Source organism: Limanda limanda, chromosome 17 (genome assembly GCF_963576545.1).
Source record: "Limanda limanda chromosome 17, fLimLim1.1, whole genome shotgun sequence".
Classification (NCBI taxonomy): Eukaryota; Metazoa; Chordata; class Actinopteri; order Pleuronectiformes; family Pleuronectidae; genus Limanda; species Limanda limanda.
Genome location: NC_083652.1, coordinates 10,977,625 through 11,048,076, shown reverse-complemented (window position 1 = coordinate 11,048,076; position 70,452 = coordinate 10,977,625). Strand labels below are relative to the sequence as shown.

The window sequence follows — 70,452 nt, the reverse complement described above, 5'->3', positions numbered from 1 at the left end:
ACAGGGTTTGTAGTGTGAAGCTAATGAGGTGTTTTATAAAGATGTGATCGAAAACGTTAGACCAAGTGAATCCACTTTATTTCAGCATGAACAGAAAAAAAAGAAGTTTCATTTCACCATTAGCAGCAGGACATACTACTGGATTATCCCTCTCATACCATGAAGGTTATTCTATCTCTTCAGTTACTAATAAAGCTCTGTTCAGTTAGACACACAAAGGTATATAAGAACTGGGGTTCGCAACACAAATTAGTCCTCCCCATGTAACATTAAGTTTTACTCAACCTGCATCCCTGAAATTCAAGTATGTGTCCCTTCTGTAATTCCAAAAGGACTTTTAGCATTTAAAAAAAAAACACTGGCATGAAAATGAATCAAACATGGCCACTACGGGGGTATATCAGGCATACTATATTGCTATCTTTATGCAGCAGGAACCTGAGAAACGAAAATGCATAACACATCAGTATCATTACTTAGGTTTCCATGGCTGTGACCAAACAGCTGCACTCCAGCTGTTGTCCTGAATGAGCTTTGCTAATGAAAGAATACTGCATAGTCACATGCAGTATGCGTTGAGAGCACAGCATCCTGGTTTAAACGTTACTATCAACACATCTCCTTTGGTACTCTGTGTGCAACAAGCATACTGTGTCAGGGTGAAAATGAAAATTAATTACACATGCAGTGTAATTAATTTTGTACTATTATAATTTTGTACTAACAGGAGAAAACTTACGTCAAAGTCATATGGATGATGGGTACCCAGTTGTAGCAATGTTGGATACGGTACTTGTGTATTCAAAACAAATGAGATGTTAAAAGACCTACCTCGAACATAAGTAACCGTCAAGTAGATAAACTACAGGTCTATTAGAAGAATTTAGATAAACCATTAATATTAGAAGAAGAAAATTTCATTTTAACATGCATCAGTAGACATTAAATTATCTGAAATAGTTTTAATAAAACATGCACTTGTCAAAGTGTAGGTGTGCTATGTCTTGAAAAACAGCTTCGGATTCCTATCACTTGTGCACATGTACCAACTTTCTGGAGGCCAAGTATGAATTACGAAATGTGAGAATGGATTTTTTAAAAAGAACTGTACTTGTGTAACAGTGTATTATATATAGGTGTATCATTGTCAGCTGTATAGCCAGTTACAGTTTTTAAGTGCAATATTGAATTAGCTTGGACCCCTAAAGAATGTTTGTATTAAACTATGAAATGGTCTCAATCTCCTTTTCGCCTTCCTTCAATGTTTCTCCTTCCTCTCCCTCTCTCCCTCTCCCTCTCTCAGCAGCAAAATGACAGGCTGGAGGCGGGATCACATCAGATACCATGCAGCGAATACAGCCAGAGCAGCAATGTGTGTGCATCTGTATACAGTCCAAAAGTTATTGTGGATGCATGACAGTTTGCGTGTGTATGTTGGGGGGCGCCAATTTGAAATCTCGCCTAGGGGGCCAACATTGCCAGGGCCGGCCCTGACTTAAATAAAAAACAAACAAACAATTAAATAAATAAATTGCCACTTCCTCCTTTCTTTCTCCAGGAAGTGTTACAAACGTTACAAATTTACAAGCGCTGAAAGGAAGTACTGAGGATTCTGCCTCAAAATAAAAGCACAACAGCCACCTCCCAAATAAATTGAGAAAACATCACTTAGACTCTGAGCAGCAGTAAAAATATGTTGATGTCTTTTATCATTCAATTGTATACGATAATTGTGTAATTAAGGGATCAATATTTTTATTTTGAAATTCAACCGGAAGCCCTTCTCGTAGCCAGCTTGACCTGATTAATCGCCATCGGCCGACGCCTTCCCTCCGAACTGGAAGCTCGGTGAGTACAAAACAAGCATAAAACATCAGATGAAGTCGTTGAACCGAGCGATCTGACTCCAGACTCCCTGATTCTATCTCGACACATATATTTCTTCTTTTTAATCTTTGACTTGTGAACGAGGAAGTAGAGACGACGGGCGACGCTTTGCGTGGAATGGCGGAGAAAGTGTCGAGGGAGGAACTTCAGACTTCACTTCTCTGACAGTACAGTCGAGAAGAAGTAAACACGCGACTGGAGAAAGCAGCTTTATCTGTGAGGTTGTTGCAAATAAAATCGTCAGTGGTGAGGTTCTGAGAGTCAGGCTGCTGTTACTGTAAATCTGGATAAGTCTGGATGTACAGGTCACCATTACAGAACTGCACGTACGCCTCTAGAATCCAGATGTCTCTCATTAAAACAACTGTTGTGCTCCTGCTTGTAGTTTCCTCCGTGGTGATGTTTCATGCTTTTGTTCTTACAAAGAATCCTTATGATAGGATCTAGTTACATTAACCTTGAGGACAACGTATCAGACGTAGCATAATCTAAAATAAACACAAGTGTGCAAACAACCAGGATGCACATTTAATACATAAGAAAAACGAGTGGAAAAGTCTTGATTCATTACAAATTCAAGTTTAAGTTACTAACTGACCCAGGCGTTCCCACAAGAGCAGTTATTATGTTCACGTCTGCTTAATGTCACGTTATTAGCAGGTATTAACTTCTTAATTAAGCCGTTATAAGCTCACGTCAGATGTAATTGTTTACAACAGGTTTATTATTGAAAGCGAGTTCTGCTGCTTCTTTGCATTGCACATACAGCACATACCAGACCTGTGTTGGCCCAGAGTCAAACTCCTGGTCTGCATTTACAGCTAAGCAGCTCTGGCCTGGGTCCATTCTTCATAGAGAAACATGTGGTGTCCTGTTTGTGCAGATGTCTTATTCTCTTTTCAGCTTCAAAAAGTATACGTATGCTCTTATGTGTGTGTGTGTGTGTGTGTGTGTATTGAAAATGAATGTGGAAATGCATGTTTTTAAGAATTTTTCAAATTATGTATGGTTCATTTGTAACCTTATTTTCATTATCCCATTATCATATTATTTTCTGGATTCATTACGTCACCCTTTTGTCTATTAACTGTCAAAAAGCAAAACAAGACAAAAGGAATCCCAGAGTTTCGGGTTGTCACACCTTCCAGACTGATGCATAGAGTGTAAATAACGATGGACTGCGTATCTCTACTTCCTCCCGCTACTGGGATATGAAAGCTGCCATCTTGCACATTCACAGCCAGAGTCTGCGCAGGAGTGATTGAAGGAATGTGCCGCTGTAATGAGGTCCCGCCGATACAGGGCTCGACCAATCACGAGTCAGGCTCAGCTATCAATCATGATGTTTCACCCTTCTTTCTAAGCATCAAGTAACAGATTAAAACCAATCTTGTCAGAAGCATGCGCTCCTGAATATGTATCAGTGTGATAAGAACCAACTAAACTGACAGCAATCATGCTCATGCCCCACTCACTAACATGGAGGAGGCGAGATTTAAGTCCTTTATTGCAGCCTTTAGACTTTATTTCTAAAGCACTTTAATACAAACACATGTAATAGTTTACAGAATAAAAGCAGTAAAAACAGTTTCCCCACCCATCCACCCACCCCAATACATGCAGAGAGCAAAACAGTATTAACCGGAAATGAGGAAACACCAGCGTAAATATTATATTTGAAATGAGGAAACACCAAAAGCAGGCATGCAAATGAAGATAAAATAACGAAATGCTTAAAGAGAAGTGAAAAGGAGAAAAGACCATTGTAGTAAACATTGACAAGGAAAAGGGAAGTTAATGCAAACAGACAGTTATGACTGAATAGCACAAAGGGCACTTGAAGCTAGACGTGTCTCGTGTGGTCCATATTAGAACATTTTCTTGAGAAGCAGCCGGTGTTTTTGCTCAAGGAATGCTCTGCTTTTGTGTGTCAACTTCAGGTTCTGTGCCTTTTCACTTCTCTTACTAAAGGCTTTGGAATTTTATTAATCTGTGTGGGTGTACAGCAGGAGTCGGCTCATTATGGCCACCGACTGCATGTGGCGGTAAACTCAGGACTTCTCAGGAAAACTAGATCATTATTCATTAATCCTGATTGTATTCGAGGCTCAATGTTATTGGGTGTTTACTCTCAGTTGCCAGGTAATTATTGGCTGTGCTGATGTAAACCAATGCAACGGCCCTGTCGTAACTTTCATCCCTTATCTCTGTGAAGCTCGTGGAGTTTGGTTTTTGTTATCACTGTCAGAGCGGTGTTGGTTCCTCTTGGTTTCACATCTGAAGGCGGTAGTTGGTGGTCATGTTCTATTGGTTTGTACTCGACTGACAGAAAACAAATTACTAGTTTGATTATTTTATTATCTGTCTGTCAAACTTTCACTGGTAACAGTTTCTCAAGGGATAAACTGTAAACGTAGCATTTGTTGGTTTGGGCTGTTGGTCGGTAAAAATGTGCAATTTGTAGACATTATCCTGGCCTTAATGAATGTATTTGTTGATATTTTATAGACCAACCTGGACTACAACTAACTTTTTAAGTTATTGAATCTAACCTTAATTTTCCAACTTAATCAATTGATGAGCAAAAAAACTATACATCACTATTGTCCAGGATCTTTGGTAATTGACCAGCATTCCAAAACACAAAAATATGTAATTTACAATCATAGCAGAAAACAAGAAAATACAAATTTCAGAGGCTTAAACCTAAAAAAAACCCACTTCAATGTGCCATGAAAATCATCCTAGATGAATCAATCAATTTATGAAAAGCCGTTTCAGGTGTTTATCTCTATTTTAAAATGCTGCTGCATTGTGATCAGCCATGGTGACTGCTAATATCTACTTCTCATGTTGATTCAAAATCGCTGCTGCTGGAAATATGAAACACGACATGATCAAGACTTTTTTTTCCCTTCAAAGTTATGTCAACTTTTAAAATCAGTCTGTGCCTATTAAGAGAAGCATTATCAAATCCTAACCAGCTGTGACATTGTCTGCAGTGTAACATTGACATTGTTGCTATGACAATAAACATTTTGCTTATCACAAAGGAAGCAGTGAGCAACTTGTTTTTATCTTTCTCGGTCATGGCTTATAGCAGAGCCTGTCGTGAGGCATTCAGAGGTTCCTGTTCTGTAGCAGTTTCAGGTTTTGCTGCAGAAAATCAAAGCAAGTGCGACTGTTTCAGAAAGCTTCAAACACTTTCACCAAAGTCTCTTGGTGGCAAATCTTCCATGAGAAGAACGTCATAACATCAGATATCACATTTTTTTGGACATATAAGTGGGTAGTTAGCGGTTTCATGGAAACTCTGTATTGTTGTTGTTAGTTTTATTAACATGACATAGTGGTTGCTGTGCATTTGTCTGACATTTGATTAGCCACACGCTCTTTAGGATGTCAGAGCCATAGACTGTACGAAAAACAAGGACAACTTGGTGGCTGGCTGCAGTAGAGGTCCTTAATGAGACACTGACCAAGTTAAAAAATTGAAGTTCACATCAAATATATTTGCTCAAAAATGGTTCACTACTGGTTAAGCGTATGTTCCAACTCTGGCTCCAAATGGCAGCGTTTCTATCTTGGATATTTGAGCTTTTCTAGAGAGTATGAGGAAGTGGATTGACATAGTCTGTGGTCAGAACCTATAGAAGGTCACCAAAATCCTAATGTTTCATTTAGTGTTGTGGGGGTGTGTACAGGAAATCCCTACTTGCTGTCTGTAGTAAGAATATACACAGAATAATGTGAAAATCATGTAGGAGTTTTGATTTAATAAGAGCTTTTTAATCAATAATCCACTTTAAATTTGACTTTGAGGCGATGCTGTAATGATCATAGCTATCGGTTCTTCTAAACGTAAAAACATTAACATTATCTTAATGGGCGTGGGACGCCGATAGCTGACATTCAGGTTTTTTCACATTGCTCAGTTCACAGTAATCATCAAAAACAACCACCACATGCTATCCTTTGAATCTATTCTGAGGGAAGAGCTAGTGAGCCTGGGGAGGGACCAGAGGGAGGGGGGGAATATGGGGAAGTGGAGATGCATTTCCCATAAGTCATTGTCAGCCGGCTCCTCCCCCTTGTGTTGGCTGTCAGCCAGCATCAGACGGCACAGAGAGCTGAGTTACAGGGACAGAGCCAAACTGTTGCTGGGAATCAAACCGTGAACGACGACGAAGACAAACAGAGCACCTAGTTTTGCTCATGTAGATGACAGGTTACTCAGAGAGAGAGGAGAGAGGATCGCGGCTCCGACTGGCATCGGGCGGTATGTCCACACGCAGCTTGGCCTCACAGACACATCCACAGAGCTGTTTTTGTTTTTATTGCACAGGATCTTCTCTATTTCGTTTCCACGTAATTTCACTGGGGTGTGGTGTCAACCGGTGCTTTCACAGCACCAATGCAGCGTCTTCAGATGAAGTTGAAAATGCTGGGCTCTAGATAATCTTGCAGTGCATTATGAGGTCGGCACACAAGTTAATGATGTTACGAAACTTAGACAGATTTAGATGAAATTTGACAACAGCGTGATGTTAGAACCAGGGTCATTTGCTTAAGGAGCCAAGCGATTGCTTTATGGAAGATGTCAGGATTCATCCTCGTATGACCTCTGTAAAGAACATTTTTATTTAAATGTGCAGAAAGAGTCAAATGCTCTCAGTTTGTGCCTTTCACACAACATTCAATGCTTTACAGCAGTGTTAAGATGAAATCAGTGTGTCTGAGTGTGTTGATTTAACACTGATTCTTTGTTGATTATAACCTCAAAGCCAAAGGCAGGTAATAATGCAGATTTCTGTTGGAAATTCAGTGCGGCCGTGGCTAACATGCAGCCTTTTACTTCTTCCTTCTGAAAGAGAGTAGGTGCCTTCGACATTTGGGTTGCAACTGTCAAAACAAGGCTTGGGTTTGAGTTTCCTGTCTCATATGCTCACTGCAACACTTTCAAAGTTTCAGTTCATTTCAGTTTGAAGATCAAGTGATCATCATGCTCCTGCACTGACAGGGTCCAGTTGAATGTATTCGTTTAAAAAAACAAAACTGTAAACCAGCAGATTTATATGTACTCAGCAGCCACAGTACAGGTCATTGTTGCATATTTCTGTTCTTCCCAGAAGAGTAAAGATCTTGTGTGTTGAGCCTTGTGGTGCCTCTTTGAAATCAAAAAAGACACACTAAGAACTAGATTAAGAATCCAATAAAAGCAAGAAGAAAAATTTAGTGGAGCTTTTAACTTGAAAATACCCTAAATATTTATATTGGTTGTCACTCAGTGTCTCTCTTCTAGGCTCTACTTTACTACTAACAGGAAGAAGTCATTTATGTTTCATTATGTGGAAACATTTATAAAGGTCACTCACTATTGAGAACAGGCAGAGAAAATTTGATACAGACACGTAAATGCAATAATCAATTGGAAGTGCGCTTTCTGGAGCAGAAAAATGCCCTTTCTTTTCATTACAAATGGAAAAATATCACAAACTCGAGTCTGAAGTCATTAGTTGATCAATAGATTTAATAAAGATGCTGGTTTCAGCTTTTCTGGTAATTTTCTTGTCGTTATATAATAACAAACTCAGGCATTTGTCTCGTCAAACACAATATATCTTCAATTAAAGACCCCACATTGTGTAACATACATTTTCTGGGCTTTTACTATCTGTAATTAATTGAAGGGGGTCAGTAGAGACCCTCAAAGTATGAAAACAGTCACTCAGTCAATTTTAAGAAATATGTTTCGTAACGTCTTGTTTCGTACTTCCTCCCCCGTATGATGTCATTCGGGGTCGCACTCGTCTCTCAGCCCCACCCAGCCGGTACAAGTCCAGCCTCCGAACCCACCACCTCCCCTCCACACCAAACCCGACACTAAGCAGACATGTTGCTGAGCTAGCACCGTGTTAGCTACCACAGGCCAATCCCAACAAACAACACCGAAGAAACACTGCAGCGTGGAGGGATGCAAGGAAGAGAATGTGTCCGTGCACATTCCTGCTAAGAACGTTACTGTTTGAGACCGGCGGTTATGCTTTATTTCTTATGACGTGCCGTGTCGGTAACGTCTAAGATACTTCGCAATTGAAACTCCGTACTGTAACCCGGGACGTTACTCCTACATTGGCAGTCTGTCCTCCTTAAACTTGAACAAACATGCAACAACGTGACTTTCAGCTGGGTTTACCAGAGAGATCGTCAATGCACCAGAATGAGACCGGTGATAGGCCTGGTCACGTGTCACTCAAAGTGCAGTCAGCCAATCAGAGGTATGGGCTGAAGAGGCAGGTGAAAACAGCCTGTTCTGTCTGCAGCTCCAGAGACAGGCAGCAGAGAGGACATGGAAATACACATTGCAGCAGTTTTTTTAAATTGAATCCACTGATATATCATTTTAGGGTACCAATACCTCAAATTAAATCCCAGAAAGGTGTCGAATATGGGCCCTTTAAGCCCATTTATGTACAAATATATTCTATCAGTTCATTCTCATAGAGACAGTATATTTGTGTTAATGGAAAAAATGACACCAAAGTTTCAGAAAAGTACCACTCAAAGGTTCTAAGGATATACTATCAGTTATTATAGTAATTATTTATTGTTTGACATCAATATGTCCGTTAATAATATAAAACAATTGTGGAGAAAGCCCAAACTCATAAGTTGCGTTTGATCTCTTCACTTTCCAGATCCAGCAGATGAAATGGCGGTGAGGCAGAGGATTTTCAACTCAACGGCGCCGTTCTCCGGGTCACCCCAAGCCGAGCTGAAGGGGTCTTACCCATCATGCTCAGCTGCTGACCAGGAGACCGAGGAGGAGGAAGAGGAGGGGAAGGACAGCAAAATGGACTTCCCACATCTAAGCCCTTTACTTAATAAACTCCTAATGCATGGAACTGCAGAGCAAGTGGGCGAAATGCCATTGAAGACCTCAACCTTCATTGCACAGGCTGAATGTAAATATATATGTTTATTTAATTAATATAACACATCAAATAACTGTGCCTGGACAGGATTTAACATCAGCTCTCTGCTCTCCTCAGGTGAAACCCAGGACTCACAGGAGTTTATCCCATCTTGCACACGCTTTGTTCCCTCCCCGAACTGCTACTTCAGGTATGACGTTACCTTGACAACACTGCCACTTATTCATTAAGTCATTAATCAATGCCGCGTGTAGGATTCATATTTTTCCTTTTTTTGTTTGCATCAGTCTTTCCTCAGACCACAACAATGTGGCATGCCCAACAACAGCCTCCGTGCAGGAGCCGGGCAGCCCCTCAGAACAATTCAAATCCAGGAAAAAGACCAGGAAGAGACAGAAGCGTAAGGTGAAGAAAAGAGAGTCGGAGAAGAACAAGAAGCAGCAACGCAGACAGCGAACGCATTCTGGAGTCCCCGAACAGGAGAGTGGAAGTTCTCTGTTCCAGATTCGGGTGAGAACTTTGGTTGCTCTTCACATCTTGTTGAGAAAACGTAGAGTACTTTTGTTGTTTCCTTGTGAATCCTCTTCAAGGATTATTGGAAACATTATTTGGCATTCTGAGGCTTCGACCTGCAGACATGCCCATACAAACATCAGCTTTCCTGTGAGGTTGATCACTGAACAATTTCACATGTGAACGTAAAGAGCATGTAGTATCATGGTTTCTGTTTATCTCCTGTAGGAAGAGTCGTCTCTTGGAGGCAGAAGCAGCCTCAGTGGGTCCTGCTGCAGCAGCGTTGAAAGCTCAGAGGAGCAGGACAGAGGGCCTCCTCTCTACAGCCGAAAGATTTACAACACAGGCAACTCCGGCTGCTCTCCTCTGAACTGGAGGCACCAGGTGTGCGGCTCCCTCTCCAGTCTCCGTTCCTTCGGGCAGGACAGTGACTCTGACTCCCTCAGCAGCTGCGGAGACTGCTCGCTGGCCCTGGCTGGCCTCAGGGGGAGCGTCAGTCAGGGAGACCCATGCTACGCTGGGCCCTTCTTCAAAGCTGTGGAGAGGGATGCGAGAGAAGAAGAAGACGAGTTCTCTGCAGCCGATTCCATCGGCAACGAGGGAATAATCTTTTATAATGATGTACGTTGTGCTTTACTTCAGTTAACATCCGGTTTTCTGTCTGTTAAAAATGTAGCTCAACAAAACTGATTTGTTTTTCCTCTTCCCCTGATAGAAAATTCAGCCTGTTGACTCCGAGTACAAGGAGGGGAGGGAGTTTGTCCTCACACATTTTATCAAGGAAGGCTCCTATGGTGAAGTTCACGGTGCTCGAGACGTCAACACAGGCTTCAGATTTGCTGTGAAAAAGGTAAAACAGAGCATATTCTTCTTTTTATTTTTTCCCTATTTTCTGTGAGTGATTAATCGTTTGTTCCATCGGTTTCTCGCAGATAACCTTGGAGAGGTTCAGCAGTGAGGAGGTCGGTGCGTGGAGTGCCCTCAGATCTCCTCGTGTGGTGGAGCTCTTCGGAGTGATCAGGGAGGGGACGAATGTTGTCCTCTTCATGGACCACAAATCTGGTAAATATCTCTTCCCTTTTACTGACATGACACATTCTGACTTACCGCTGCTCCTCAGATAGAAATGAAAATTTAAAATCAGAATTATAATGGTGATAATAATAATAAACTTTATCTATATAGTTATTTTTAAAAATCAGGTTAACATAGTCTTCACAGGCATAAAAAAACAAAACACATAGCAAAATTACAAGTTGAAACATGTTAATGTGGAGACAATGGACAAAACATGTAATTGAAAGTAAGTTTTTTTTCTGATTGACAAACAAAGGTTATTCCTCAGTTGTGGAGTCCTCACTGTAAAAGCCTGACCACCCAATGTCACAATTCTTGCTCTGGGTAGTGAGAGTAACAGCTGCTCAGCAGATAGAAGTGTATGAGCAGGGGTATAAGGGATGAGTAGGTCAGCTAAGAAAAGTGGTGGAAGGCCATTCAATGACTTAAAAACTAGGTATAGGATTTTAAAATCAATTTTTAAAACCACAGGCTGTTCTTGTAAGAACCCTAGGTGCTGTGTTTTGAGTAGAGAAAAAGTTAAGTGTAAAAGCATGTGCACCAGGTGCAGCGTGAGGAGTTCAAGTGTAGTGAAATACGGATGAGATTGATGTCAAGGAAGTGGGCGGTTCTGGGAGGCTTGAGATGTTGAGCCTCCTTGAAGCCAAATCACACCAAACGTCTGTAACAGGAGATTCCTGCTTGATAAACAACCTCATACTTTTTTTCCCCTTTGTCATCAAACTCAGTCTCTGGCTGAAACTCTTCTCCATGGGTCATGATAGCAGGAGGAAGAGTTGAATCGGATGCTGTGTATTGGGAAATATTAACAACACCTTGCCTTTGTCTTGCTCTGACCTTGTCTGTGGCTCCAGGCTCTCTGGGCCAGCTGATCGCAGAGCGTGGCCGGCTGCCAGAGGATTTAAGTCTCCACTACCACTCACAAGTCTTAACAGCGCTGGAGTACTTGGTGAAGAAAAAAGTGGTGCACCTCGACATTAAAGGTATGCTGTGTGTACAAATGCATACAATTGTTCAAGTATCATCTGACAAACATAAACAGTGACGCCACTCAGTAGAGCGCTTACCTCCGCCAAGGCCCAACAGTCCCCTTAAATTGAATTAAGCTGCATCAAACTTAACACATTCATCAGTTCCCTAAATGTGCAAGATTTTTTTTCTTCCATCAAGATCCATTAAGTATTCCCCTGGAAATCAGTGAAACTCTTTAACTCACAATGTTAAAGAAAAAAAATCCTGGACGTCATCTGTATCCCCAGCCAAATTTCAATGGGTCTCCTCCCTTTCCACATCCACGTGTGGAAATCTGTTCACTTGTTTGTGTGTTATCCTGCTTACAAACAAACAAACAGACAGAGGAGAAAACATAACCCCCTTGCCTGGGAAATTATGATTAGACCTCTTGAAGGTTTATTTTATACATCTACATTTTCCCTTAAAACGTGGGGAAACTAAATCTGTATCTCTTTATTGTCTCCATAATAACATCCCCATGTCCTTTAAGACATTACCACTAAAGTAACAACAGTGATTAAACAAAAAACTGATATCCTCACATAAACATTTTCCATCTTAGTTGTGAGACAAACACAAACTGGCAAAACAAAGTTCTTGCGGTTCCCAGTAAAAGATGAAAACACGCAGAGAGAGTAAGTCAGATGCCTTATTAGTTCTCATCAAGAGGTTTTGTGTCTTTATGCAGCTGTTGTGTGGAACACAAGTGTCCCACAGTCTAGATTTGATCTTCGGCACCTGTGTTGTGAAACCAGACAACCACACAGAGAGAGAGAAAAACGTCGAGCTGGGAATTTCCCACAGTGTGACTCACCGCTGCTCTTTAGAACAGCGCATGTGCACAGAATCAGGAGAGCAAGAAAAAAAAGAAGGAGAAACGAAACAGGGGAGGTGGGGGCGTGAGACAAGGCGCCGGAAGAAGTTAGAAAGAGAGAACGACGGGAGAAAAAGGACAGGGGATGAAAATGAATAATCGAAATTAAAAAAAAAGAAGGAAAGAGAAACTAAAAAAGGGAACTCTGTAAGAGGATAAACAGAGAAAAGCTGGAGGGGAAGGTTTAAAAACATGATGGTGCTGTTGCAGCTCAGGCGCCCCCTGGTGTCTTTAAGGCCACAGGAAAATCAGGGCCGTGACGCCAAATGGCTTTTATCTGCTGCCTGTTTATTAGTCTCCACATTCATTCCACATTAGCGTTTTCTCCAGCAGCTGTACTCCAGTGACTTCATATTTCCCTTCCACTTCGCTCCTTTGTCTCTGGGCTGTTTTATGTTTGCGCAGCTGCACTGTTTCTAATTATGTCGTCCGTGCTGTCAACTGCACAAGTTATGGAAAAAAGTGCCACTGCAAGCGCCGAGCGGTTTCGAGATTAGTCCAGTCGTTTCAAGTCGGTTTATTCAAAGAAAGCATTTGAAAACAACCTGCGTGCTCAAACCAGATTAATGCAGTGGATCATTCTCTCGCCACAGCCGACAACGTGCTGCTGTCGGACGATGGGACCGAGACCTTCCTGTGCGACTTCGGACACGCGGAGAGACTCGATAGTCAGGGACAGAGCCTCTGTGGGTCGAATGGTAAATATACCGTGGAACTTCAGCCATTCAGTCAAGCAGATGTGTAATGTATCCACTTCCACGTCTTAATCCACTGTTTTTTCCCCACTGTACCATAATTCGATGCAGTTCTGAAGGGCACCGAGACCCACATGGCCCCTGAGATTGTTAAAGTGGAACCCCGCGGAGCCAAAGCAGATGTGTGGAGCAGCTGCTGTGTGTTACTGCACATGCTCAACGGGTGTCAACCCTGGACAAGATACTACACCTGTAGACTGTTTCTGAAGGTATCTTTCACAGCGACACGCAGCTGCTTCCTCCCAGATGTTTGGTGTTCTCGTCACTTCTATTCCAATCCAACCCTTGACCCAGGCCACCTTTTACAGATTGCTGATGAGCCACCGCCTCTGAGAGAGATCCCACCCGACTGTAGCCCTCTCACGGCAGACGTTCTGAAGGCGGGACTCCAGAAGGATCCGGTAAAGAGGGCGTCAGCCTTTGACCTGAGAGAAAAAACTGACAGAGCTCTGAGAGAAGGTAATGACACTTGTACTCCAACGAAGCATAATCTTAGAGTAAATGTTTAGTTGCAGAAGGAGAACAAAGAGAAAACAATCACGCATGAACGCATCAGTTAGTTAAGGAGTTAATGTGATTTGTTTTTGTGACTGCAGTTGGAGGACTCACCAGCCCAGTGAATGGACCCTACACCGAGCCCCTGTACGTCGACAACAAACCCCCTGTCTCCCTGCCACTCGTTAGTAGAAATGTTGACCATGACGAGGTTGAGGAAAATCGAGAGACTGTCCAGAACCTAATCCCAACAGGGAGGAAGATGAAGGAACTTAATGATGAGGAAGAGGAGGCTGATGAAGATGAGTTAAAGCCAGGCTTGCAGTGCTCGCCACGAACACTGATCTACGAGCCGAACCACAAGAGGTGCAACAAGTTAACCACAGTGTCTGAACTCGAGCTTCGTAAACTGGAGCGAGGTGAGGTCCCTTTCAGTTTTCTGCTCCTCTTGCCCACTAGTGTGGTGTTTATTTGAACTCTGCTCATAGTTTTTCTGGGGGTTTTCTACAGATTTCTACCTGAGCAGTCTGTCCCAGCCTCAGTCTGCTGAGATGCAGGTGCAGCTCTTGTCTTGTCTAAGCAGTGACGCTTATTCAAACTGGGAACCATGGGACAAAAAGGTAACCCAACCAACATATAGTGAATAGTTTGCAGAAGAGAAATGGTTGGAGTGAGACTGATTATCTGAGTTGTCATTGTCTTACTCTAAAGTTTGAGGCCATCTTAACAAAGACCTTCTTATGTGTTCATCCATTTGGTAACAGTTTTAACACAGACTAAACTTTTGGCTTGTGCTCCTTTTTTTTTTAAGGACTCTGGCCGCTGGTCCCTGAGCCCGGGAGACGACTTCAGTTCCGGTGTCTTCTCCTACAACAGTCAGCCAGATGTGCCGGTCTTCAGTTTGGATTTGCTGGCTAACACCCACCTGCCACCACCCTGTTGCTTTGAAGGTGAGATGATAAAACATGAGCAACTCTCTTGTTTTATTTGTAAAATGTGATATAATTTCCCCCCTACATCATGTGTCTCTGTGCTTTGTGAATGGCTCAGGGGTGGACATCTGCATTAGAGACTTCAACGGGAGAAGCATCCGGATCAGAGAGACACGCCGGGTGAAGGTGGGCCACATCGCTACAGGAATTAGTGATCAGGTGAGGACTAAGAACATAACCCTCTGTAGGCCCGTTTCAGTGTTTGTCACGTACAAAGTTACACGTGTTTGAATCCTTGTTTCTCTGTTTTAGATCTCTGCGAGAGTTTTCACTCTGGAGACGCAGGAGGGACATCAGGTCGCTCACGACGAGGAGGTGCAGGAGTCCGGTCTGGAGCTCTGCTGCGTTCCCGCTCCAGACTTCAGCACCACCTGGACGTGGAGGATCAGAGACGGAGTGATGGAGTCTAGATAACTCCCTCCTCCTATTGGCCACAGTGTCATCTTATCTTTCAGTCATATCGCCTTGTGTTGAGTTACTTTTAACATGTGCCTTTTGTTTGTCTTATGGTACAAGGACCGAATGTCCGCGTGAAAAAAAATCCAACTGAACTGCCTCATGTTTTGAAGCCATAATGTGCGTCGTAGCTTTTTGTCTTTTCCGTATCGAAGCGCTGAGAATACTGTGATGTTTACATGTTGCTTGTTTCTATAACAAATTTACATGGTACAATAAACAGTACATTGACCTATGATACATTATTGATCTCACTCATTCATGTGACATTTCCTGTTGTATTCTAATGACTATATCTTGGATTACTTTGGTAAAACCAGCAATAACATTGTGAACTCTGCAATTTGCTCCCTGCTTTAAGAGGCTTAAAATGTTGCTTGAAAACTATTGTAATACCTGGATTTCCATGACATTTACAGTGAGTATTCACTACCTCATGGGTTGAATCTGGTCGGCCACATTGGCTATTTCTTCTACCACAATTATCGAGCCAAACCTTCTACAAGTGCAGAACTAAATCTAATGAGCTGTTTCTGTGTAATTTCTCAGAAAATATTCCACCTCACCCGATCTCCGTGCACACAAATACTTTCCTCCCATGCTACCTATAGGCCAGAACATCTCACAAAATATCACAGAAGATGCAGTAATTAATATTCGCACTTCCCAGGAGTAAACTTTTCATATCAATAATGACCGATCTTCTAAAATCCTCCCTCATGATGTTTATGCCCAGACATCGTCAAAGTGTATATATGTGCTTGATTGTTTTTTGTGGTGCTGCTGTGCGCCTCTTGATCATCCTCCACAGTAAGAGTTAAAAAGATTTATTTTCAGTATTGTAACATACGTCACTGCAAAAAGATTATCAGGGAGACTTTAAACTAATTTCAGCTTTTACAAACGTGATAGAAAAACGTGAAAATTTGAGATTATCAAAAATTGATTCCAGAGTTTAAAAAAAAAGAAAACACCAAGGCACTGACAAACAAGAAAAATGTATAAAAAGCCTGTTGCTATGTCGAGAAGATTGAGGATCGAAGAACTCAGATAACAATACAGTACTCTGAATATGTATAAAGTGAGGTAAGTATCTGTGAGCGATCCAGTGCTTTCTGTGGCTGCAGTGCAACGTCTTCCATTGAGTTCAGGAAACATCAGTTCATGAGGCATGGAAATAGAATTTCATCTTACTGGGAGCCACATTGTCATCACAATGCTGGTTGAAATGGCCTTAGACAATAGGTAACACACAATAGGTATTGAATTGTCACAATTGTAATATCCCTTTTGCTGTGGTACTTTTTTCTTATTCACTGAAATAAGGCTAAGCTGTGCCTTCACTGGTAGAAAGGGGGGGAATTACTCAAGGTTGTTTCAACCCAATTGTTGCCTCCTCCAAGGAGGTTATGTTTTGACTCCTGTCTGCAGGATTATGCAAAAACTATTGAACAGGTTTCCACTGAACCTGGTGGAAGGGTGAGACATTGGCAAAGAAAGAACCCATTACATTTTAGCGAGGATCCAGACAAAGTGGCGAATCCAGGATTTTTCACCACCACTGAGATAAATTCATGGATTTTGAGGGGGGGGAAAAAATCAAGCATATTTGGGATTATATTACATATTTTGAAATTTGGTGTGGCTATATATAATTAACAATTAGCAATGGGGGAGGTATCTGATGGTTGTTTACAAAAATATCGCATTGTCTTGATTGGAATGCAACCGCCCTCTAACACTTTCATTGCCAGCAGATCACTACAGATTTACACCAGTAAACACTCACAAATACATGAGAAGATTGGCAGGACTCAGAAGCTACAGACACTATGAGGAATGAGATGGATGGAGAGAGCTGGAAGATCAGAAAAGCAAGTTGAACGGAACAAAAACAAAACTATGAAAAATAATGGAGAAAGGAAAATCCTTTGAATATTGAGAAACTTTCAGACCATATAACTGTTCGGTCAGGACACAGAATGCAGTGACTCTTCTTCTCTGTACCAAATAAAAAATAAATTACTTAAAATCGCATTCCCTGTTTAGGTCTGACAAACTCTCCACCCACCACATTTTGTGCATGTGATTATGCCGAGCTCACTTCCTCAGTGGCATAGGAATCATGGGTAATAGACTGCTTTAAGTCAAACTCCAAGACATCCTTAGACATGAAAGTGCTGCAGAGATGGTTCTCGTTGTCCAACAGGTTATTCCTGTTCAGCTCTGCCATCATTTCCTTCTGTGGTCATTCCAATGTTCTTTCGTGTTTTTGTTCCTGTCCACATTTCCCACAGTCGTCGTAGTCCCTCCTGTCTTTCTCCCGTCTGCTCTCCATAAACACCTCAGATCTTTCGAAGGACCAGAGCAGTGGCGAGAACCCCAGCCAAGAAAACTCCCACCGTCTGCCATGTAGGAGTGCCAAAGTAGGAACCAATACCTTCCTGAAAAAATAATTTTTTTTTTAACAACCATGAATTTTAACAAATGTCTCATGAGGAATCATGAGTAATAGATCAAATACCAATCAATGATGTGTTGGAGCTGCTTACCCAGCCACCTTGCTCCCTGATCCAGTTGATCACATTTTCACGGAGGTAATCCGTGGTCCAGCTGATGATGGTTCTAATGACATCTGGAACTTGGTTCACAACAGCCTGGCACAGGTGGAAAAGGAAAAGGCTTTGTTATTCAATCATGTTTTCATAAAACAGATGCGTCTCAATTTATTTTGTTTTCTTAAATACAGTGAGACACAACTCAGCTACCGCACTTACTTTCATGACAAGTCGACAGGCAAAGTAGAAGAGTGCGACCACCCTGCCCCAGTTGAATTTTCCATCCGAAAAGATCTCGATGGCAACTTTCAGAAATATTTCTTTGGTGGGACTGAGTGCGGAGCTATTTATCATACTAGAAAAGACAACATTAAGCCATTAGGACAGGTTAATTATGCAGTTGTAAATGGTAAAACATTGCAATTCATAATATATGTGTGTTCCTGAACAGATGCACAGAAAGGGAGCCTACTTGTTGAGCTCCACATTTCCGTCCAGCTCGTCTCCGATCTGCTGCAGACACTGGGCGAGCTTCTTGTGTCTGGGGTCAAGCTGATCTCCTCCACCCAGCTGTGCCCTGGTCACTGAAGTATTGCCGTCTCTCTGTCTCTGAACCCGCTGGTAGATGAAACTAGATAAGGGGAAGACAAATACACACGCATATGTATGATTTGACTATTTGCCTGGTTAGTAAATAGAAGGTAGGATGGGCAGGATACACTTACTCCTTGAGTAATTCAGTTCCCACTTCCAGTGTCCGATCTTTGGAATTTCCTGTGAAAACGAAAGGTCAGAGTTAAGTCATTCAACCACAGTTATATGACTGCATACTAAAAAGCGATAGAGAGAAATTAATTTATAGTGATAGTATAAACCTGTTGAGATGTGTCATCGCAACAGTGGGCGCAAACTCCAACAGTGATATGGAACACAACAGTTAAAAAAGAACCAACAGGAAACAAATTAAGGAGAGAAAGAACAAAAGTTACAACCCTTGCCTTGACATAACCAAAAGAGGAAAAAGGATCAATCACGCACTAAATACAGAATAAAGGAAATACAAGAACTCATGGAACAGTTTTAAATATTTGAAATAAGGTAAATGATAACAGGTATTTAAAGCTTGAAACGTGGAAACAATTTTTATCCCACTTCCTTAGATACAAAGGGGACAATAAAGAGTCTGATCAGAACTTCTTAGAGACTTATTTGTTGTTTAAGAAACAAAAGTTTGACAATGAGGGAACTTATTGTTAATGAATTAGAAAACAGTAGTTTGAGGCCTTCTGATAAACCATGTCAGTTATAGGAAAAGTATATTTCTAACCCGATATGTCAAACTAAAGCGATACAAAAACATCAACACCAAATGTTACTTTCTTTCAAGACATGATCATTGTGAGAAATTAGAGAACAACTGCATGTGTATGATCAGTGTGGTTTGTGAGTTCACTTCATGATCAGCCACGTTAAAAATTTTTTTTATAAATATAAGAAAATCTTGGTATTTTTGTTCACCATTTAACCATTCATATATAGCGATACTTTCTGTCTGTATGTGACATAACTGTATATAAACATACGCAGCACATACCCACAGTGCTGCTTCTTGGCTAAATGAATTAGCTTCAGTTAATTGACCCAAGTTAGACTGAACCGTGGCCCTGATGTTCGATACGTGCCGAGACACGCCGACATGTCCTAAGCAGACGAGGAGCCTGTTGACGTCTGTGTTTCACTTTCCTTCACACATATCTGCTAACTCACTGTTGTGGCTAATCAAGCTAACGCGGCGTTGTCGTGTTAGCTAACATCGAGCTAACCTGAGTTAAAGTGATGTTAGCGCTAGCAAGCAAACAAGCTACGGCCGCAGAACACGAGTCACTCGACCGGTCGCCACATTGTCTCCGAGCAGCGAACTACCGGCGACGCTGTCACTTTCATGTTCAAACGGTGCCGATGCTAGCTCGTACCTGGGTCGTCTCCTCCTGGATGAGATGCCATCTTGTCGTCTGTTTAGATCTTGTATCGCACTTCGCCCCTCTGCTTCCGTACAGTCACGTGACAGCGTGTTATTTTTGTTTGCGGGAGCCGCAGGGGAAGATCTACAAGTCTCCACCGAGGCTGATGGGATAGACGTGTGTGTGTCCGCAGAGCTGCATCCACAACAAGGGCGGGGAAGTTCCCTGTCGCCGATGTTTTGTAGATCTGCTCAGTGTAGTAGAGGGAGTTCGGAGACTTACAAATAAAAGAAAAATAATTTAAAATAAATGGTTAATCTAATTTAAATCTGACGTGGACAAGTTAAAGAAGTTTGTGGAACCAATTTATAAATTGTCTGGATCGTTTTTATATCCTCGTCGTTTGACGTCACTTCCCGTGCCTCGTGGTCTTCCGCCCGTCGCGCGCATGCAAAGGCCTCTTTACGACTCGGCAGGCGAAGATGGCGGACGCACAAGTAGGTCTGGGAAAGCGGCATGCTGGCTTTTATTCGAAATATACACGGTTTAATAAAGTTAAAACTCCGGCTATATTTAGTACATGTATTTGTTGGGTCCTTATACACGACCATCTGTACATTTTAACCACGTTTAAGCTTCAATAGACGGTATTTGTTGATGCCGAGCTACATACCCGCGTGTAACGTTGAGCTAGCTTGGGGTGTTAGCTTTGTTAGCCTAGCCCGCTCGTGTTAACCCTTCCAGTTGACTCCAGCTTTGTGTATTTTAAACTCTGGTGGAGACTACTTCTGCTTGATTGTTAACTTGTAGTTCACCTGACATTGTGTAAAATCGGCATTTTTAATCCTTCGAAGGAGGAAGTGTCTTTTTAATGAGTTAACGAGGCAGGGCGATGGTTTGTGTAACGAGCCGCTCTGTGCACAAGGATCCGGGGAGTAAGAGTTGAGGTGTCCTTGGTGTTTCCGGATCCGACTAATCGTGATTTTTGTTTCTCCGCAGACCGAGAAGGCTTATCAGAAGCAGCCCACCATCTTCCAGAACAAGAAGCGTGTTCTGGTCGCGGATGGTGGCAAGGAGGCCAAGGAGAAGCTCCCTCGCTACCACAAGAGCGTCGGACTGGGCTTCAAAACCCCTAGAGAGGTACCGCAGCGTTGTCCAGAAAGTTCCTCATAGCAATAAACTGCAGTTAAGTTGTTTAATGTTTGCTGCAAGTGATGTTTTCTCACGATGGTCTTCCAAGCCCTTTGGGTGTTGACGACATCGCCTTATGGCAAAACTGATGCACTTAGTAAAGACTTTATTTTTTATTTCTTGAAAAAGTCAGAGTGCGAATTCTAATTCTCTTTGTTTTGCTTTCTTCAGGCTATTGACGGCACTTACATTGACAAGAAATGCCCCTTCACTGGAAATGTCTCCATCCGTGGGCGTATCCTCTCTGGTCAGTTCAATACTTCATCACAATCTTCCACACTGGCCTGATGGTCCTGGCTTGGTTTGCTATGGTTCCGTCTGGGATGAAAATACCAAAGTGCTTATCTTGACGATTTTTGATCAGTGAAGCAATCCAAGCCAGAACCAGCTGGCTAACTTCATAGAAACTGTAAATTATAGGTATTTGTATATCACTGTCCTACAAATGATGTTTTCTCACGATGGTCTTCCAAGCCCTCTGGGTTGTGACGATATCGCCTTATGGCAACACTGATGTATTCTAATGACAGTTTTTTGAAGCTTAAGGTTCAGTGTGTAAGATTTAAGTGAACTGTTGGCAGAAATTGAATATTAAATAAACTATAGAGCGATGTTTTCACTAGTGTTACATCTAAATTGTCCAAATTGTTGTTTTCTTAACTCTAGAATGGTCCCTTTTTATATTTAAATCTAAAATTACATCAGGGGTCTGTGTTCTCTACGGAGGCCGCCTTGTTTTTTACAGAAGCCCAGACTGGACAAACACCTTTTGAGTTTTATGACAACCTACCACAGCTTCTCTTGTTTGGAAGGGTGAAGTGAGAGGTTTTCAGCTGCAACATGCAACTTCACCACTAGATGTCAGTAAATATTACACACTGAACCTTTAATAGTTAGAGGAATGAGTCTTTTCTCACATCCCACTCATGTTTGACCTGTCTTGAGGGAAGATGTTTAACACAACTCTATTGTCTCTTTTCAAAGGTGTGGTGACCAAAATGAAGATGCAGAGGACCATCGTTATCAGACGAGACTACCTGCATTACATCCGCAAGTACAACCGATTTGAGAAGAGGCACAAGAACCTGTCTGTCCATCTGTCACCTTGCTTCAGGTACGGCACCTCTCCCATGTCATTAATTTACAGAATAGTTATGGAAAGCTCTGTGCAATGGTATAGTAATGATTTCCCTCAGCCAAATTTGTATTTGACCTAATTTGGTAATAACTTAAATCAAAGGTGTTAAATTTACTAACTCCTTGAAGAGCTGTATGTACTTTTCTTGCAGCTCTCAAAAGTTAATATGACTGCAGTCAGTTCATTCAACGATACAATTTTGCCCAAAGTTTTGCTGCAAATGATGTTTTCTCACGATGGTCTTCTAAGCTAACGCTCTGATGATACTTGCCTTTGGCAAACACTGATGCAGCTCAGCTAAATCTAATTCTGCTCAACTCTGGACAGATAAACCTCAACTGCCTGTTAATGTCTGGATTTTGTTTCATTTCTGCAGAGACGTAACAGTAGGAGACATCGTCACCGTCGGAGAGTGCCGACCTCTCAGCAAGACCGTGAGATTCAACGTCCTCAAAGTGACCAAGGCTGCTGGAGCCAAGAAGCAGTTCCAGAAGTTTTAGGCGTGACTATGAACAGGAAAGCTGCTGTTAGCTAACTTGTCTCATTGTCAAATAAAGAACCTTGTTTAAATTGCCTGTCATTACTGTTTATTTTGTTTTTTCATGTTCAACTAAATAATATATTTACATACTCTGACCTCCCGTTTTCTTATTCAGTGTTTGGCTGGTGCTTAAGAAACAGATGTGATGTTACAATGTAGATTACAGGTTCATGTGTAGTAAGAATTACAAAGGGCCTCATCAATTTAATCCTTGACGATAAAGGAAGGCTCATAAAATCTACCCTTAGGTTTCAGTGAATGAAAACTTCATAGGTTGGGTGCACTTGTGGGATTTATTCAAAATTCTGTTGCTTGAATGTAGTATTACAGGGTGGGTTAACTTCCATGCATCTACATGTGTTTAAGTAGAAATGTTTAGTTTTTATTTACTCATCCATTCACAGAAGAAACGAGCCTGTCGATGGCTAAACAGTATCCAAGCATAATAGAGCGGATGTGTTTTAATTGTTTTTAACTTCAGTTAATTGTCTATACTCTGAACAGAGCCAGATGATATATGCCAGTGAGTGAAAATCAGCCTCTGACCCCAATAAATATACTGCATAATGTTAAATAGTTAACAGAGGAAAAACAGACCCTGTAGACGTCTGTTAAATTTGCATATAAAGTTACAAAAAAAACTGCAGATTCTTCACATTCCATTTAGTTGATGCTTATATCCAAAACGACTTACAATAAGTGCATTCAACCATGAGGGTACTAACCCAGAATAACAGCCAAACTCAAGCTTCTATCACAGTCTAAGAGCGATTTGCCAAATTGGGTACAAATTAGAATTATAAAATATATTTGCTATGCTTATAGTCAAAGCAGAAACACTATCGAGGAAGTACCTGGTTGAAACTGCAATTCACAAGTCATTAAAAACTGCTCATTCACCTCACTTCAGTCAACATTTGACATCTTAAAAAGAATATAAATGAAAAAATACAAAGGTGGAGTGGTAATATAATGGAGGAACCAGGTGTACATACATGACCACTGATTTCCTCTATGGACATATATTGTATTTATATATATATAAATATATATATATAAGATAGGGTGCACCAATGTCAAAGTTCACTGTTTAAGTTTGAAATTATATTTGTCAAAGTTTGTAGTGGTAAACTTTGATTTTGAGTTGATATTTTTTTAAAGAATCAATATTTCTGTACAGTGCAGCGCCTCCTAATGGTTCATACGTTTATAACATGGTATTGACCAATGTGGCCAGGAGAGGGCAACAGATAACTATTTTATATTCGATATACAACCCAACAGATCATTGTTGAATTCATGGAGGAGCCACTTTGGATATTTGTTCATTTACAGTTTTTGTCTTCAAACTAGAATTCTATTGCTCAACCTATGTATTGACGATAGTGTAGAACGCAATCAACAAAAACTTAAAATTACACGATTTCCCAAAATAATTAAGCTTCTAATTAGTTGTTCGGAAAGTGTAGTCAAATGATTGAATGTGAATGTGTTTTCTGTGTGATAAATTGAATTCCAGCATGGGTTAAATAAAGATACACAAGCAGGCTTTTGGCTAAACCATGATGTGTGTGCACCCCCTGGAAGTAACGGTATTATCTGCAGTAATATATCCATATATATATAGATATACTGTTGACCCTCAAAGGATTTGAATGATCCAAAGGCAATAAACGAATCACCTTCATTTTGAACGTCCTCATTTGACAGAATTCTCTTAAACGACCTACATTACAGTTTGTGTCCTGGGGGAAGAATAATTATCACAGCAACACGGTGCTATACGTTTGCTTATTTTCAAATGTCCCCTGTGATTATTCCACATTGTGTTTAAGTTGACCAGTCGCAGTTATCTGATGGCCTCAGCATCCCTGAATGACGCTGCAGCTTTAATGTGACCTCCTTCCTTTGTGCAGATGATGCTCGACAGGGTCTGAGATCCAGATAAACACTTGTTAACGCAACAAGACACAGATCACAGTGTATTCATGGCCCGTCTGCATCAGCTGAGTCATTTGCATGTGTCCTTGTTTCAGCTTGAGAACGTGACAGATTTTCTGTACGGGTATCAGTGAGCACCCCCCCGCCCCTTCCTCCACCCTGCACTCATCCCTTCTGTCTGCTTTGTGCCACAGCAGAAGCATCAGTATTAACATAATGATGCCGTACATGTGTCTTCCCCGATGCTGCAGTGAATGTGGACCATATGGCGATGACGTAAACGAGGAGAAAGTGCTGAATGTGAGCTGAGCCGTGTGAGCGCTCCCATGATTAGCAGAGAAAGTAGTCATCAATCCGAGGGGGTTTGCGTTGGAGAAAACAAACATTTCCCTCAATGACTGTTATCACGCTTGTTTTCCTTGTGCTGACAAAAGTCCCAGCCTCTCCAACCACTCTACAATATTTACCTAAACAGCAACATCTCGGCTCCAAACCACAAATTGTCCTCCCTTGTGCTGTGGGGGTTTCCCAGCTCCCCTGCTCCACAGGCACAGACACTCCAGGAGGGTGGGAGGGCCCGGGGACGTTCTCTGAATAACAGGCCCTCTCATGAGCAGACACCCCAGGGAGCACGAGGGCCCAGCAGGCCGACGAGTCCACATGAGTACGTACATGCACCCACAGAGTGTTTGTCCGGGGGCAGAGGTCTGATCCCTGAAAGGATCCGAGCGAGCATAATAAACCCCGAGCTGACAATGTTAAACTGTGATGGATATGTGCTGTCACAGACGACTGCTAAAGCCGAGCTGTGTGTGTTGTTAAATGTCCATCAGTCAGAAACTCCAGATCACAAAGATACAAATTCAACATGGGACAGAAGCTTATAGTCAGCAACAAATCGTGAAATTTCCTTTTGCCAGAATTTTCTTGCTGTTAAAAACAGAGATATGTCCGATCAGCAACAAGCCTCATCGAAAGCAGGTCCCAAATTTTTCAATAAGAAGTTAATACCGCTTGTTTTGCGATAAGTTTGTTTTCTTAATTTGTTGTTGTGTTTTATAAGACCTCAGGGCCAACGGATACAGCACAGGATGGTGGAACACATGTCTTGTATTTCCCCCCACATTTTTCATTGAATCCAAAAACAAATAAATGAACGTGAAAGCGTTTCAAAACACTACGTTTCCCCTCCTCACATATTGAGAGACTAATGCATGTGGTGTACCAGCTGGTGATGTGATTTTCAGTGATGGAGAATCCAGTCTCGTCCTGTGTTATGCTTCCAGTTTTCCATTTGGAGGCGTTGCCAAAAGATGAGGATGAACTTGTCAGATTGAGATTTAGTGCCACAGCCGTCAGAGGCTGGTGACCCAGGGTCAGAGCAGATAACCCTCTGTGTGTCCACCAGAGCAAATGTATTCCGCCAAGAAATCAACCAACCAATCAAACTGTATATGTAGACCCCATATTCATAACCACAATTTGCCTCATAGGGCTTAACAAGGTGCAACTTCCTGAAAAAAGAATGAATCCAGAGGCAGGCACCATTTTTTGCAAGCAGGAGTTTTCATCCTTACATGTTTTTCTGTTCGACAACAGTCGTTAAACACTGACATGACTGATCTACTGTGAGGCAGCAGACACACACATACACGCACACACTCTTTTGAACTGCCTCACTTCACATTCCCCCAGTTTGCCAACATGTTTACCCAGTGTCATGGAGCGCACTGGCAGTCGTGCTTACTTGTGTATCTAATGGCAGGGATGTTAGCTCAGGGGGCCGGCCCAATGAGGGTAATGGCCACTATGAAAACAGAGGCCTTCTGGTGGCCCAGCAGGAGGTTTGGGCAGGGGGACGGGGCAGGGGGACGGGGAAGGGGGGCCCTCTCTTGTTCAGGGTCTGTTCGGAGGTTGTCAACAGCACCCGGACTATTCTGCAGCAGAAACAGCAGCAGTGGCTCAGACCTGATGGCCAGAACAGATGGAGACCATTTTATGTGATGGAGTCTGGGCTGTAACAGATAAAGACCCTCATCCCTTCCTCCTCCGGTCTGTTCTGTCAACGGGCAGAACAGCAGGCTTCACGTCAGGCTGAGCTTGACACAGTATTGGGCTTTGTATTCATCTGTTTTAAAATTCTACATGTTACTTTCTCTTTGTGTGAGTGTCTGAAATTAAGCGAGCCCATTAAATAGGTGCCTGAAAGTGGTGAAATTATACTTTTATCATTTTGATCATTCAGACTTTTATGTTATTTTTCTTTTATTAATTTAATCCAATGTCATTTGAATGGTACACACCTGAAATCTTGAAACCCTACGTTGATTAAATATTGTATTAATAATCAGAATATATGTAACAAAGGGTTTCAAAAAGGTAACATTTTTTAATCTAACACTAAATGGAAATACTTAAGTATAGGTATCTCAAATTGTATTTTAATGAGCACATACTGTGCTTTCCACATCTGTGGACAGATTAATGTATTTACTACACAACTAATCCTTTATAATGGAAAATTTGATATGGAAGCTCTTATTAAATGCATATCATTACAAATCCTAACCCCAAATAAGCGGCTCTATAGAGCTGCTGATTCAGTAGAATTCTATGTGCAATTCATGAAATGTCAAAAGTGGTGGACAAAGATAAACTATGACTGTAGAACCAATAAATGTGAATCTATTGCTGTTTTGGAGTAAAGTTATAATATTCCTTTACATTCTTGTTGCTGCAGTATATAAACCCATCAGTGTCCAGCAGCTCACCACTGGGATGCCCAGAGCACGGTGGGCTTTGCACAGGGTCAGCCCGGGGTCACCCTCCACATCTGGATATATCATCAGCATCTCCAGATCTGCACAGAGACGCCAGGGTTCTGATACCAGACACACATCCTGTGTCTGACAACATCTTGTTGCTAAAAATATGCATCGTATTCAACAATAAAAATGGTGTATGGCCCACAAACTGCATTTTGCCGTATAAAGCCTGTGCTGGGATGGTGTTTACTGGGGTTTTCTGTCAGTGAAAGTAGGTACGTTGGATAATGAGCATGTCGAGATCTATTACCTTCAGGTTAGAGGTTCCGGTCACGGTTATCAGTGTCTGATATCTCCTCCAGCACCCTGAGCTTCTTTACTGATTTGAAGTGATCTAACAGATGTGGCTCGCCTCACTTCTTCTATCTCATGGAGACGTCTGAGTCGTGTCTCTGAAGAATGCGTCTGCCTTCGCTTTATGTAAACACAGCTCATTTACGCTGTGCTTGTTATTCACATTTGAGCGAAAATGATCTGATGTGTAAGGTTTCAGTCGTGCCGGTGGACTCTTGCGGAGCTCTAATCGGGATCAAATACATAACCTTGATTGATCATGGCTCACCTGGCCTTGTCTGGTAATTTAAGAGCCATGCAACCGCATCCGAGATTTGCTCGACAGCTCCTAATTCAATATGCTCATGTTCGGCCCACGTCCGTGCCCTGTGTTTCAAGGCAAACTGCGTGTCTGGCATGTGTGAGTGCGGCGGGCATCTCCAATTTTACAGCAAGTCGTCAGATCAAAGTGAGGGCTGGTGCCGGCGGGTCACGGGACAGGGTGTTGCGTGCAGAAACGCTCTCGGGTCATGTGTGAACCATCCAGCACGGCTGTCATCGGAGGATCCCCGGGGTGTGCTCACGCTGAGTGATGGCCTCACACTGGAGCCCCGAAACCTGCAGTCCAGAGAGGATCTGGACTGCATATCTAACAAGTACTACTGCTGCTTTGTGTTTGATGTGGTGTCCAGGGTCTGCAGATGGAATACATGTATGTGCCCAATTTACAACTTATGCCAGTTTTTGGTTAATGAAGGAAAAAACAAAAACAGAGAATTACTCCTCAAATACCGGAAGTTTCTGTCCTTTGTTTGCAGCAGTTTCTTGCATTCTTCCAGCTCATGTTTGAGGTTGTAACAAAAGAACTGTAAAGTGTAACACTTCTCTCTGTAAAAAAGGTAACAGGAGAAACTCAAAGCAACGCCCCACAGCAACAGTTTTGTGCAGCCACAGAGTGCTTCCCCTGCAGCAGGGAGGAATTCACCCTGGCAGATGGCGGGGCCGAGGCCCTCGAGGCCCCAGGCAATGCTACACCCTGGGACCCGGATATCTAATCGCGCCCTGTTGAGCCTCTCACCTGCTGCTCCGACGCTCACAATGTTATCTCATCTCTCTGACCTATTGTGGCTCCCATCGGTGATAATGGCAGTGGAGAGACCCAGGCAGCGCCGGAGCAGTGGCTCGTCCTCCCTGGAGAGACATGGGATCATGGGAAACCTCAGAGTAATCGATCTCTCCATCTTGCCTCCCCTGGTGGATCTGGTTTCTTATCGAGACCTGTGGACAGCTACTGCCTTGTCTACGGCACAGATTTTTTCGTGTTATTTTGATTTTTTATTATAAATGAGATATGGATGATCACAATTTGCCCTTTGTACTTTTGTGTATTAGATCCTTTACTTCAGAAGGAACGTTTTTCTTAATCACCAGGAAAAGCTGTGTAGTACTACTATAAACAATGGTATTTAATTAGTTTATTCATGTTCTCCTGTCTCGCCATTCTGCATCACAATGGGAGAACATTTACCCTCTTACACTGCGAGTTCATAAACGGCCAGACCATAATTTTTACGGCCTTCGGCTAACCACAGTTGGTTGCGTTTTGAAATCTTTGAGTCTTGCAACGCACTATACCAAACCACAGTGTTGTGGAGAATCTTGTTGTTGTCGCTGCTGCCTTTATTCTCGCTCTCCATCGTTTAAAATTTTCGCTGATAAATCACCATGCAGCTCGGGTGTGACCTCGGTTCCCACCATCCCAGTCAGATACTGTCACAGTGGCCCAGTTCTCACTGAGCTTCGCTGGATCATTAATTGGACTTTCATTGCTTTATTTTGCCTCTTGAGCATAAAGCAGCATCACACGCTGGATGAGAAAGTGTCTAAAAAACCTGTTGTTTCAGAAATATATATACTTATATAATAAATATACTCCATGTCAACAGGAGTTCCAGTCTTAATGCAACTCAGTGGAACTTTGTGTGGAGCTCAAACAGTGTTGCTGTGCTGCTGAGTATTTAAGGCAACAGGATGATTTTTGACTTAAACACATTGGGTTCAGTGGGCTTGTTGAGAGCGCTGAGTGCCACAGGTTTGATTCTGTCCCTTTGCCCCATGTTCATCCTTACCTTCATCAAGGAGGTTAAGTTTTCAGCCCTGTCCATTTGTTTGTTTTGAAAACCTATTGAGCGGATAACCACAAAACATTGCAAGGGGACTTAGATGGGACTGATAGTTATGAGTGTGTGAAAATTGGTGAAGATCCAATGGAAAATCCAAATAGTTGGATAGAGGACGGTTGGGTTCTTCCAGAGATTTGAGCTCCTCTGAGTGCCACTGTAGTTGGTAGAATCTTTTCATGGAATTTATTGGCATTTGGAAATGAAAAGAATTGTATCATTAAACCTGTTGTTAGTTAGGAAGATTAGATGTTGCACTTCCACAAAGTTGGGGAACTCACAAGAAAGAGAAACAGCTCCAAAGACAGTGGACCCTAAATTTGACCCTAAAACATCTCAGTGACTTTAATAAGATGATGGTCTAACAACAATCGTCAACTCTGTTAGTTGCACTTATATATTCCACTTACATGTAGCACGTTGTAGTTGAAGCTAATGCACATGATTCTTGCTGTCCTAGGTTTGTACCCTCATGGTTGAATGCACTTGGATAAAAGCGTCAGCTGAATGATATTTAATGTAATGTAATGTAATAATCCTCCAATGCGACTGAAATAATCACATCGTTCAAACCCCACAACTAAAAGTTGTGAGTCTGAGGTCGACGCTGAGATTTTGTCAAACTTTATTAACAGTCTTTCAGTGCAGTGAAGATATGAAACCTATTTTAACAAGCTGAGAAGATCTTTTTCATGAACACACAACTGAACTTGTGTACAATGTAGTGGTTGTTGTTAGCTAAATGTTTTCCCGAGTTTGTTAAATTTAAGAGTAGAATGTTGTGGTAGAAAATATGATACTGTTATGAATGTCACACGTAGCTTTATGCTCCTGACAGTCTAGTGAGATGATCCTGCATTTTAACTGCTGCTGTGGTTGTGTGGTGCAACCATGAAGGGAAGGAAGTGAGGGTAGTTTCACAATGAGGTTTTTCATCCCCAGTTTCTATACTAACAGGAATAAAAAGTATCTTCTTTCCTCAGGAAACTGCGGCTGAGGATAGAACAGAGGAGATCAAATGGAGAGAGCACACCCAATTACTGTGTGAGCCACTCAAACTGTGTCACCTTTGTTGTCGCACGATCAATATGTAACCGAGAGAAAGGCAGAGTTCTTTAGGTCCCAGACAATGCAGAGAGGAGCCAACAGAGAACTGTGTGTGTTTTCACATGAGGTCTCCTATAGATCAGGTGTCATTAAAGGTCATTTCACAGTCATGTCTTCCACTTCAGGCAGCTTTAAGGAGGATATGAGCCCTGGTGAAGTGAAACCCCCTTACGTCCAACCTGGCCTAACAACATGGAAAACTTTCGGTTTCAATGTATGAAACTGGAAGATATTTTGTGACTTTCTATTCTGGCAGAGCAACACATCTATGTCATTTGTAATGTTAAAGTATAATTCCGATAATAATCACAGGATTGTGAAGCTTTTACAGTTTGGACGAGGCTCAATTGTAGGATTTACCGATTTAAGAAAAGAGTCTTAAGGTCGAGTGACTTCTGCAACTTTTTTCATTAAAGCAAAAAGGGAAACTGACATTTAAACTACTTTCAGACATGAACTGAGCTCTCTCCTGAGAGAGAGCAAATGTTAAAGTCAGTTCCTCCTGACACTTTCGGCAGCAGCCTCCCTGGAAAATGTCAGATTGAGTTCATGTGAGGAAACGGCAGGAAAAATGTCTGAAAAATTCGAAGCGAGTGATTGGGCTTGCTGAGGACTTTTCTAACACACGATGGAAAACAATACTGAGAAGAAAAACTAAAATAATACAAATATCCCAGGATAAAAAAGAGGTGCCATACATTTAGAAGACGTCGACAAAGATGTTAAAATTGGAAAGCCAATGAGATTTGAGTGGTATTGGGAATGAAGGCAGACGCCGGTGTCGATGTGCTGGACACAAGTATAACCCTAACCCCCCATATTCTAAACAGGCTCCCCCCCTGGAATGTTTCAGACATTTTTCTGTTGTTGTGAATTCATCTGACCTGAACAATCTCCTGCTGCGTTCTGTAGCCTATGTGCAATTTATATAAAAGTATACATTTTCCAGACATTCAAGTCAGAGTCTGACAGACATCATACAAAGCTGGATTTTATGCTTTGTGACATTCTCAATGGAAGTGAGATCATATTTCAGTTCACTAATCTGTGGATAACATTGACTTTTCTGTATTGAAGTGTTATCCAGTTCACATAAGGTGACTTGAAGATCCAATCGGTCAATGGTGTCTTTGTGTGAAAAATGATAAATAAAGCTTCTATTCAAAAACATGCAGAGATCATCACCTCTCTGTCCTCGGTGGAATTTATGGCCCCTGTGGACAAGATTTTTTCTGCAGGCAAAACAAACTGTGGAGTGAGACGCCCGCCCTGAGAAACAGAGCAGAGGTTGACTTCAGCAGAAAGTTAAAATGACTCGGCTGATAACCCTGTGCCATTGTGTGCCTGCTGCTAGAGCATCTTCTGTGGCACTGCGGTGTTTCAAACACGACGACGAATCCCATGCATTCCCCCGTAGAAAAAACAAATCCGACATTTGTCTTCCACTAAAACAAACACAAAATCTTTCTTATCTCAAGATAGATTGCATCTGTCAGACCACCACAATTCAAAGAGAGGAAACTCTTTGTAATGTTATGCCTCTAGGGACAAAATGGCCTTTTGCAACGTATATGAAAACAGACTTTGTTAAAGGAGAAACCGACTAATGGGTGTGTTTACAGGGAAAGTTTGAGCTAAACTAATGATTAATCTCCCGGTGCGACATGCAGTTATTTTCTCCTTTTTATCTGCCATACACAAAGCAGGGGTTGACCAAGTTTATTGCAAGGGGGGGTTGATGACGCTTTTAACACATGACAGATTTTACACACCTGCATGTCTGAAAACAGCTTATGTTGGTTGACACAGCTCACACAGCTCGAAATCCAAGGCTAACATCATATCTTGCGACATTTGAAAAAATGGACTCAAAATGTTATAAGTTCTTCCTACTGACAGCAAACCTGCTGAGAGACAAACAAATGGAAATGAAACCAATATAACAGCCCTCAGTAGAGTTTATACCTCAACCAAGGCCCCAACAGTCCTCTTACCTTCGATGAAACTTCAACAATACGTACACACTCATATCTTTGTCCAGATAAATAAATAATAAATAATTGTGGATTCTTTCTTGTCCCAAGCTCCTTCCTTTCACCAAGTTTTGTTTAAAGGTGTCAAGAAGGTTTTGTGTAATCCTGCTGACAAACCAATCAACAAACCAACCAATCGACCAACCAACCAACCAACAAATGTACAGGGCTGACAACATAACCTCCTCGATAGAAATTAAAAAAACCCCTCTCCTTTACCGTCCTGAGCCTTCATCTGACAAAAGTGAATCAAATGCACAACCCAAAGACACCAAACAAGAAGACCAACAACACACAAACCAAAAGTGCAAAAAAAGCTGGACTGCTACAACTTGGACGACACAATAGACAATCTGTTGGACCAGTACATACTGTACTAGGGAGTGGGGTACAGCATGGGGGAGTCAGGAGACTAGAAAGGCGGGAAGGCCCGGGACCATTGTTGAGCAGGTGGTCCTAAATGGGTCTGAAACGATCAGAGTTGGCAAAGCAGCGACAGATTAAACAACAAACTGAATGAACTGTGACAAAAACTGGTTCAAGCTGTTCTGTTCTCTCTCTCTAACCCCAAATAGCATGCAGCCTGTATGCTAATGTTTCAGCATGCACACTGGATATTCAGTGACAGGCCCCTTGTTACATAAGCTGACCAACATGTCCAGACTCAGCGTGTCACTGCAGCAATGACAACAAATTGCATCAACCGGTACAGTGACAGTGCTGAAGTAACAGAGGAGGATTAGACTCCATCGAACCTCTCTTAGCGGTTTATCCAAGAGCAACATCCTGCGCTCCATCAGCAACAACAGCATCGATTTGTTTGCTTTTCACTTATCATGTGGAAAAACGTGACTCATTTAATGACACTGACAGAAAAAAAGAATAAAGAAAATCAAAGCTGCTATGCGTCCTCACGAAGTGGCCCCAACATAAACAGTGATCTGTTGAGCAGCAGAGTAAACTTCCTCTGCTTGCACTGGTGCACACACTTCCTGAGGGGATTGAGCGATGCATCAGTCTCAACCCCGTTCTCCACAAAAGGCTGGAAGTCTTTCACCCGGCGGGGAAACGGTTCAACCGAGAAAATTCAAGCCACATGCTGATGGGGCTTGTCTCCCAGTTCACATCATGCTGTAGGTGAAGGCAAGTTTTATGCTGCAAGGTTCCTGAAAGTGTGTTCGGAATTTCCAGCTTCATTCTTTGAGTAATGAAAAGATTGTGTTGCCGACAGGACAGTTCCGGTTTGTCCGTTGGTCAGTCCACCACTGTGGTCCACTCAACCACTACCAGATGGACCGCCATGAAATCTGATGCAGATAGTCAAAATCCACAGAGGATTAATAATCCTTTTCCTCTAGAACGACCAACAGGTCAATATCTTTTCTTACTCAGTGAAATACCTCCACATTTATTTGAAGGATAAGTGCAAAATGTTGGTTAAATACTCTTAGTTCACAGATGAGGTATCGTACCAATAACGTCTGCGAACCCCTGAACTTCTGCTGCATGTATGCTAATTAGCAAATGTTAGCTAATGTTAGCTCTACACTAAACTAAGATTGTTAGGATGGTTACATCCCTGCCGATGGAGGAGTGCAAGATGTTTTTAGCTTAAATATCCGCTAATATCCTCCTCCTAGTTACTGCTGCAGTTCTCATGAGAATTTGTGAGTATTGCGAGAACTCGCGATGGCTGCAGTTACTAAAGACGTGGTTGACATTTACTTCAATTGTATTGGATTTGGCTGCAATGCTGCTTATCCCTACATCTGAATAGTGGTGAATAGATATGAGTGAATTATTATCTTTGGGTGAACTATCTTTTTAATATGTTGCTGAACTGCAAGGGGGTGCCGTTTCAGTGATTTGCTTGTTCTGCATGGAGTAGAAGCTGAGAAAAATAAAACTTTTCAAGTAGCGCAGGCACCAACCAATCAGATCAAAGTTCAAACAAATACACAAACGCAACGCTAACCAATCATATTAATGCAAAGATCCTGTCTGACAACAAATATCAAAATGTTGGTGAACCTTCATGTGTGGAGTTTACGACCTGCGTACTTCCCTTTAGTGTTTCATGGACAGCCAGATATGAAACACTAGCACAAAGGTTGGCTTTGTTGTTGGTCCCCGAGCATCAGCTGTTGGCACCAAGCACGTGTAACGACTGTGTCAAGCTCTACAGCAACACATACATTTGAGTGCCCAGTCATTGTGGGCATGTTAGCTCAACACACCACCGTGCCAAATTCGCATGGCAACACACTTATTCAAGCATCATGCTGTCTTGGGAAATTTTCGTTCTCAACCTGAAATCAAGCAAACAATTTAACATGGCTCACTTTCCCACAATGTCTTGTATCCGGATTATATTCCTCTCTTGTCGATCTCAGCATTAAGATGTTTTCTGAGAAACATGTCTGTTACTTTATTGTTGTGGAGAAAGTGGATTAACTGTTTCCCCTATAATTCAGTGTGTTCAACAGCTTACTTTTGATTTCCTGCTCCATGGCTGCAGATTAATATCTCCGGTGGCAACAGCCCAATTGCAACAAACCCCCGAGTATGAGTGTCCCTAACCTCAGCACCCTGAGAAACGCTGCAGCCAGAGCCGTAGCGCCGCGTAATTGGAGGCAATTGGGGAACAGCAGATACAGTGTGTGTGAGTCCTAGCGGCCTGGGGAGCGTCCCACCCAGGGAGGCTGGAGAGGAAGCTGTGCAGATGGAGGTCAGAGTTGGGTGGCTCACATCCTACTCGGGTATTTGTCCTGTTATTCCAATCTCCGCCAACACACAGAGAGGATCCTGATTAGGGCCAATGTTCAGGGAATCAGCATGAAAAAGCACCATTTTGAAACCTCTGTTCCACAAGAGATTCATACAGTGTCACAATCCAATCATGAACATGAGAGCATGAATTGACGCTTAGTTAGCCTCAAGAAGTGTTTTAAAATGAGCTTGCCATGAAATTATTCTAAAAGGATCATAGAGATTTAAAGTATTAGAGCATTTTTTTGTTCTAAACTGTAATTTGACATCTACAAAGGATGCCAGATGCTACACTGCAGCTTGAATTGGCAATTTTAACGTCCTCGAAGACTTTGAAGACCCTTCAACTGCTTGATGTTCATTATTCCCATATACGATGTCCCTCAGCGATTTATTTGCAGGGCTTTTATTATGTTATTTCCAGACTGCTGCTGGATTTGGCTTGCAGAAGCTAAAGCTGGCTGATGTAATGTTTTTCATGGCCTGACCAGGGTAATACCATTCTCAGATGTTAAATATATCTGTGCAGAAATCTTAATACACAGTTAAAGCCACGAGGATTTTTCCTGGAGATGTGACTATATTCACGTAGAGGTCACTTTGAGCGGGTCAGGCAAACCTTGGCAGCGAGCAGCGACGCAGCGGTGGGGATGACCTGGGAAATCAGGAGCTTTTCCGTCAATACTACAGAGACAAAGAGATGTCAGAGGACAATGACCCTTTCCTGCAAATCAGAGGCAGATCCTCGGAGAGGAAAGGACTACTCCCTCCACCTCTGCTCAGGCAGTGATGCGCTTTCCATGTTTGTGTTGGCCTGTGACAGCATGGAGGTACCTGTATCCTTTCTGGCAGAAGACAGGATGGAAAAGACAAACTGGAAAGCTACGTCAGTCCAGTTTGTTTTGAGTACATTTCCTTTTCATCGATGATGTTAAACTTGTTTAGGAATGGTGCTTAAGTGGAGCACTGTAATCATTCATTCTCAGATAAACTCTTCTACCTGTTTCCATCTCATTTACATTTATCATTTACATTGCTGTAGTGACGGCAGTGTTGGTCTGACCCAAACCAAAATATCTCCACAGCTACTGAATAGATTGTTATTACACTTTGTACAGACATTCATGGTTCACCTCAGGAAGAATTGTTCCAACTTTGGTCACTTGGTAACTACAGAACTAGTGGAATTCAGCCTCAGCCTTAAAATAAAGTTACTGTAGGGCTGTGTTTCGTGCCTTGTCCTATTTCTCTATACCCTTTCTCTGCTCTCTCTCCCCGGTGTCCATTCAGGTACCACCCTCTTCCCTGCAGCTGCAGTGTGTGAGTGTAAAAGGATGAGCTCAATCTCCAATCAAGGCCATGGTGGTTAAAAGGCAGAGAGAAGCAGACAGTCGGTCCCAGTGGACCCAGTGGGCCAAGTGGCAGCATGACCATTTAATTTGTTTCAAGTTGCGGCTTTGAGTTCGCTGCTAGTCAGTGTCGCTTTTCCTTTTAGAAAGTTGTTTTCAGTTCATTGTAAATAAATTACTGGTTTTGTTTATTCATCTGTTGCCCATGATTTTATTTTTTTCTCCTGGGTGATTTATATGGTTACCGCCCTCATCCCCTGGACTTTATCCAAAACAAAAACATGGCGATAAATTTGTCTGCCAGCAAAAAATGACATATCTTACTTCATATTACTCCATCAATCTTAATTATCCCTCACACCACATGCATGTGAGATATGCCAAAGTATATGGTTCCAGATCATAAACAGGAGAAAACAATGTGTAGACTGTCATTAGATTAGTTAAATTATATATATTGTCTGTAATAAGTAATGTAAAAATAATCTAAACTACAAAATTGAGTTTCACAAAAAGCTCATATTATACTAGAAAATGTTTGCACGTTATATTACCTGCAAAATGCCAGCATGATGATTATGACATTTTAACCTTACTTCTTCAAAGTCCCATCGTGTTAGTAACCTGTTCAGAACGTCTTTAGTAGTGTCACACTCAGTTGTTAACCTTCAAAGTGACAGAAATCAGACAAAAGAGATTTTGAATGAGAAGTTCAAACCCAGACAGTATTTCCAAGGCACAAAAAGAAAAAAAAGTTTATACAAATTCATCCTGTATTTATGAAAACATGCTCGTGGCCTTTTGAATCCTTTGATGGATCGTCTACTCTGGCACAATGTGAAACTCTTTTTGTTCTCTTGAGCTGCTCCTTCAGTTTCTTCAACAATGGCTCCATAGAGATTTGATCGGGAGCTTTGAAGGGTTCCTTTCAAACATTATGGCTGAAGATGCATATCTAAGTATCTTTTGACCTGTGCTGAAGTTCCAGATTTGTCCGGGGCCCTGACCCCCGTTTTCTTTCATTCCGCCCTGATCTTCTTGACCAAAGGGCTGTGACCCCGGGTAATGTTATACAAATGTCATGCATCGCCGGACTGAGGGCTCACGTATAAGAGGCGAGTGCTTGGCCTGCGAGCATTGTCCGATGGCCCTGTTGTGGACGCACAGATACCCCTGGCAAAAGGAACAATGGTGCTTTGCGGACAAGGTCGGGCAGAAAAAAACACCAGGAGTGTGAGGCAATTTATCTGCTCGCAAATTCAGCTTAAAAGTTCTTCTGCAGGATGTTTCCCAATCTCTGTTGTTCCCCTAAAGCTATTTATTGATTACAGCTTCTGAGGAACAAAGATGTGTGCTGCAGTGTCCCTTATTAATTATAACATTTAGAGTTTGAATATTTATCACAAACAATTCTCCTAGTGTGAACTTTGATATTCAGGGTCCGACCCTATATTGATGCAACAAGGATGTGATCAACTTACCACAGAGTCTTCCTGCAGACTGGTGTCAATGTTTATTGCCTATTTACTGCAGAGGCTGAGATAACCTGATGAAACCAGGGTTTGATCAAAGTCACATTCCTCCGCAGCCGTCGCCTCAAAGGAAATGAGTCATAGTCCAGCTACAGTAAAAACAGTCAGGACAACAAGCTGTGCCTTTTATCTCTGTTTTATTTCTGCTGCACCCTGTGGCTTCGAGGCTCCGCAGACAAAACCGGCCCCATAACATTAAAGAGTTTCATTATTGTGGCTGTGTATTGGTCAAGATTTAGGATCGTGTTTGTCTGCAGAAATGTAAACCAGAAAAACAATTCGAGGAAGGAAGGAATTATGACAATAATGAAATACTGTTCTTTAAAATAGACAAGGAACTGTCAGTTGTGGAAAGAAACTACATTCATCATTACAGCAGTACTTGAGAAACTTTTACTACAGCTACTTGACTACAGTTTCTACCTACTTTGCAGATTGAGATTTTACATGAAAAACACGTAACAAGTTTATAAAATATAAAACTTGCAACCACAGTATCAACTGTTAAACAGACTCATGTTCAACAAGCTGCAAACATTGAATGCTACTTATATGATTAACGTCAACAAAATAATAAAATTGTTCAAGTGGGTAAATAATAAATTTACAATCACAGGGGCCATTTTCCTGCAGTACTCTTACTTAAATCTATACTGCTAATACATGAGTTATACTTGTAATGGAGTAAATCTTGGTTCTTTAAGTATCTCAGTACCTCATCCATCACAAGGTGCTTTCACACACATGTATTTTAAATCTGTGGGCACAGAGGTGGCTCGGAGAGCTACTCCACCTGTACCAGAGGATCGATCTGTTAGCTGATCGATCCTCTTGGACAAAAGGCAGAAGCAGAGCTGCCGAAGGGGACAGACACACAGCGACTGAGACACACGGACAGAACCGAGCTGCAAAGCCAAGGTTTTAGTTTAATTTTGATTGAGAGAGTTTTGTGAGTTTGTTTGTGTTCATAAAATGCTGAAAAGCAACAGTTTAGTCTCTGGCTGTGTGTGGGAAACCCTGGTGGCATCGGACATTGCCACAAAATCCAAACAGAATATGATAGTAGAGTGAACTTGGAAAAAAAGGCCTGTTAAGATGATAAACTTTTACAAACTGATCAGTTTAATTTCTGTGCTTCACAGTGGTGGGAAAAATATTCAGATCAATCACTTACATAAAAGTACCAATGCAACAATATATAAATAAGCTATTACACGTAAAGCCTGATATTTCAAAATCCTGCATGTGTGTTAGTACAGAAGTATCGTCAGATGAATAAGGCGTCAGTATTAAAAGTATTTGTTTGCACTCTTGATTCATACATAATAATATTTTACACATAAAGACAATTACATACAGTTATAAGGTATTTTAGTCGAGTGATTTCCAAAATACGAATTCAAATACAGCCTATTAAACAAAATCTGCTGTCTGACTAAGAACCAGATTTATTGTTGCCTTGAGAAGCTGAATAAAGCCCGGTTTTGTCAGAGATCCCGGAGCCTGAGGTTTTATTTCTTCTTCTGAGAGAACAGACGGCTTAGTGATGCAGCAAGCTGCCATGGAAACCAGAGTTGTCTGTTGTGTTGGTCGTGTCAGAGATCCGCCCTTTTACTCTGACCCCTTTCCTCTGTGGCGGCACACTTTCCCCCGGGGATTTCAAATACAACATCTGCCCTTTCTCCCTGCACCACCACCCTCCTCCTGACCCACCCACTCCAAAAGCCAGAGAGCTTCTGGACGGGCTCCCCTCGACAAAAGGCCATCTACACACACCTGCTGAGAGGGTTAGAGGTCATCGTCCAAACAGAGGCACACTAGTGTGACCTCCAACCTGCATTGGACTCTCATACAACACATTCTTACACTTTCTCTGAAGGACAAGGGGGAGAGGAGAATAATGCCTTGAATCCTACTTTGAGCTATTTTTCAAAAAATGCTGTATTAATTGAAATGTCTGCTGAGAACTCAAGGGATCTGAATACTTCAAACACAAATTCACTGTACCAAACCGTTTCCCAGTATTTTCCCAGGTTAGCGTTTGGCTACTGCACCATGTGACTACTGGATGTGGAGACAGAAGTAGACGGAGGAGTTCCCTGTAGTGTCTATTCGGGCTCCCTGTGCTGCCTGCTGCCTCGCCGGGGCCCTAAAGGAATCACCCGGCCCTCATCAATCTGCTTCGGCATTCCACAATAGCTGACAAAGGGACTCCACTCTCTCAGCGGCAGATGGCCTCGCCTCGGGCTGTACACGCCAAGCGTCCAATGTTCAGGCTCTGGGGTTTGATGCAGGGACCTTTGCTCCTCCTCCTTCAGTGTCACTGGAGGATACTGGGGTGCAGAAGTTGAATTCAGCCTCTCTAAATGTGGTGAAACATACAGATTATGTAATATTTAATGGTTGCTTTTAATTAAGCTGCACTGCATGCACTTAAATCTATAAGAACATGGAATACAGTGTAAAACAGAGTCAGTAAATGAAACAAACTATCTGCGCTCAGGCAAAAAAAGCTGTGATCTCTCTGGATTAGCCTGATTCCCACAGGAAAACAGGAGGTAAGCTGGGCCCCAGCAGCCAAACATCAACAGGGTTTCACAGTTTGGTATTAAAGACAGCCGCTATGGTTTATTTTGTCGTCAACAAATAAGAGAACCTGAATCCAAATACAGGAATTTTAAGAAACAAATAAAAACATATTTTGAAAATATCTTTTGTTTTCATTATTATAAACATCAATGTGATATAATGTAGGGAAGACGAATGTATCATGGTTTTTGAGATGAATGCTTAATATTATGAATGAATCATAACAAATGTTTATTATGTGAATGCTGTGAACCCTTGAGGTGATTGGAAAACCAATAAATGAATTACAGGAAGATTGTTTGTATGTTTAAGTGATCCTATGGGCATTCAGTAGCAATACTCAAAACAAGAGTTAGTATCAGTAGTATTGATTCTATCATGTCCACCTCTCGTTTGGGGCCACAACCATCCAAACCTTTCGGAAACAGAGCTCAGATGTACTTTTACATCTGGATGAAGTTACACACTCGTCTTTGTAGGATTTGAAGGTGCAGTTTGTTTAAAAGGTCTTGTAACAATTTTATGGCCATTCTTTGCATTGCTCTTCCTTTCCTTAAAAGTGGAGGGAAGTGAAGTCTCCTTTATGATGTGGGATTCCTTGAATGTGCTCGGTGAAAGCTCGCTGCAGCTTTGACTGACTCCATTCAGCAATTAACATTAAGCTGCCTGTCCATTAGAGAGCATGCAGCCCCGGCTCTGGGTTTTTTTGTGAGGACCCTGGCTATGTTTAACACATCTGTTGTCTCCCATGTCTGAGCAACCCACAGACAGGTCTGCTCACACTGATCCTTTTATTTGGCCCTGAAAGGACCTATAGGGGCTCCTGATAGATGGCCTGCGTCCCAAAGAAAGTAGAAAGCCTTATAATGGGAAGAATGGGGAGCCAGCACTCCAGCACACCCCCTGCCCCAAGCCCCTAAACATCCTTTTAAAGGGCTCCTCTTAAACAGGCTGATGCTGAGCCTAATCACGTTGAATTGAGCCATGAACCATGTCCAAGCAAATTTGGATTCCCGCTCTTTCCTTAAACATGGAAAAGGAAAATGGATGTATCTACTTTTCTCTTCTGTTAATATTAGCAGTAGGAGCAAACGTCAAACCTAAAAAAAAGGATAACAACTAGACTGGCCCCCATCTGAGCATATGCCTCCACCAAGGGCCCTTTCTTGAAATATTGAAAAAAGTGACAATGTCTCATCATTCCAACATTTGGGAAATCTGTTCAGTAGTTTTGTAACCAACCAACAAACAAACCAATTAACCAACTGACTAACCAACAAAGAAACAAACAAGAATGATACTCAGTAGTGCATACACCTCCGCCAAAAGTCACCTTCAATTTAATCAAGCTGTCCAAAATTGTATACAGTCATAGATATTGGTTTCCGAAATATTTATTTTCATCAAGATTCATTAATTACATTTGGAAAAAACACCCTCTCACAAGGCATCAAACCAATGGACAGGGGTATAAACCTTACCTCCTTAGTGGAGGTAAGACCGCTCTGGACTTCTGTTTCCAATATTTCATGTTGAAAGCGAAGATCTTCGTCCAGATGTTTAAAACAGCGAGGCCTGGACAGTGTAAAGGACGATTATGTTTCATCCATGGGAGTGGGAGGTGAGAGGGGTCACTCAGAGGATGTTTACCGCAGTGTTTCAGCATCAGTGATCAGGACAGCACATGGATGGAAAGACAATAGACAAAACAATGTCCTATTTAGAGATGGGTCAGTGCTATTAATAAACCAGAGCAAGGGTCAGAGGAGGTGGGCTGGAGAATGAAGACAATGTCTCATGTTGTCTGCTCAGGATGCGTCTAATTTATTCTTGTACACTCATCACTATACTCAGGTAAATTGATGGCATGTTGCCTGCACGGCTGCTTTGTGTGTCAGGCTCTCGCTTTGCTGACGACTGATGCTGTTATCAGAGTAAAGGACCCGGAGGTCTGCTCCATTTGTCACACTAAGCTGTTATTTTGACATGTCCAAGAGGCCCAGTTACATCAGTTCGAAACCGAGATAAAACTCAGCCTGTCAAAGCAGACACTAAAATACTCTGCAGCTCAGGCAGCTGATGGTTTCTTAACTTCGACCATATCAGCTGTGGTGGAGTCCGTTGTTTTAAATGCCGCTGTAAAACATGCAGTGTGTCGATCTCGGGGATGATGCTGACACGCTGCAGGGCCCGATGATCCTCCGGTGCTGTGCAGTCCTCAATGTTTCCTGTGTGTTATTCCTTGAATTCCCTCCTCATTGTCCATCAGCTTGTGAGATCCCTTTTACATCAAAATAGACACTTGTGGCCGGACACAATGGGCAGCATTGTTTCTCTGTGAAAGGAGAGCATGTGCTTTGCTAATGCCGCACTTGCAGTGGACAAACTCCACATTCAGCCTTTGATTAAGGAGCAGAGTTATGCATGGCTGACTTCCTCCAAGGTGCCTGGAGGTTGTGGGAAAGGGCCAGTGAGTGGGTGTGGCCTCGCTGAGGCAGGCCACAGTGGAAGGACTGGGGTGAGTCCAGCTGAGCCGGGATGGGGGTGATGGGGATCGACGGGGTCCTTACTGTAGATCACATGACCACAACTATCCGAAACATCCTTTGACTGACTCTAACCTAGTGTGTGTGAGTGTCTATGTCCGTGTGTTTTAAAAGAGATAAGCTAAATACAGAGCCCAAACCCAAAAGACAAACTCACATCAATGCACATGCACATATAAAGAAATCACACAATTGGATCTATATATGTGTTGAACTTTTCGATGAGCTTTGCCTGTAAGAATTTGATCACAAGTTCACCACTGATCTGTCAGAGGTAGGACGTATGGAAATTAGGTTTCTTGTTTGTAGCACAAATGTCTTTAACCTCAATCTGTACTGATTTATATTCATTGCACTTTTAAGTCAATTAATCTCATAACAGTTATTTTGAGGCATTTAGTGAGTATTCTTTAAAACAGTTCTGTTTATGATATTTCTGTTGTAGTTAATTCTGTAAATGTTGGTTACTCATAAAGGGGGCATCCGGATTTGAACCGGAGACCTCTTGATCTGCAGTCAAATGCTCTACCACTGAGCTATACCCCCTCATACCAACTATGAGAAGCTTCACGAATATGACAATACATGGTGCCATATAATTTAACATCATGTAATGTTTCCATGTTAACTTTCTTTATTTCAGATCATTAGTACGTATTCCTCAATGTAACTTTTTGGGCATGATCAATGAAAACTTTGCAATAAAATGTCCATGTTCGGAGCAAGAAAGTCAAAGCTATGATACAAAAACATTCTAATTTGACCTTATCAAATAAAAAAGATTTCTAAAATTTGAATCCGTAAAAATTCTTAAAGATTTCTCACGGCTCATCCACTCTCAGATAAGGACTCTGCTCTACTTGTCAACACTGCAACGCAAGACAAGTGTTTCCTCATTAGCAATCTAAGAAATAAATAAGAAAGTCAAAAAGCACTGCTCTTAATCCCAGACTGAGACGGATTTCTGTCCACACATATTCCTGACTGATTCTGCATCATCACCACGGAGATGCATGCTTTGTCTGGTGGCCAGAAATAGACGACACAATGGTTCTGGAACAGGGACATGGTCAGCCAGCCTGATCTCAGCACATCTGTCTGCGGTGTGAGGGCATGGCCACAGACGGCCTTCAATTAAACATAGTGATTAGCGTGGCGCCCGTATGGAAGCCTGTGAGGATGAGGGGTCGTCTGCCTTCTGAAGGAGATTAAGAGAAGAGTGCAGGCAGGGAGGAGCACCTGCCATCCGTCTGTTCAAAGACCGGCAGGGCATGAGATCTAACACTAACTGTCTTTCAAGTGCAGTCTTCCAGAAGTGGAATAGATATTTAATCACTTTCATGCTCGTGGTTTACATCAAACAAGGAGAGGGAATCGCCAGTTAGATGTGTCTGAGAATAAATGCAGACTGGCATGCGGTCAGTGTGCAACCTCACACTCTTCATGTGAGTTTTCCTGATATCTGCAACCTGATCTCCTCCATCCTAATCATGCCATGCAACGTTTGGATCCCAACCCAACCTGCTCCTGTCATGCATGTTTCCCGTGGGAAATCATAAGGCTTGTAAGCAGTGCTAATGCTAGAGTTTCCCACGGATACAACAAGAGCTAAAAGGGGCTAATGCTCTCAGAGGGCAGCTACAGAATCATGTTTCTGGCACCGCTGCACAGAAATACTTTAAAGAAATATACCCTCGATTCGCTCAGTTTCAAAGTCCTGGTGTGAACAAGGTAGGAGCACACACGATTTTCCAGTTTACACTATGAAATGTCGCCAGAAGACTATGCCAACATGCAAAATCCCTATTCTTTTCACAAGCTCCTGACAGTAGAATAAGAACTCTGCTAATCCATTTAATATGAGAGGATCAGCCTGGTTGGACCCACCACAGGGGATAAACTGCTGCTCTGTGGGATGGAAGCTGCTCTTGTTCCCCGGCTGGAGCTGGGCCAGGATCGGTGCCAGAAATTAATCCCAGTAACACACAGAACGGATTCCCTCAGCTGGCCAGGTTGGACAGTCTGGAGAGAAGGTGTGTGACTGTGTGTATATGTGTTTGTGGACTCTCTAATGATGCAGGATTTTCTGACAGGTGGTATGTTGAATATAAGCCATGTGGTAACCCCTTGGCCTTAGCCCGTTAATTTGTCCTATATGCATCCCCCTGCTATCATTTAACATCATTTAATGTTTCACTGTCTTTAATTGCCATTAACGGATCATGGCATTAACGGATCATGAAAATAAATAGTAGCTTTTCAGATCTGGGAAAATCACTGAAAAATGTCCAACATCTGTGCCAAAATTCAGGGGCCGCGTCCTTCGGAGACAGCCTTTGAAGCCTGATGGTGTCATGGTGTGACTAGGCTGTACCATTTCGAAGGCTTCTTCAATTAAAGCCTACAATTGCATCCCTTCATTCCCATGTGATAAAAGGTCCAGTGGGGGTCCTGGTGACGGAGCTAACAAGCTAACTATGCAAGCTGCCGAGCTATATAGGTGCAGTTCCTCAAATAGCTAATGACAGAATGGTTAGGGTGGGACAAGCTCGTGATGCAAATCGGAAATACTTCGTAAACCAGACCATTATTTAAGTTCGGATTTTACGGTCTAATAGGTCTCCAAAGGATGCAACATCTAGATTGTGTCAGAGCAAATTTAAGGCAAGATAGGTTTGTGTTTTTAAACTAATTTAGTTTAACATTTTGGGGAAGAACTTCTTCATTCTGGCCATCTGCGTCTATATGTTAGCAGTGCTAGTTAGCTTAACTCTAGACTGGAATCATCAAGAACTCATGCTAGGCTATTGTTGGTGGTAGCTTCATACGGACATGAGAAAGTTGCTGATTTTCTCATCTGACATTGCAAGAAAGCGAATGAGTGAATCTCTCAATATGTCAAGTAAGTGATTTAAGGACAACACTCATAGAATTTGAGGCTAATAAAACCTCTTAACATTTACATGGAAATGGGGGGAAATTATTTATAACCCACACATTAACCACTGTATGTTCAACCAATTACCAGTGTCTTCTACAATTAGTCAGAATTAACTATTGTCTCTGACTGTTTTCAGATGGGAGAAAATAATGTAGCTAAGACATCTGCCACAGTCACATCTGCTTTCCATTGTCATGGCTCCGTCATTCGTCTGGCCTCTCGTGTTGCTGTGCATCACCCGACTCCCTGCTGAGCCAACTCTTGGTAAACAATAAACCATGACTGAACTGTACCGCTCCGCATTACAAAAACAAGAACTAAAAGATCCTCACGAGTTGTAAAAACAACAAAGGTTGAAATGCTGTAGACTGTGGAACTGAGGCAGGGCGATTAATCATTCTGCTTGGTAATGAGCCTCTGGGTGCAGAGTAAACATTCATTAAAATCTTAAATAGCAACATATGAGATGTAGTGTTGCATGTGTACTGTGGGGACGCATTGAGGAGAATTTGTGATAAAGCTCTTTGCCAAAAGAATCTGAGATATTTTCTATCCTTTTGTGTCGGGAATGTTTGTGGTAGTTTCATTTCTGCCAGATGGGAGATGACATCAACATTTGGAGAATTCACTTCAGTCTTTCCGCCGCAGCTTGTTTCAGTCATTTTGGATTAATAATAACTTTTATTCGACAAGAATTGTAGAACCAAGGTGCGGGTTTTAAATTTTTACAGCTTTAACTAGTTTTTCCATCTGTTTGCCTTTTATATGGAATTTTGTGCATCATTGGGAACTTCACCTCTCTTCTTTCACTCCACTGTTCAATGAGTCTTGCTCATAAACTTCCCATCCAGGAAGTCATTTCTGTAAATGTTTTACTCCTTGTGTGTTGGTACGTTCATTGCAAGATAACCCAAAGACTATCAGACAAATCTCCACGAATCTTGGACGAAGGATGTGGTATTGGCTTGTTCATCACTTTCTTTAACGATGTGAATTTTTTCAGTGCTATTCTAATAATAGTCTAATCTAATAGTTATTATATCTATATTTTTCGACCATTTCTCAAAGCTAAATATCTGGATGAGTCAGCAGCAACTACAGTAATTCATAGTGGATAGAAAAGTAATCATGGAATTGTCTGGTGAACTGTACAAAAATGAACTGCACAGAAATGTTTAATGACTACATTTTCTTGTCTATTATTTTTTTAAGTGCAAATGTGTTTTAACCTCAATCTGTACTAATGTATTTTCATTGCACATCAGTACTTCCTTCAGTTATGTGAATTCATTTCATAACACAGTTGTTTTCAGAGTGTATTATTCATGACAGTGCTGCCAATTATATATTTTTATTGGTTGTGAGATAAAGTTGACTCTGTAAATTTAGTTACTCATAAAGGATAGAAAGGGGGCATCCAGATTTGAACCGGAGACCTCTTGATCTGCAGTCAAATGCTCTACCACTGAGCTATATCCCCTCTTGTTAGTTACAGAGAAGCCTCACCACTATGACAATGCATGGTGATGCTTAACTTTCTGTATTTCAGGTCATTAATACGTATTCCTTAATTTAACTCAAGCCGTTTTTGCTCATTGATCAGTGAAAACTTTGCATTAAAATGTCTACGTCCGGAGAAAGAAAGTCAAATCTATGAGACAAAAAAATTCTTATTTGACCTTATCAAATATAAATGATGGCTAAAATAGCTACATTTAGATGGTTGTAAACTAGGACTTTATAAATATTTGACAGCTTCATAAGTTAAGGGGGCATCCGGAATTGAACCAGAGACCTCTTGATCTGCAGTCAAATGCTCTACCACTGAGCTATACCCCCACACATCACAGGTAACCTTCAAAAGCGTCAATATTTTGATAAACCATGACGTCTTTTTTCCCATTACAGGCACGATCAGCCTTCCACCGATATCCTTCTGGGAAAAAAAGAGAAAAATCACACGCTGTAACACCCACATCGCACTGCCTGAGTGTGACCTCGGCAGTTTCCCACCAGAGCCTCGCTGGCTGCAGCTCCTCTCTGCCGTCCGTCCCGTGAGAGTCTGACACATCAGGCCGCTCTGTCATTTTCACAGTATCAGATCCCACAGCCCTATTCTTCCACCATAATACACACACGGATCATATCTCGGCACCTCTTCATGTTCCACAACAGAGAGCCCTCCCTGTCACACTGCTGAGAAAGGAGACAACAATTAAGGAAACGGTGCCATTGTCCCCCATCATTGATTACTCAGTGTATTTTTCTCCTCCGTTTGGAGACACAGCAGTGAGGCTGTAAAGACCAGACTAGACTGGAGTCCTCCCAATTTAATGTATCAGTCATTTCAAGTTCCCACAACAATGAGAGACAGCACAAAGAGACAGTGCTGGGAAGCATTAGGCTGACAGAGTGGAAGTAGGCCAGTGGCAGGGGGTGAAGAGCAGGTCTGAACAGTTATGCAAATAGCATGAGTTTGCCTGGTTATGAAGAGGAGAGTGAAAGGGAACAATTATAACAGAGGGGGGGACTTTAAAATAGGACATCAGCCACAGGCCGTGAGTTTCCTGTTTTCATTGGATCTGCTGTGTCGTTTCTTTCTCTGCAGCGAAAATGTCCCTCGCCTCAGAGCGCTGACTTTGTTTATTTAGTTAAGAAAGTAGGAAATAAACTTTACCGCAAGCAATTTGTCCTACAAAACAATCAAAAGTGAACCACCTCTTTCAACCTACTCTTTATGTGAAATGTCAAATAATTAACCTTAAATTAAACCAAATCCAATAGCTAAGGCCTCATTGCGTTTCTCATCTACGCATTGATGATAGTTACAGGTTTCTAGCCATATTTGTTAACATACACTGGTTGAAAAAATACCCCAACCATGTTTAAATCTACTGGATCCAGATTGTCATTGGGAGTCGCACAAAATTGCACTCAGAGCAACCCCTTATATATATATATATACATTTTCAAATCCTTCTACCAAGTTTTGTGGGAATCCGTCAATTATTTTTTCCATAATCCTGTTTACAAACAAACAAACAAATGAAAATGCCAAAAACTATGAAGCAAGGTAAACAAAGGTAACAAAAATAATCTGCATCCAATCATTCAAACAAGTTTCATTGAAATCTTTTCAGGAGTTTTTGCGTGATCTTGCCTACAAACAAACATCCAAACAAACAGCTGAGATCATTCACATCACCTCGGCGATGGCTCACCCATCTAACATAGTAAAACAGACAGACTGTGATGAAGGACACAAAAGGTCATTAAAAGTGCCTCAATGACGCCAGTGTCTTTTTCTTTGTCTGCTCAGCCTCCTACTGGACGTCCCAGCAAGGCAGCCATGAGTGTGAAAACGGCCTTTTACCTCGACAGAAGGGACCTTTATACACTTTTGTCATCTAACCAACACCTTCCTCCCTCCTAACATTTACATCATGATCTGGAGATAACTCTGAGATGTCAACATCTTTTCAAAGTCTCTTTAGTTGAGTGTTTATCCTATGAGTTTATTGAGCTCTTCAGTAGAAGTATAAACCTGAAGGGTCTCAAGTGAATGTACAGTTTCCAGTGACAACAATTGATATTTCTGAGTGGTTTATTTAACAGAAGGGATGATTGTGTTTGACGTTTCGGGGCATGCCAGGGCGTTAACCTGCAAGCCCGGACAAATCGAGCTGCTCTGGAAAAAAACACGGCAAATAGAACTCGCCACAGAAAATAAAAACAGTAAAAACTATATACAATAATAGAATTGTTAAAACTTTGTATAATACACTATATTCATATTTATAGTATTTTTCCTATTATGACTCTTTCACTGAGATACATTTGACTGATCATGCTCGCATCCTTTTAATTAGGTGTCATTCTGAAATAATTATTAGTAGCAGTACAACAACTTTTATTTACAGATATGAATACCTTCTCCATCATAGTTGGACGTAAACAAATATTGATACTTCATGACAGAAGATGATTTATTCAGCCTTTTGCATGATCGTTATCTGTACCTTGCATTATATAAATGCTTTGTCCTTTATCTACACATCTGGTCTTATACCCTTTTTCATCTGTATATTACATTTACCTGAAAGATGTCCATTCAGACCTATGAGAAGACTCCCTGGAGATCAATAAAACGGGTCGTGTTTGTTTTATCTCTGGAGCAGCTGAAGCATTCTCAGCCGTGGTCCTCGGAGAGTTTCCTCTAACGTTGCACGAGGAGGGAAACTGAAGCCGAGTTCTGGCTCTCACTTCTGGTGTGACCTGTAATCCCGACAGAGTTAGTGTGTCTACGATGGGAAAATAAACACAACCGAGGACTGATCCCACCGCCCGGCTCTCATCCACCGATTCTCAGAGTCAGTGGAGTGTTGTTCCAAAATGAGCCTGTGCACTTTTTGATATCCAGCTCTTGTTCACATTATAAAAGTAGTTTTCAATTCCAGAGCACGACTAATGTGGATCTATGGTTGCAGATAATTGATAAAGATAATATATATAAAAACATTTAGAATATATCAGCTAATATATATGTTAAAGGTAAAAATGTCAATGATCCACTATAAAGTTGTTCTCAAAATTCTATTACAAATGTAATTGAAGCTTGATATTTTACAGTTTAACCATAAACGTTATTATGAATTAAAAGAATAAATGTAAAAAAACAAACACATAGAAAAAACATATATTTTAATGTATTGCCACAAATGCACCTATTTGCTGTATTACTGTATTACTGTAAAATAAATGTTTCACTACCGGCAAAATTAAAGGCCAATACCAATGAATCTGTGAAAGGCCTAAATTGTCTTATTTGTATCGACTAACTGATAAATTGGTCGGGCTGTTGTCAATACAAATCATCATCATGGTTATTGTTTTCATTATCATGTAAATGTTTGTTTACATGACGTGTAAGTAGGAGCTGATCCCAAATAAGTCCTTGCCTGATCTGTTGGATTTGTTTTGATGCTTTACTGATGTTTCTGTGTAGGGGGTATAGCTCAGTGGTAGAGCATTTGACTGCAGATCAAGAGGTCTCCGGTTCAAATCTGGATGCCCCCTTCCTTTTTAGAGAGGTAGAACAGGTCATTGACCAAACTGGTAGTTTCAACATGTTGAAGTGAGCCTGGACAAGACCCGGGACCCACCAGGTGCTGCCAGTGTTTGTGATAGATAGATACTAGTGAAAGACAGTGTTGTATAAATGCAGTGTAAAGAGTGTAAACTCATCATAAAGCGTAGGATAGTCCAATATAAATGCATTCACCGTGTGGATTTAAATGAATATTAATGTGTTCCTGAGTTTTAGTGTGCAGCAGATCTCAAACGGTTTCAGAGCAGCAACTTAGATCATCACGTGAACGCTTCAAAGCTTCGAGAATCAGAACCATCCAGGGAACCGTCCAGAGGAAAATCAAACAAACTGAAGAATCAAACAAATGGAAACACGATGAGTTGAGTGGAATGATGTGGCTTCGAGCTAATGTCTTCCATGTCCCCTCTACATGCATCATGTAGAATATCAAGTTTATAGATGACATGTTCCTGAGCTCAGCGTGCACATGTGTTTTCAGTTTTTTATTGTGTGCACCCCGGGAACATAAAGGAGATGCTCCGTGCTGTATGGAGACATTTTGGACAGTTGAGGGATAGTCACAGAGATGATGGACATGTCTTTATGCTTTGCAGTTCATGTGGATAGAGTAACTGGGATTCTTTACCTGCTCTGTTGTATGTGCTTCATATTGAATCATTGTTGTCAAACCACAAACTATAAATAGCAGGCCTGTAATCTTACCATCCCGCTGAGGCTGCTGTGGTCGCTCAGATCCCCCATGGCGCTGATACGGCTGGGGGGGGCGGGGGGGGGGGGGGGAGAATCAAACACACTGTGGCGGTTACTTGTGGGTTTGTGGGCACTATGGTGAGGAAGTGGCCTTGTCTGGAAAAACTGGATTGAATCTCTGGTATTCAGTGGTAATGTCAGATAGAGCGGAGTTTCTGGGTTGATTTCAAAGGGGGCAAAACATGTTTTGTATTTTTCTTTGAGAGGAAGCACAAAGACGAAATAAAGTGTGAACGGAAAGGGAGGTTAGCGCGAATACAAATGGAGAACTTCACTTTTTCAGGTGCCGTTTTAATGACTCATATTGTTTTTATGAGTCCAAAGGCCGAGTTAAGTTTTTGAGGTGGAACAAATTGCTTGCCAGCCGAGTAGAAAGAGGCAGCTCATTTCCTTATTTCCTTATGGACTTTTTTACAGCTCTTATTCACAGCAGCCACGGCTTTCAGACATGAACTGACCTCTGGAGATCTTCTTGGAATTTTCCAGAGGGGCTGGAAATTAAAACGTAAATCTCTGAGTCAGTTGCTCCAGAGATTTTCCTGTTTTGAAAGGCAAAAACTCATGTCTGAAAAATGGCTATAGACAAAAAAATGATATTAATGAGATGCATAACAACCACAAAGACTTTGCTATCAAATTGTCATGGGGGGGTCGCGACCTCTTACCTTTCTCATAATACATATGTGCTGTGGGACATTTTACCTCTCATTTTACCTCTGCATGCTGGGATGTCTGTAAATATGCCAATCTTGTTGAGTAAATGTTCAATGGTTAATTCATTCAGATCAACTTTTTTAGGTTGAAATAACAAAAAATGGCAACATTCAACTTTACATCCTCCGGTTTCTAAGCAGATTATATGAAAGAAAAGGTTTACAGCGAACTGTAATGAATCTAAGCCCGGCAAAAAGAGGCGGTTAATCGAGAAGGAATGAAGGCCACAGAGACCACCCCTTCTGCCTGGTTTCTGAAACTCGCCTTTAAAATGCCTTTCTCTGCTCACTTTTAAAAGATGAACAAAAGGCCTTGTCAGAAGCCACAAAGAAAAGAGGTAACTCATGTTCTGTTTGTGCCAGAATTCAAATGAATAAAACACCTGCAGTGGAAAATAAGTTTTTTCCATGCAAATGTGTTGGAAAGGTTCTTTGTGGTGCTGCGAGCAAAGCCAGAGGAGTTAACTGAGGAAATGTAGCACAGCCAAGGGTGTGACTGAGCTGTTCCTGCAGACAACTTTAAGTACAACACAGACTTTTGGGATTGCATTAAGGAAAACATTATGTGTGGACACCGAGGTCATGTTCTTGTACCAAAGCAGAACTTGACATTTGCTAGACTGTAAATGCTCTCAGTATGGTGATTGCTGGCAGTCGGTGGGTGTTTCTGAGGCTCCAGCAGCTGCGCGTTGGTCTAAATGGAACTCGCGTCTTTCGGTCGGCCAGCGCCAGACGGCACACGGTTGCCAGAGCCAGAATTTGAATAACAAGTGTTCAGGAATGGCCAACTGTTCAGAGTCCTCACAAGGTCAGCGAAGAACAATAGGGGCCGTTTCTCTGGTGAACACCCGGCTCACACCCGGCTGAGTTTGAAGAACGTCACCTTTGAAATACACAAAAAAAGCAGAGAAGTGAGTCTGATTTGGAAAATAAGTGGTGAGTGTTGTGTGAGTTTTTCTCCAGGTGCAGTATAAAACATACCTTTTCATGTGACCACCTGCAGCTGTGTTGTCTTTGGGTCAATCTTTTACTTTTATTATCTCTCTCTCTCTCTCACACACACACACACACACACACACACACACACACACACACACACACACACACACACACACACACACACACACACACACACACACACACACACACACACACACACACACACACACACACATCCATTTCCTTGAGATACCCTCACCATAACCCCTACTTGCCTAACCCATACTTAACCCTACTGACCCTAAACCATATTTTTTCCCTTTATATTATATAAAAATATGATGTGTCTCCAATGGTATTCTATGACACATACACACACACAGTCATGTTTCAGTGACTACAGAGGACATTACATAGATTCACATGGATTTCATGAAGACTTTTTCTATACTACTTGCCCCAAATTAAACCTTCCCTCTACGTTATGGGGACTTGCTTTTTGTCCCCATAATGAAGACAAGTCCCCATCGTGTGAATGTGTAAACAGATTTTAAGTCCCCACCACATGGCTTATAACTGGACCACACACACACACAAACACACACATGTTTCTACATTTATCTTAGTGAGGACACTCTAACATTAATCATCCAAACTAAATGTCTAACCCTAATCTATACCTAATTAAAAAAATAACCTAAACCTAATTCTAATACTAACCTAACCCGAACCCAAACCTAATTCTAACCCTGGTAACAGCCCATTAAAGGTGGGTCAGACACACACACACACGTTTGTACATTTTTCTTAGTGAGGGAACTCATTGGCATAGGGCATTCCCTGGCCCCTTAATCTAACATCAATCATCCAAACTGAATGTCTAACCCTAACCCTAACCAAAACCTAATTCTAAAACTAACCTAAACCCAATAATTATACTCAACTAAACCTAACCCTAACCCAAACCTAGTTCTAACTCTAGTAACAGCACATTAAAGATGGGTCAGACACACACACACAAACACACACACACACACACACACACACACACACACACACACACACACACACACACACACACACATTAGTGAGGACACTCATTGGCATAGCGCATTCCCTGGCCCCTTACCCTAACATTAATCATCCAAACTAAATGTCTAACTTTAATCCAGACCTAATTCAAAAACTAACCTAAACCTAATTCTTATACAAACCTAAATCAAACCCTAACCCTTAACCTAACCCAAACCTAATTCTAACCCTAGAAACAGCCCATTAAAGATGGGTCAGACACACACACACTCACACACAAACACACAGAGACACATACTCCCTCAAATAGAGAGAGAAAGCCACGCCCCATTGCATCGTCACTGAATGGCACGCTGCATTCACTGAGTCCCTCTCCTCCAGGAGGCGTGGCCACCACACGAGCTTATATATTCCTCCTCCTATCGATTCTCTTATTCTTCCCCAGCTATGCAGCCGGACGGACCCTCCACCTCAGCCCCCGTGTCTTCTTAGGGTCTAACCCACCATATGGACTTTGCCTCGGAGACCCGCGCCGCGTCCTAGTCCCGAGTTGTGTGTTAATTGTTTAATTGGCTCTCATCATCATCATCATGCTGAAGAGCAACGCGAAGAAGGCGGCGGTCACCGCGGCCGGAGCAGCCTCCCTGGCGCTGCTCGTGCTCGTGCTCACCGTGCAGCTGCGGCGCGTGCACGTGGTGGACCAGGTGACGCTCACGGAGGAGCCCGCGCACGCGCCCGAGCGGACGGGCTTCTCCGCGTACTTCAGCACGCTGACGCGCGGCCGCAGGGAGGCGGAGGCGGCGAGGCCCGGGCGCGCCGCCGGCTTCGCGCCCCCGCCGCCGCCCCCCCCCCCGGCCGAGGACATCACCGCCGCGGACGTGTTCCTCGCGGTGAAGACCACCAAGAAGTTCCACCGCTCCAGACTGAGCCTGCTGCTGGACACGTGGATCTCCAGGAACAAGCCGCAGGTAAAGGGAAAGTTTTTTAATGTTGGCCATGAGACCTCCTGCACGGTGCATGCACATTGAAAGGGTCGCAGTCTGTCTGTGTCATTGTTTCCGGGTGCACAGTGACCCAGTGCACACATGGAGGAGATGCCTGCTGGCTGCATTCACTGCAGTATTATTCATGTCTCCTGGAATCCCCCCCCCCCAGACCCCCGTTATCCGTGCTGAATGTCCTCCCCGGCTCTGTCACTTTTTATTCTCCTCTCCTCTGAGTGATGCCCCTGAGAACCCAGGGAGCAGTTTCACGACTCCCCTCTTCTCCCTCTCTCACCCCCCCCACTCTGCTCCCCTCTCCCTATTCTCCCTCCTCTTCTGTGGGTGTCCCTGTGAATGCCCCCGGTGCAATGGATGCCTCAGAGCACCCAGTCCAGCGCTGTCCCCCTTCCAGGATCTAACAAAGCGTCTTTCTGAAGAGGGGAAGAAAAGCTTTCCCCCCCCCCCCACCCCAGCCCCTTGTCTCCCCTCTCTCCATGGGAACGTGGGAGAGCTGAGTCTGGGTCACTCGCTGAAGGGATGGGAACAAACTGGGGGGCTTCGTGGAGGGGACGCATGGGGACAAAAGGGGTGCATCTATAGGCCGGGTGGTGCTGGGGATGAATGATGTGGTCCTGAGAACCAAGCGTCTGCAGGGGGGGTGCAGTGTAAAGATAACAGGGGCCAGTCAAAGTGATTTTATCCTGCACCCAGAGGTGTCAGATTTAAAAAGTCTTCTTGATTGGCCTCGGACGCTGTCACACACATCTTTTACAAACTCCCTCTTTTGTTCCAAGCACTGGGAAAGTTTGGGATGTGTGAGATGTCAGGAAAATTATGTCAGATCACACAGAAATACCTGCATCTGACTCAAATCAATAACCCCGCCCCCAAAACCCAGACTCTTATCTGCTTATTTGCAAAGTGATTGTGCTAAATGCTTGTTATTACTGTGCTAGATGTTGGATGTTAACCCATGGCACAGAGTGAGCAGCCGGGCTCCCAGGACAGGCAGCTGGTGGGTGACTGCACGGACAGAAAGGGACAGAGCCAGCACCACAATGCTGGGTGGGAGTTCCCGGAGAGAAGGGTGCCAGGTGGCCGAGAGAGACGGAACAAAGGGCGGCCTTAATGCCGGCCATATGATGCTCTGAGCTTCCCACCCTGTGCATATGGCCGTCCTCCGTGTTCAGGTTTGATTCTCACGCTCAGCTGATGAACATCTGTCGTGTCTCTGGACCACTTTTCTCGTGGCACAGGGGACACGCATATTACAGATGTACAGAAGCGAGTACACATGTGAGTTTCTCGGATAAGAGAGAAGAACTTCTTTGCTCTCGGCAGCTGTATTCATGAAGAAAGGGGGAGAGGAGGGGGGGGCAGGTTATCTCTGTGATGCCTCTGCTGACATAATAATGCCTGTGGCCTTCTGGATGTTTGAGCCCATTCAAAGCACGAATAGGACTTTATTTTGGGGGGTAAAACCAATCGGTAAGAATCTGGCTAAATGGCTCCCTTTGTGGCTCAGAAAGGTCAAACCCAAGAAGTTACTGGAAAATCAATTTGGGAATCTCAATTTGGCCTTTTAATAAAACATGTAGCAACCCTTTTCATGATTTCTGGCAACTCCCCATTCTGCACACCGGAACAATCATTGGGGGAGAGAGGGGGGGGGGGAGGGGGGGCACAGAATGAATCACAAAGTTTCCCCTGCCATGCAATCAAAAAACTCAAAGTTGCGACCCTCGAGCTCCCTATCCTGAACTGATTTGTAAAGCTGCAGAATGCTCAGTAGCAACTCGTATCAAAGCCTTCATTCATTTTTTTTTTTTTTTTGCAAACGTCTCGACAGCTGGTGTCCACATCTCTGTGGCGGCGCTCCCTGCATCCTGCTCTTAAGAGTATGGTAATCAGCCAGCGCCGCAACAATGAGCGCTTTTAGCATCTAGAAGAAAAAAAAAAAAGCCACACTCGACGCTGTGTGTGAGTGAGTTGAATGGCTGCTGCACACTGAGGTGAAAACAGCAGAAGTGGTCGGAAAGATGGTGGGCGTCATTCAAGCGGAGAGCCCGGTTCGAGTACAGGACAAGTACATGTGCAGGATCCCACTCTGCATATTATTTGTCTTCCTCCTGTTGTCGCACTGCGAATTGTTTATCAAATCATTAGTGCTGAGGGGGAAAAAAAGTGCTGAAAGGGCTTTAATGTCTGAGGACCGAAGCGGGATGGAGTCAGGGTGGAGGTGGTGGCCGGGGGGGGGATCCCCTTCCTTCCGCTGGAGCTGGAGACAGCCAGCCAGCCAGGTCGGCACCATGTCCAGCTCAGACAGGGCCGCGCCAGGCCTTCCTGTGGTTGGGAGAGCCAACCAACACCCCCCCCCCTGGACCCCAACCTCATCCTTTCTCTTTGCTCCTGTGTCCCCCCCCCTCCTCACCTCTCGCTTCTTATCTCTGCTTCACACGGCCCAGTTTTTTTTTATTGTTCTTGTTGGAATTAGTATTCCATGAAAGTAACTGTTCCTCTGAGTTTCAGTTAAGAGACAAAGAGAGAAAGAGAAGAGAAAAACCCCTTCCCCGGGAACTTTCTCTTGAGTTAACTCCTGCAGCTGTATGCAAATGCCGGCAAACATATTTAGAATTTACCCAGTGGAGACTTTACCCAGCATGAAAACTCACAGCATTGTTCTATTCAAGGGACTCAGGCCGCGTATGTGGCCCAGAGGGGAGGGGGGAGGGGGGGGGGGGGGGGGGGAGGAGGCAGGATGAGGGGGTGACAAGGGGCTGAATGGCCACACACGGTTTTCGATTTACTAATCAGCAGTGGGATTCTTCCCCACACCCTCCACCCCTCCCCTCCCCCCCTCTCTGTCAGTGCCCTGGCAGCTCTGGCAGCTGCCTCAGTGATTAGGCCGTCTATTCAGCGGCCTTTAAAGCAAACAGCGCCAGCCTCTGATCCCGTTACCAGTGAAACCACCATCCTTTCTTAAACAAATACAGGATCAAGGCTCCGGCATTGGGGGAACATCTGCGCTGAGTTTGATCCATAAACGCTCTGAGCTGTGTTTTCCGTTCGGAGGAAAAAGTAGTGTCGAAAGATGTCGTTTTATTCTGAAATCAGCGGCCTTTTTATAGACGGCCCCAGTTGGCCGCGGTTGCTCGGCAGCCGGCTTGCATTCTAACAGGAATGTGAGTTAAAACTGATAAAAAAGGGCCTCTGTCAGTCGAGGCATCAGGCTGCACGACCTGGCATGTAGAGACACGTGGCGTAGATAAGGCGGCGTGATGTGCGGCAGGTGCTGCCACACCTCAGACGAAGAGTAAACAGGCCACTGGCAGTTACAAAAACCGGCGGCCTTTTCATCATCGCCATTCACCGGCTCGCACCTGCTCGGCGTGAGCTGCCACAAAGAGGAGTCTAATCTCCCCCCCTGGCCTTTTTTAAAAGCGTGTTCCTGTAAGGTGCTCTATGTCGTTAACTCCTTTTTATGACTAACTGCTACAATTAACAAGAGCCTGCAGGTTCACGGTCTGATTCCTTTCACCTGTGGAGTCTATCGGGCGTAGAGCGGCGAGGAGAGAGAGGTCGGTGGTGCTGGTTAATCAGATACGTGTTGACTCTGTTGACATTTGCATGCTACAGTTTTAGCCGCATTCAACACGTCTGAGCTCGGCAGCACGTCCAGCAGGGTGCAGGGGCTCGGCCGGGGGATGGGATACATGAATGGGGATGTGTGTGCGGGCGGACAGTCTGCCTCCGCCTTTGTTCTATGTCTGGGATGCTTCAGGAGGCTGCATAGTTGCCATGGAGAGAGTGAAGCGCAGGACAAAAGGTCTTTATTAGAGCAGGGGGTTGTTTAACCCCGGTGTGTTTTCCACTGCATAAAGGACACGATGATTGATGCTAATCACACCCGGGGTTTCATAGGAGGACGAGGGACTTTGCACACACTGTTAAATCTGATCACGTGACCGCTTCACATGATCGACCAAACCCCAAGCCTGTTCTGATGGAGTGGGTTTAATGAGCAAGTCCACTAATCTGTGATGTCCTCTGTTTGGTTTGCAGACGTACATCTTCACAGACGGAGAAGACGAGGAGCTAAAAAAGCAAATGGGTGAGTTTCATGAGGGGGATTTCATCTGGGGAACAGATATGCACATTGTTTTATTGGATAAGGGGCCAACTGTGAATTTGCGATGAATAAAAAAATTCCAAAGGGCATACCAATTTGGCTTTGACTTTTGTGCTTCTGGGGAAGATGGCATTCAAATACATAGAGCCTCCATTGATGTTGTCCACTCATATGTTTTTTCTCTGTTGCCACAGGGAGTCATGCAGTCAACACCAACTGCTCCGCGGCTCACAGCCGACAAGCTCTGTCTTGCAAGATGGCGGTGGAATATGATAAGTTCATAGAGTCCGGGAAGAAGTAAGTAACACCTACACGCCACGTTTGATTCTCAGAAATGGTGATCGTCGCATGAATCTCTGGATCTAAATATTCCTCTGTTTCTGCTTCTCAGGTGGTTCTGTCACGTCGATGACGACAACTACGTGAATGTTCGGACTCTTGTGAAGCAGCTGTCCCAGTACCCCCACACCCAGGACATGTACCTCGGCAAACCCAGTCTGGACCGGCCCATCGAGGCCACGGAGAGGCTGGGCGACAACAAGATGGTATGCATCCGCGGCATAGCTGTTTATGAATATGATATTTCAAGGTCACAAAACAGGTAATCTGTCTGATAATACTGTAAGTTAAAACATCTCTTCTGTCTCCTCTTAAAGAAACCAGTCAACTTCTGGTTTGCGACTGGAGGAGCCGGTTTCTGCGTGAGCCGGGGTCTGGCGCTGAAGATGAGCCCATGGGCCAGGTAGGATTCAGATACACTTACACACAAACTGTGTATTATCACTTTACTACAGAGACCATACATTTGTAAATCAGTGTTGGGATAAAAAAAGCTAAAATTCCTCAAATGTCAGTCAGACATCCACTGAATATTGATAAATATTGTGTTTATTGACAAGGAGGGAAACATTCTACATTCCTTTAAAATCATTACAAAACTATGTTGCCGTCTTTCACTTAAGTTTGAGGACAACATAATAAGTTACATTTTGAAATGTCCCATTACAACAACCTCCAGTGTGTGTGGAACACCAGCACTGACCAGGTCTCTCTCTATCTTCATGTCTTTTCAGTGGTGGGCACTTCATGAACACAGCGGAGAAAATCCGTCTGCCCGACGACTGCACCGTGGGCTACATCATCGAGTCGGTTCTCGGGGTTCCGCTCACCCGCAGCAACCTGTTCCACTCGCACCTGGAGAACCTGCAACTGGTGTCACGCTCTGAGATTCACAAACAGGTGAGAAACTCAAGATTATCACTTAATATCAAACAGGATTCTTCAGTCCTTAGAGCTCCAGACGGTGGTTTCTTTTTCTCATGTTTCTCTTTTAACTTTTCTTCCAGATCACCCTCAGTTATGGGATGTTTGAAAACAAGAGCAATATTATCAATTTGAAAGGGGTGTTTTCTGTGGAGGAGGATCCATCGAGGTGAGAGATCTGTCTGTATTTCATGACGTGACTCAGATTTCATCGACCCCTCTTCACTTGTCTAACTTTAACCCTTTCTGTTTCGTCCAGGTTCAAGTCTGTGCACTGTCTCCTGTACCCAGACACCCCGTGGTGTCCTCCTCAGGTTGCCTATTAGGCCGACCGCTCCTTTCTCATCCTCGTCTCCCTCGTGCCTCGGTATCTGAAAGGCTCGAGGGGACCAGTGTTTGGTATTTGACCGCGTGGCTGCTGTTACTGCAGCGGTGCGCGGTCTTTAATAGTTTAACTGGGCTGCTGTGCGGCCCGCATCGGGACTATTCCTTCCTGTCCGGATCCAGGAACTCCCCCCTGCTCGCCATGATGCTGGGGGCGGAGGGCTCCAGCTTCTGGCAGGAAGTAGCTTTCAACGCTACGCTTTGCAGGCAATCATTTGAGCTTTGTGATGTATATGTTGCTTGTATATGTTTGCAATTCTCATAGAATGTGTTGTCATATATTTTAGCCTTTTTGCCAGCTTTACATGAATTTCTTCTTTTGTTTAAGCTTTTAAAAATGCCATTTAGGTCCATGGTATGTGTGTATATATATACGTGTATGTATATATATATATACATATACACAAATTAATATGTATATATATGATTGGCTTTTCCAGGAATTTTTGTTCCAACCTTTTTATCCAGATGACTCCGGACAAACGCTCTATTATGAAGATGTTACTGTGCTTTTTAAGTTTACAGTGTTGTTACTCCCACTAACCTGAGCTTGCAGAAGCAGATTTCCAAAAGCATCCTTTGCTTGTGACCAAATCTGAGGTTCATCAGGACAAAGCACTTTTAAGTTTTTGATATTTGTCGGGTGAACCGACCTAATTTACATCCTTGACATTCCTCAGATTTGTGTCCCAATGAACGAAAAAAGAAAATAACCCCCTCAAAATCTCAACATCTTTTTGATTTTTATGTATTTAATAACGCTCCTTGCATATCAGGGAAGAATAATGAGAGGAAGAGATTTTGATTCGGAGGGGGTTACAATCAGCTTTTGATACAAGATGTTGATCTTTGTTTGAATATTGCACAACTGAATTTCAAATGACTGGTGTTTGCTCCTGAGAAGACGTTCACCTCCAGAGGTTCAACAGCACAGAAGCTTAAGCTCGAGACAGAGAACCCAAAATAATGTTATCTAAGTAATAAGCACATGTGTAATCCCAGCCTCAGTCTATAATAGTTTGCACAAAAGACTGATGAGCCTCTCTGTTATTATTATTATTATTATTAACATGAATGTTCTTTATTTACACATAATATTGGCTGGTTACTGTTGAGGCCTGTGAGGCGAAAACTTAGCAGGAGCAACACCCGTGTTTCCACATGGAGGCGTTTAGTCCCTCTGTGTATTCTCTCACCCATATTGGGTTTCGCTGTACATCTTGTTTACAGTATTGTGTACTGTGCCTTGTGTGTAAATGCGTAGTTAATGTAAATGTTTAGAATGTAATTCCCCCCCTCTTGCGGTTTACATATGCTGTTAATGACTTGGACATGATTGTTGTACAGCTTTGAACTGTGTGACTAAACAACGCTGGATTTTATTCTCCAGTATCTGGAGGGGTTCAAACTGTTTATCCCCAATACCGGCTTCTCAGGAATTATGAGCTTGATGGTGGCGTCTGCTGCCTGAAGGGACCCACAGTGGGACCTGAAACTTTGAATAAAAGAGCATAACCACTGAGAAACGTTATGTATTTGGTCTTGTTTTTATTTTGCGAGTTCCCCATTATACATTTAATGTGCCAAACAATCAGTCTTAACTTGCTGAACACTTAAATGACACATGCGCTTTTGTCAAATACACAATCTGATGGCAAGTAAATTTAGTTATTTACTTTGAAGATTTCTATTTCATATAGGCTGCATAAACAAAACTTTATCCGATCCATTAGAATATATACATTTCAATGCAATTCAATTATTTACAAATGCCTATATTTTGTTAATTCTAATTAAATTCCACAGAGTACACTTAAACAGTTACTTGACAAGTAAAAAGGCAGAATCATCAAATATTTCACAGAAATAACTGACCTATAGTCAATGCACATTATTGTAACAGAAATTTTAGTTTTTCTTGGAAAAAACCTTTTACACCTTGAGGAACCACTTGACTTAGAATTATAGTTGGACGCTAAAACCTAAAGCCAATCTTAAACCACATCCCTCTACTACAATACAATGAACTATCTAATTATGTTATTGATAGTTACAGAGTAGAGTACTTTTACTTTTGTTGTTCTGAAGAATAATAACGAAAGGTAAAATCAACAGACTGCCGCTTTACAGTGTGTTTTGTAATGTACAGTTTATTGGCTGTTACAAGCTGCTCAATACTGGAATCTTAAAAACCCTTTATGAGCATGTAATAAAAAATTCATTATTATATATATTCAGGCAATCAACTTTTTTACGATATTAGTAGATTAGTGTATTTCCCACAGTCCATGGCGGTAATGGGGGCGCAAAAGCACGCTCACAAAGGCCACTCCCATGAGCAACAGATTCCGAATGACCAAGACTAAAGAAAAAACTGCCACAACTGCAGCTAAAACAATGAGGTCTGGCTGTCTGCGTGGTTTGTAAAAATATTAAGGACCATGGCACAATCATGCGGTAGTGCAACAGTGTAAATACTGCTTCAGTACTTACTTAAAAGTACTATGAAAAGTATGAAACATATTTTGGTTCATTATGAAACCACAGTGGGACAAATTACAAAATGTTGGGTTGCCAATTATAAACATCGTCATGGTAGCTAGCTACAAATGTTGCTCGAATGCTAATGCATCACTATAGTGTTGCTTTGTTTAAGTTAGCGATGTGAATACTTTCATCAGTGATTGTGATGGATGGTCCCATTCAACGTTTTCCCAACATCGACTATAGAAAAGCCTCATGAGGTATTTCACTCCATTCTGACAGAAAGACAGATTACGTACTTAGTTACTCTGTTAAAATCATGCTCCCAGCCTCCAGCCCACACTGGCTGAACCCCGGCAGGCCTGTAGATCCATCACCAGAGCCTCACATGAGAGACAAATCACCCAGAGCGACATCCTCACCACAAACCATAATCACAGCTTTGCCTTCCAGTTATGTACAGTGGGAAAAACTGCAGTGTTTAATGTGTCTAAACTTTGTGTTCAACATCAGTCATCTGCGCCTGCTTTCTTCTCTCCATTGACTCGTAAAATGTTTCCACTGAATCTGCACAGAGGTTTCAAATCATCCGTTGGTTAAAATAAGAAACACTCCAAGCAGTTTGACTTGTAGCTTCATTCAGTGTCAAATCGGCTTCTCCCGGCTCGCTAACAAGAGGAAGAGACAGATCCCTCCTCTGGCACTGCACCCATGGGAAAAGAGGGCCCGAGGATTAAGCATAAAACTCTTGTATTATTAAACTGGCAAGCTGTGAATGTGCAAACAGTAATCGGATCAGCAGCAGTTTGATCTGTTGCTACAAAAGAAAAAAGTTGTTACATAAATAACAAAATCAGATGAGTGTTGGTCTAATCTGCCCCTAATCGTTTTAAGCTCAGACTCTCAAAACTACCACTTTTATGTTACCTGTCCCATCCAAAGAGTGTTTGTGTTCACCGAACGGCAACTTTAACTCACAAAGACTAGTTCATCTGCAGCACTGCAGTGAAAAACGACTTTTACATTTTATTCCCGGACCATTTCCCTCGGCTCGTTTGTAATCTCTCTGAATCGGTGATCCTTCAAACATACCAGCGTGCCACATCTGCGAGTAACTTTGGAAAAATGGCTGTTGTTGCATGTGAGTGCTTTCTCCACTGTTTATCTTCCCTGAGCATTTGCTATTGTAGTCCTGTTTGTTCCCATACCAGCAGATGCAGCATAATAAATACAGCAGGTTTTAAGTGTGCGGGATCACCCGCTCGGTTTGCACCACGAGCTGAGGCCAAACGTTTTCAGCGCCACACAGAGGGACAGATTGGACAGAAAGGAGGACACTAATGGCACCATTATACATCAGAGTTCAGAATTACTGAACCTCACCACCCCTGACCTTGGAATCCTAGCCGGCCCCTCTGTATATCTACAGTTGTGAAAGCTGTAGTTTATACTGTTTATTAGCACTTCTGTCTTTAAATGTGTCGTACACGTAGTACTGTCCAATTACTGTCTGCGGAGATTTTACTACGGCGTTAGTACAATGCGTCTGTATGAACTGTATTTGCTAACAATGGCTAAACAACTGGCTAACGTAGACATTGGTCCTGTGCAACTCGAATGCTATCAACCCGGGTATTCAGGTGAGACTTCATTACAAGGGCCGATCTCAGATCTCCGAGGTCAGATGAAATGTTGCATACATATAGCAGCAGGGGAAAAACTGATACTGCCAATGGGAAAGGTGCTAATTCCCTTTTTTTAGACAACCTGCAAAAACACTACCTGCTAATTTTGGTGTACAATATGTTTTAGAGGTGCTGGGAAGTGGGTTTTATGAAGCATTGAAACGTTGCCAGAGTAACTACTTCACCCTGTTTTCAGTATTTTCAGTTGTTCTATGTTAAACTGGCAGCATGTCAACATCACAAGAAGATTAGATATGCATCACAGGGGCAATGCAAATCATGCACAGAAAGTAATAATTTACACCATTCCTACCACATGATGACATATGGCTCGTGCAGATAAAGCGTTCTCATTGGTTGCAAAAGTGAATGTGTGACTTCGCTCCAAGACTTCATTGTCTGACTTCAGAGGGATGTCATGATGATGTCATACCCACCATATGACCATAAATGAATTTTGGATCAATAAAAGCTTTAGGTTGTGTCTATTTTCCTTTTCTTAATATGCTTGATTTCATTTTCTGACTTCATTGTGACTTCTCCATGATGAATATGACGGTGATTTAATTGTTTGATCAATATATATGCTGTGGATTCTCTCTCTATTCCTATTATATGAGGAGATATCTTGGAAAATGTGTTTTTCAGATCATATCTTTGTCAACATTAACCTTTGACCTTTGACTGATCAACTCCAAAAGTGAATCAATTGAAGATACCCTCCCAAGTATCATTCCCACGCAGTTTGGTTGAAATTCATCCATGCTTTGCTGAGTTAGTTTAGACACATACATACACCCACAGAATGGAAAGATAGCCTGCCCTTGCACAGGGTGTTAAAAAGTCCGTATCGTGACTGGAAGTAGGTGTGTGACTCTAACGTTTGAGCGCTCGTGTGATTTCAGCTGTTTTGCATATAGAGCACAGTGAGTGTGATGTGGCAACAGATAACAAGAAAACAAACATCCAACTGCAGCCGTCCACCGCTGCCCGACCACCTGCCTGTCATCCCCACCGCGGTGAAACATGACTGCAGGCTGGAACTGCGGATGATTATCTGCCACTGATAAAGGATCCGGCTTCCAAAATGTCATCGTGCTCTGTTTACACAACATGAAGCGCCTGCATGACTTGAGTCCGTCTCAGTTTGAGTTATAGCTGAAAAGAGATGCAGCCTGATTGCTCTTTTTCTTTTCACCCCAGGCAGAAACAAAACACATGAACACTGAGCTTCTCGTCTGTCTCACATGAAACGACCCGGCAGCCGTCGGAAGTATGATCGCTGCACCTGCTTCTCTTCCAAGAGTTCAACTTTATCATTTTCAGGATATTCTGTGTATTGTAGTGCAACCTCAGTTGTTTATGTAAACACAGGAAAATGGAGTCGAAAGATGATACTTGTGTTTATCGTATGTGGATTACTGAAGTGGATTATCTGACCAGAGCCTGTGTATGAGAAGTCGATTGAACAAACATAAAGATACCCCAGATTACAACAAAGTGACACAAAACTATGACAAAAAGATGCAGAACGACTACAGAGATGAAGTGACAGAGAAGTGACTGAAAGGATAAATAAAAATGACCAAAAAAAAAAGACATACAAAAGACGGAAAGAGAACACAAAGAGTTGCAAAATGACTTAAAATGCCAGAGGAGACATAAAACGATGACAAAATGAGCCACAGACCTGCTATTCGGCCACATAGAGATGCACAACGACTACAAACAGACACACAATGATGACAAGGAGATGCAGAATCACATGTGGAAATGACTAAAAGGAAAAGCAAAATAATCAAAGAGTGACAAAACATCATCAAAGATATGCAAAATTATTACAAAGATTAATAAAAAGATCACAAAGACGCACAAAATGAGCTACAGTCCTGCTAAACAACCACAAAGAGATTCATGACTTCAAACCCCGACACAAAATCAAAACTACGAGATGCAAAACAGGACAAAACACATTATTGCGGTTTTCTAAAGAGACATAAAACGACCACAAAGATGCAAAAAATGACTTGTTCTGGTTTTTTCCCTGTCCTGAATGTAAATTGTGAATAATTTGTTGAACTTTTCCTTTATTCACAACTTTCAGGAACTCATTACTTTTCATTTGAATGCATAAAAGGTGGATTTTTTCATTTCTTATCCAGTAGAAGAACGTCTCACAAACACGGGATATCGAGGCTTTTCAACAACCTGATTAAAGCCTCGTCCCCGTCTGAAGCTGGACTGACAGGACACACTTGTAAATGTGTTAATGGTTTGTTCCCTGCTGATTAAAACACAAACACCAGGGTGAGCTTTCTCACACCTGCCATCACGGCTCTGAGTGGGAGATGTGACATTTCACAACACTTGTAAAATCACTCTTTTGTGTTTGTCTCAGCAACACAGCAGCACGTCTGACCGTCAAACCCCAGAGAGAGGAGGAGGAGAGGGAGTGGAAGAGAGGGAATGGAAGAGAGGGAGCAGAGGAGTGGGAGCGGATGTGCCGTAGAGTGGACGGCTGCCACGGAGGGACATTCCTCAGAGTGCAGGGGATTAGAGACGCTGGCCACTCGCACATTGTCTTCATGACTCTCCTCTGCTATATCAGTCAGTCTCCAATTAACGGGTCGTATTGTCTGCAGGATTAGCGGCGGCGGGACAGGCTCCGCTGGCCTGCAGAGAGATCTCACAGCAACTGGCACAGGCCCTAATCCTCCTGTACGTGTGCTGTGAGGACACGCCAAGTGGAAGTTTAACATAATCCAGGTATCACATAACCCCTCTAAAGAAAAGGACTTTAACTTTGTAGTCAGCAGCACTTGAGTGGTGGACCTGAGGAGTTTGGAGGAGGACGAGGTTTTTCATTTCCCCCCTTAGTTAAAAGATGCACTTGAGCAAGCTAGTGGTTTTCTTTAAGACATCAATTCGTCTTTCACTTTTGCGAATATTCCAATATTTTATCATTCACATTTTGACATCATTTGCAGAACAAAGTGGGAATCATTCGTCTTATTACTGTAAATAAGTTTTCATTCAAATATCCACATCTGTTTCACATCTGCAATGAATTAACAAAACAGACTTAAGAGCATTTTGAGGTTTTTAATAACTTACAGCCACAATTATTCCCATAAACACATATTGTATTGAGATAATTAAAGATGTGTCATAAATTATCTGTTAATATAGAAGCATCCAATTATGGATCAATCACAGGAGGAGTTTCTAAAATCAACAGTATGAATTCAAAATTAGAGCTGAAACCTATAATCCATTTAATTATTTTATTCTGCAGGTAAATAATAAGCAGGGGTGTCAGCAGTCCAACATTTGTTCTTTTATATCAACAGTTTTTGCCAAAATGGGAATAAACTGATTTGTTTCCCATTGTACATTCAAAGATAATTTCACACATAGAAACTCCACAGCCTGTTGCGTAATGTTCCTCATGCTCCAACTCGTAAAATGAAAAAAACAACATTGATCATTTCAGTCTGTCAACGTTCAAACGATGTAAAACTCCCTTTCAAAACAAAACACCACAGAAATATGACTTGCAGCCAAGAACACAAAGATTTCAACGGTGTTATAAACTTTTAAAAAGGAGTCAGTTGTCTTATTATTACACCAACAAGGAGAAATCAACTGTCAGAAAGGCCAAAGAAAAAGAAAAAGACAGTTTAGATTGACATGTAAAGTGTTTTCAGTGATTTAAACAGCTACAATAACTGAGTGAGTGACAAATGCAAATCGGGATGCAAATGATGCTGAACAACGTCAGAAAGTGATGAATCATAATTTCTGTTCACTTAAGGCAGCGTGAGGACAGCTGCTTCTCCCCTGTGCATGAATTGTGTTTGTGATCATTTAGCATGACCTCTGTGATGAGGATGCACACGTCTCCCGGCTCGGAGCTGAGGTCACGTGGTTGAAGCTGCATTGATGGTTCATTTTAAAGGTGGCAGTGAAGCACCGGATCGTGAAAAGGTTCTTCACTCAGACGACTTAAGACAACGGTGAAAGAACAGGGAGGAAGGGGAAGTACTTTTAGAAAAGTCACGAAGCATCTCAGTGAGCAGGGGTGTGTGTGGGGGGGGACCAGACAGCTCCGTAAATCCATCCTCTGCCTACGTGCTCCCTCTGACTGGTCCGGGTGACGTGTACAAAGGAGGAGGTGAGGTGTGAATAACGCGAGTGCCGGCTCCCAGGACACACAGCTGCCTCCCTCTGAGCCACAATGGAGACAAACCAGGGACCCTGTTTCCTTAGACTCCCTTTAACTGGAGAGCAACAAAGAGGCCGGATTCCCTCCGGAAAACAGGAAGACTGCCTCATCCGTCCTGCAGCGACACCATGAGAGAAACGAGAGGGGACAGTGAACGTGATGGAGGGGATGCAAGTAGCAGGGCCTCTACTTAGTGCTTCAGAGGGAAATTATGTGTCTGCTCCAGTTTGTTAATTTGACAGCTGTACAAAATATAAAATATATACAAAGCAGTGCTGAGTTT

General features: G+C 42.6%; 4 protein-coding genes and 7 non-coding genes across 12 annotated transcripts; 7 read left to right on the top strand and 4 right to left on the bottom strand.

Annotated features, from left to right (window-relative positions):
- The first annotated feature begins 1,792 nt into the window (after positions 1-1,792).
- map3k14a (mitogen-activated protein kinase kinase kinase 14a) lies at positions 1,793-15,234 on the top strand. 2 transcript variants are annotated; one of them, XM_061089567.1, is made up of 16 exons: positions 1,793-1,848; positions 8,586-8,852; positions 8,940-9,012; positions 9,110-9,332; positions 9,564-9,956; positions 10,051-10,185; positions 10,268-10,397; positions 11,267-11,395; positions 12,894-12,998; positions 13,107-13,264; positions 13,364-13,514; positions 13,652-13,969; positions 14,061-14,170; positions 14,362-14,500; positions 14,601-14,701; positions 14,795-15,234. In XM_061089567.1, exons 2-16 carry the CDS (start codon positions 8,600-8,602, stop codon positions 14,954-14,956), a joined length of 2,580 nt encoding a protein of 859 aa, XP_060945550.1. In that variant the 5' UTR covers positions 1,793-1,848; positions 8,586-8,599; the 3' UTR covers positions 14,957-15,234. The 2 variants fall into 2 exon arrangements, with proteins under 2 accessions (XP_060945550.1, XP_060945548.1); XM_061089565.1 differs by lacking the exon at positions 1,793-1,848 and adding an exon at positions 6,061-6,166.
- Positions 15,235-15,809: 575 nt separating this feature from the next.
- Positions 15,810-19,632, bottom strand: baxa (BCL2 associated X, apoptosis regulator a). Its single transcript, XM_061089597.1, has 6 exons — positions 19,530-19,632; positions 18,282-18,330; positions 18,029-18,187; positions 17,776-17,911; positions 17,551-17,655; positions 15,810-17,442 (listed from the first exon to the last, which is right to left on the bottom strand). Exons 1-6 carry the CDS (start codon positions 19,558-19,560, stop codon positions 17,344-17,346), a joined length of 579 nt encoding a protein of 192 aa, XP_060945580.1. The 5' UTR covers positions 19,561-19,632; the 3' UTR covers positions 15,810-17,343.
- A 318-nt stretch (positions 19,633-19,950) lies between these two features.
- Positions 19,951-22,416, top strand: rps11 (ribosomal protein S11). The gene is made up of 5 exons (XM_061089515.1): positions 19,951-20,014; positions 20,517-20,657; positions 20,880-20,955; positions 21,693-21,822; positions 22,223-22,416. Exons 1-5 carry the CDS (start codon positions 20,000-20,002, stop codon positions 22,344-22,346), a joined length of 486 nt encoding a protein of 161 aa, XP_060945498.1. The 5' UTR covers positions 19,951-19,999; the 3' UTR covers positions 22,347-22,416.
- On the top strand, positions 20,724-20,806 carry LOC133023873 (small nucleolar RNA SNORD35). The gene has a single exon (XR_009683096.1). It is a non-coding gene; the product is annotated as a small nucleolar RNA SNORD35 (small nucleolar RNA).
- Positions 21,149-21,231, top strand: LOC133023858 (small nucleolar RNA SNORD35). Its single transcript, XR_009683081.1, has one exon. It is a non-coding gene; the product is annotated as a small nucleolar RNA SNORD35 (small nucleolar RNA).
- LOC133023859 (small nucleolar RNA SNORD35) lies at positions 22,062-22,142 on the top strand. Its single transcript, XR_009683082.1, has one exon. It is a non-coding gene; the product is annotated as a small nucleolar RNA SNORD35 (small nucleolar RNA).
- A 21,589-nt stretch (positions 22,417-44,005) lies between the features above and the next one.
- On the bottom strand, positions 44,006-44,077 carry trnac-gca (transfer RNA cysteine (anticodon GCA)). The gene has a single exon. It is a non-coding gene; the product is annotated as a tRNA-Cys (tRNA).
- A 3,803-nt stretch (positions 44,078-47,880) lies between these two features.
- On the bottom strand, positions 47,881-47,952 carry trnac-gca (transfer RNA cysteine (anticodon GCA)). Its single transcript has one exon. It is a non-coding gene; the product is annotated as a tRNA-Cys (tRNA).
- A 287-nt stretch (positions 47,953-48,239) lies between these two features.
- On the bottom strand, positions 48,240-48,311 carry trnac-gca (transfer RNA cysteine (anticodon GCA)). The gene has a single exon. It is a non-coding gene; the product is annotated as a tRNA-Cys (tRNA).
- A 3,165-nt stretch (positions 48,312-51,476) lies between these two features.
- On the top strand, positions 51,477-51,548 carry trnac-gca (transfer RNA cysteine (anticodon GCA)). Its single transcript has one exon. It is a non-coding gene; the product is annotated as a tRNA-Cys (tRNA).
- Positions 51,549-55,474: 3,926 nt separating this feature from the next.
- On the top strand, positions 55,475-63,306 carry lfng (LFNG O-fucosylpeptide 3-beta-N-acetylglucosaminyltransferase). Its single transcript, XM_061089954.1, has 8 exons — positions 55,475-55,984; positions 60,062-60,110; positions 60,323-60,425; positions 60,520-60,673; positions 60,785-60,870; positions 61,202-61,367; positions 61,475-61,560; positions 61,651-63,306. Exons 1-8 carry the CDS (start codon positions 55,607-55,609, stop codon positions 61,715-61,717), a joined length of 1,089 nt encoding a protein of 362 aa, XP_060945937.1. The 5' UTR covers positions 55,475-55,606; the 3' UTR covers positions 61,718-63,306.
- Positions 63,307-70,452: the final 7,146 nt, after the last annotated feature.

Excerpts from the sequence above, each read along its gene's own strand:
- baxa (XM_061089597.1), bottom strand. The coding sequence starts at position 19,560 with ATGGCATCTCATCCAGGAGGAGACGACCCAG. Across the intron at positions 17,656-17,775 it reads CCTGTCGACTTGTCATGAAA|GCTGTTGTGAACCAAGTTCC; the intron begins GTAAGTGCGGTA and ends CACCTGTGCCAG. Across the intron at positions 17,443-17,550 it reads TCAGGGAGCAAGGTGGCTGG|GAAGGTATTGGTTCCTACTT; the intron begins GTAAGCAGCTCC and ends TTATTTTTTCAG.
- lfng (XM_061089954.1), top strand. The coding sequence starts at position 55,607 with ATGCTGAAGAGCAACGCGAAGAAGGCGGCGGTCACCGCGGCCGGAGCA. Across the intron at positions 60,111-60,322 it reads GGAGCTAAAAAAGCAAATGG|GGAGTCATGCAGTCAACACC; the intron begins GTGAGTTTCATG and ends CTGTTGCCACAG. Across the intron at positions 61,561-61,650 it reads GTGGAGGAGGATCCATCGAG|GTTCAAGTCTGTGCACTGTC; the intron begins GTGAGAGATCTG and ends TGTTTCGTCCAG.
- rps11 (XM_061089515.1), top strand. Across the intron at positions 20,658-20,879 it reads GCTTCAAAACCCCTAGAGAG|GCTATTGACGGCACTTACAT; the intron begins GTACCGCAGCGT and ends TGCTTTCTTCAG. Across the intron at positions 21,823-22,222 it reads CATCTGTCACCTTGCTTCAG|AGACGTAACAGTAGGAGACA; the intron begins GTACGGCACCTC and ends TCATTTCTGCAG.
- map3k14a (XM_061089565.1), top strand. The coding sequence starts at position 6,109 with ATGACAGGTTACTCAGAGAGAGAGGAGAGAGGATCGCGGCTCCGACTG. Across the intron at positions 8,853-8,939 it reads CTTCATTGCACAGGCTGAAT|GTGAAACCCAGGACTCACAG; the intron begins GTAAATATATAT and ends TGCTCTCCTCAG. Across the intron at positions 12,999-13,106 it reads GAGCCTCTGTGGGTCGAATG|TTCTGAAGGGCACCGAGACC; the intron begins GTAAATATACCG and ends AATTCGATGCAG.